The sequence below is a fragment of the Labrus mixtus genome, chromosome 2 (genome assembly GCF_963584025.1).
Source record: "Labrus mixtus chromosome 2, fLabMix1.1, whole genome shotgun sequence".
In the NCBI taxonomy this organism is placed as follows: Eukaryota; Metazoa; Chordata; class Actinopteri; order Labriformes; family Labridae; genus Labrus; species Labrus mixtus.
The window spans coordinates 26,430,121-26,496,894 of record NC_083613.1 but is presented as its reverse complement, the minus strand read 5'-3'; the positions used below and the strand labels follow the sequence as shown (position 1 = coordinate 26,496,894).

At 39.4% G+C, this 66,774-nt stretch overlaps 1 protein-coding gene across 1 annotated transcript; it reads right to left on the bottom strand.

Moving 5' to 3' along the window:
* Window positions 1–34,164: 34,164 nt before the first annotated feature.
* tacr3a (tachykinin receptor 3a) lies at window positions 34,165–66,117 on the bottom strand. Its single transcript, XM_061059375.1, has 5 exons — window positions 65,196–66,117; window positions 61,061–61,249; window positions 57,992–58,142; window positions 37,663–37,859; window positions 34,165–35,402 (listed from the first exon to the last, which is right to left on the bottom strand). The coding sequence occupies exons 1-5, from the start codon at window positions 65,561–65,563 to the stop codon at window positions 35,069–35,071; spliced, it is 1,239 nt and encodes a 412-aa protein (XP_060915358.1). The 5' UTR covers window positions 65,564–66,117; the 3' UTR covers window positions 34,165–35,068.
* Between the last annotated feature and the right edge of the window lie 657 nt (window positions 66,118–66,774).

The following is a 66,774-nucleotide window of genomic DNA, read 5'->3' as shown; positions in this document are numbered from 1 at the left end:
TTTCTTTAAGGAAATTCAAAGAACTAATACTTTGTATACTTATTTTAGGTTTAATAGAGAAGTCACAATCTGCACATATTCTGGGTAAAATACTTATGCACTGTTTTATGAGGGATGTAGGATTTTTCCATCACGATGATGCCATGCCTTTAGCATTCTTTTGAGGTGTTAAAATGTGCTTTTTTTAGATATTGTTTTTTCAAGTAAATTTCCAATCAAGTGTTTGCGTCTCCTTTGTAACCCCCCCCCCCCCCCTTTTTTTGTTCTGGCTTCCAAGACTACCAGCCTGCACAGTCTCCCCATTCAAAGCCCTTCACAGGTGTCTCTTTGGTGTCCACGGCATGATTTCAGCTTGAGTCGTCCTGCTGTTTTGAAAATCTCATGCATTTCTTCAAAGAAAATTATACTGACTGACTCACATTACCACCACCACCATGGAAACTGAGCTGACCAGGAGGTGGAAAAGGGGTTCTAACCCAACCCCGCCTCTGCTGCCCATAACACTTGATAACATTTAACAAGTTAATGACATTTTTTGACAGTTTTCACAAGGGTGTGATGTGTCAGTGGATCTGATGTCTTAAGATGACAAGAACGTGTCTGTTAATTATAATATTTGGGTGATTAATACTTCGTAAATTTTTCATTAATTTAAAAAACGTTAAATGGGAGGACTGGGTGACCTTCAGAGACATTGGTTGATATTTTTATAGCAAAATTGATAAATCATTGCTAGTCTCATAACAACACAGTGTCAAAGATAAATTGTAAACTATACAGCATGTGTAGCCTGTGGAGCTCAAGCTTTTTAACTACTAAACTCTACCAAGAGGGGAAAACCCTGCTTTAATCCAAGTTAAGTGCAGCATATTTATTAAAATGCAAGGGCCTCCTCAGTCGTGGTCAAATTGAAAGAAAAACTGAATCAATACAAAAAGACAAAGTGTATAAACAACATCCACCGAATATGCAATAGGCCCTAACACAAAAAATTAGAGGCCTTTGCATGTCTAAAGTATAAACATCAAAATTTACAATGCAGGCAATCAGTCCAGCACAAAGCATGCTGGGAAATGAGGAGTGACAGGCCGCCATAACTCCAGATGCAAATCTTTGGAACTGCCGACTGTAGGCTACTTTAGGGGCCCTCAGGTGCTTCCAGAGGTTAGCATTCAATGGAAGTCTAGGCCTTCTATGAAAGTTACTGATGCTGGGAGTTACTTCAGCTGTCAACGAGCGGGCCTCCGTGGTTATGCTAATCAGCTGTTTGTGGGGCGCATATTATGTCTTTTATTAAACGAGGAAAGTGGATGATGCCCGGTGGCAACCATCAGAGACTTTTAAAGATGCCATTGGAAAGGAATAACTACAGAAGAGGATTAGGGCCACACATAAAAAAAAAATAGAGTTCTGACTTTAAACTCAGAGTTCTGACTTTATTCTGAGAATAAAGTCAGAACTCTATTGTTTTTGTGTGTGGCCCTAATCCTCTTCCGTAAATAACAATGCCAACCCATGGAGAGATGTTGTAATGCCACTTATGGAGGATAAAGAGGACGAGAAGGAGGACGAGGGGGAAAGAGGACTTCCTGACAGAGCTGCTTTGACACTGTAAGTTAGCTTTGTGAGCTAAAAGTGTGCAACTTACGTCATGTGCTGTGTAACTCGGGCTAACTTAAACTACAGCTAAAAGACAGCTACTAGCTAGCATAGTTGTGTGTGGTTGTTTGTTTCCATGTTCCAAGCTGGTGTAATATAGCCTACATTTTTATATTTTAACTAAATGTATTTCACTCTCGTGTCACAAATGTATTTTCTTCATAGTTTTGAGTCTTTTGTTAATCCACAGATTCACTTGTGGTGCATTACATGCTAGTTTGTAGTTTTTCATACTTTTTGTACATTTACCAATGGCCATTCAGAAATTGAGGCATACTATATTTTTACATTTCATCTATTACAAATGACCCAGCTCCCTATAGCTCCTCTACATTTTCCTTGCGTCACTTACTGCTCTCATGCTATTGCATCATTGTGGATAAGGGCTGACAAGGACCACTGCTATAGTTTAAAATCATATCTCAGCCTCTCGTGCATCACTTTTTAATATGCTCTGTTTAATATCTCTTATGGATCCTGCAACACTTAATCACTCAAGTGTTCCCTTTGCCCTGGTGATATCATCACTACTGGAGTGGGGACATTTATAAGAGGAGAAACCTCTCTGACTAAGAAGGCTTGGAGTTTGAAGGGTGTGGGCTTTAAGTCTCTTAAGTAAAGCAGAGTTAATCAATGAAGGCCTTCAAAGATAATACATTTGTACTGAAACTGCATCACTAGTGACCTGTAGCAAACCTTTAACAACTTATTGATTGATGTCGATACATTTAGAGCTATTACAGTACATAAGCAATACAAATACAGTCTCCGCTTCATTAGGGATCTTCATTGTAAAGCTCCAAACAGGAAACAGTAGAGCTAAGGAAATCTAATGCCTGATTAACTAATTACTAAAAAAGTGAAGTAGATGCATCAATTATATAGGCTACTGTATATATATATATATTTATAAGAATCAAACATTTTTCGAGTAAGCCTTCTTTCTGAATCCTATAGTGTATATTAAAAAACACAAAAAACATGTTCAAAAAAGCATCTATGACCTGCCAGGAATTATTTGGCCATGAAGGAAATGATGTGTAGCCTGTGACATGTGAAGGTCTGACCTGCTATTACTTTTTTATCCTGTAGGTGGAGCAGTTTGCCTGGGTTAGAACAAGTCTGAGCAAACTCTTTGTGGGTCATTTGAGAAATTTGGCATCTGACTATCTTGTTAAAAAATACTGCAAACACATACAGGTTGTGATGTAAATTTGATGAAAAGATATGGAGAGCTTTAGGTCAGTGGATATGATTCATATCCTTAATCACCTTACCTGAGAGAAGATTGTAAAGGTCCCATTGACTGATGCAGAATGCAAGTCTGATAGGAGGAAGACTCGAATATGGCCATCAAATGTAAATTTAGATAATAGACTTTTACACTATATTTAAGAAAAAAGAGAGTTTGGCAGTAAATACACAAATGTGGAGAAGTTGTGAAGTGATTTGGATGAGGAAGGATTAAATGATCAAGCCTGGGGGGAGCTGCAGTAGAGTCAGTCCATTCAGGACAGCCATTCTCTCCGGTAACAAAGTGACAGTTTCACAACATAGTGAAAGAGTTCAGACTGATATTGATGTTTTTTTTCTGAAACGCAGAGATCTAAAAGAGGAAGTATACTCCATACAGTGATTATAAATAACTGTAAACGTCTTTGAGTGAAATCTATTCTTCTGGAGTTACTACAACAGTGTTACGCGGATATTTATTACAATTCCCAAACTTACCCAACATGCAGTTAATATTGACTTCTCTTCATTATCACATCAGCTCTCTTTAAAGTTGTTAGCTTTCAATTACAACCATGGCAGTGGGCAAACACCCATTTTTCAGATCCAAAGGTAATGTTTAATTAGCACTAAAGCTGAAATAATTAAACAATTTAGTTGAGCTTGTTTTTAATCTTCAAATGTTTTGCCAAGCTCACTGAACATCATTAGAAGAGAAGGGACTTTTGAGAATTGTTTCACCCACTCTGTCTCTTTTACTGTGAAGTGTGTTTGCAATTAATTTTCCCCTAAGCTTGTTCACATCTTGATAAAAGACCTCATTGTCTGGTGGTGAGGACTACAATTCTTTCTTTCTGTGTGTTTGAATCTCTTAAAGGATAATAATAGTGAGAGCAATCTCCTACTTGAGATTGTTTTTTTTTTAATGGCTAGAATATGTACTTTATGAACACCACACGACCACATTAAGTAATAAATGGAATATTATTCCAACAGCGTGGTTAGTTTGACCTCTGCTACGTTATTACCGCTCAAGTCAGGCCGCCGTAGAATTGAACACATTATGATTTTATCACACAAGAGGAGGCTATTACTGGCCCTGCTGTGAGTTCCATAAATAGCTTCCAGCATTTTCCTTTTCTTTTTTATAAGAACACAGACAATTTTCCTCCTAGTGAAATATAATACAATTACTATTAGAACGGACACAATGATTGGAAGTCCCGCTGAGGCCATCTTGGCTTCTTTTCCTTTATCAAGTGTAACCAGTCTTTTGATGATGTGACATTCTTGAAAGCTACAATTTGAAATATTTGGATAAAGCCTCTTAAAGGAGAATTGCAGACAAGAAAAAAAAAAGTCATACATAATATCACATGAGACTCCCAAGCATTTTCATTGCCTTATGTTTGAGGAATTCTTAATAAGTCGCAGTGACACAAGCTTTAAAGACATGAGTGAAGCTCGGGCTCTTCGCCACATGACGAGGTTTAATGTTTGGTTACATTTCTGCATCTGCTTTGACCGTGAACGACACTGTAGTTGACATTTATGAATCACTGCTGTGTGTGTGTTTTTTCAGATTTCACACAGGAAAATGGCAAAGTAACTGGGGCTTGTATCATCAGTGAACTTTCACGCCTTGATAAGCATGGGTAATTTAATACCATCATATATGCTACTGTACAGCAATGCTAAGGCCAGCTCCTACACACTCTAGTCGTAATAGAATGTGGAGCTTCTAGTTTTTACTTCATGTGCGACTGTTGTATTCATATAGAGCACACGGGCGAATTACAGTGGGTGGGCCAGTTCGGGCCCCCGTGGACCATCTCAATCCGGCAGAAACCCTCCTCAAAATATTCAATATTGATTAATGAATAAAACAATGAATCTCGAGGCACACAGAGGTGGTTCTGCATTTAGCTTGATTCCAGCAGAGGGCGCTTTTATATTGGACAATAGGCCATGTCGGTCACTCTTATGACAACTTTACAATACAGGGAGACAGAGACATGATTAATTAGCAATTAATGCTTTGAAAAAACGAGAAGTCAATGTTGCATTTTTAATCAAGAGTGGACGACGAAATATTTCACCACCAAGTGTTAGTTAAAAAAGCATTATGTCTGATAGGCCAGGAGAGTGTCTCGGTTTTCAAAGATTACTGTACAACATTAAGAGACTTTTTTTTTTAGACCAAGCATCCTAATTATGGCACAAGCATGTCATCTCAGCCGGAATATTTTTCACCAAACAATCCACACATCCAAGAGTAAGCAAAGTTAGCTACGTGCTAGCACACAAGCTCGCAAGACACAGCAAGTCTTTGTCGAATGACGAGTTTTTGAAAAGAGTGTATGGCGGAGGCAGCAAGCGGAGTCTGCCCGGACGGCGAAGGTCAGTTTAAAAATGTCCGTCTGTCTCGTCACACAGTCACTTGGTGTGGAGGTAATTGACAAAGAAATAGTTTATTGTTTGTTTGTTTATTTGGATCCCCATTGGCCACTACCTAAGTAGCGACTACTCTTCCTGGGGTCCACTCAGTCCACTAGTCTGCTGGATTGTCAAAAAAAAAGTCTTCTAATGGGGAAATTTAAATTTGACCATTGTGACACAGGCTGTCTCAAGTCCATATTTATAATGTAATCTGTTTTATCTGTCGCATGTGCAGTGGTGCATCTCAGACAGTTGGCGAGGTATACGCAAATTTAAAACTTCACAATGAAAACAAGTCATGACAAGTTTCCCAGTTTTAAACATTCAGCTTTAAAAATTATTTTAAAAAGAGTCAACATATTCTAGAAGATCTCAAAATATGTAACCAGGCCTTCTGTAAGACAATCTGTCATGTTAACCATATTCATGAGGTTTATCATAATTAAACACTGTGTTTATTGTTTTCAATCAACTGCTCAGTTTGTGTGTTTGTGACCGTTCGTTCACATTCTTCTAAGTCGGCATGGACCCTCTGAGCCATGGTGGTGACCACAGGATAATTCAGGATTCATTCTTGTTTTTGCCAACTCCTGTAGGATCTAGCTCTTCGGACGCTAAATGCTTACCTTGATTCTCTAGTGTGTTTTGCTTGTATGCCATGTGAGCTGGGCAGGTATAGCACACAGTGGGTGTATTGGAGTTTTCAGTTAAAGATACAATAATGAGCAGTGAGTGTCAAGCAAAGACACAAAAATGCCAAAGAGAAGAGCTAAGTGCTAAAGAGAACTGTTGCGGTTGGTTGATAATTCTCAGCGGATCATCAGCACAAGCTACACATAAATAAATCACAACGTTTTTTTTCCCCCGTAAAGAAATGCTAGAGCTAATAAAATGGGGAATCTATATGCCTTTTTGTTGAGTATTTGATGCCCATATGACAGAACAGATCAGTTTCCATTTTAATCAGTCCATCTGCTCTGCCAGCAGGCTGCTCATATCGCACGTCTTGTTAACACGTGATGTAAATCTGCTAGCAGCATGGTTTGATGGACTATTTTGAACCCCAGAGAATCAAGTGATTTGTGTCATTTTGAAAAAAAAAAAAAAAAAAAAATACCAAGACTAAATGCAGACGACACAAATTCTCATCACTGGACCTGTAATGAATGAACGTATATAAGCACTTTAAATATATGTTATCTTTACTCACTGACATTCATTACAGTTTTAAACATGTCTTATTACTATTTCAGTCCTTTTGATTTCTGTAGACATGGTTCTCCATGTTATGTAAGAGGCAAACTGGTTGATGGCTCAGTGTGTCATCGAGGAGCCCAGCAGCAGCAGCCATCGACAGATGTTGATTTCATCAGATTTTCTGGAAAATCCCATCAACAATTTCATATCTGGCAGAGCTGGATTCCATCACATCAGTACACTGAGCAAAGATGGGTTGTTTGTATTTCTCCAGTTAAAGTAAAACTGCCACCCAAATGTCACACAGCTTCTGTTTACACTTGGCTTATTCCAGGCAGCCCCTGGTCTTTTGGAACGTGAGAAATGCCGACTTTGATTCCAGGTTTAAGATGTCACTCGTCAAAAACAGAAAATGAATCATAAGCTCTGGCTTTGCTTAGGGATTCATTTCTTTGTGGTTTTCCTCAAACAGCGATCTGACATGCTAGCTTTAAAAAGTACTCGTGTGCTCCTGAAGCCTGCTGTGGAAACAGAGAGAGGAGGATTGAGAGAACAGAAGTCAGAGCAACAGGCTTGTGACTGTATCCTGAGCAATAAAAATAAAATAAAAAAATCATCATGCTTTTAGTTGTAATGACCACTTAAGTTCTTCCAATGCAAAAAGTAAAAAGGTATTGTTAATCATTTGAGAAAATGTGCTTTTTTCCTTTTAAGGAAAATCAGATTGGAAGTAGTTTGGTCTTTCAAAGGTTTTACAGTCCACCTTAAAGTATCTTTAGATATCAGCATCTGACATTTCACATCCCTCCTTTGTTTAATTAGTTGATTTACGAGGAGGTATGTAATGTAAGTCCTGTTTGTGGCCCAAAACAGCCAGTTGTATTATTGAACAAGTCTTTCATTCTAAATTGGACCATAGTTTACGAAATCAATAAAATGCTGTTTTGAAGAAGGATTAGTGGTGGCCAGTGGTGAATGTGGCCCATCTCATTTTGTTAGTTCTTTTAACTGCAACCTTTGTTTTGCTCACCGTTGGCTATGAGTGAATGTGGACCTATATCTTTAATTAAATTGATTCATTCATTAATTGTCATCGCAGCAGCAAAGCTCCATAGAGGGATGGGTACTCTATATGCAACTGTACAAAAAGTCTCTTCAAAAGCACTGAAACACAGTAACTAAGAAGCTTACAATGCATGAAACAATCTCTGTGAGCTATGGAGCTGTCTTGATTTCGATCCAGAACATTTCCTGGAGGGCTTTTGGGTTGAGGCCAAAATAACTGCAGTGCCAGACCGCCCTGCCAGCAGAGAGAGAGAGTGAGAGATTGACACGTATGGAATTGTGCACCCTTTAACAAAAACATTTACATTTAAATCACTCAGACTGAACAAAATTAGATGTAAAATGACAGAAAATAAATTGTTTTTCACCACTTTAAGGATTTTGTGATGTGCCCATTAAAATCCCAGGAAATTGAGAAACTTGCAAAACAGAGGAGATGACTTATTCTCCACTGTGTCTGTCGTCTATATGGTGCTGACATACCAATATCCAGAGAGCTGTTCATCTGTCTGTAAAGACCTCTGTTTGAAAAGCAATGTACTCTTCTCAGACGACTATTAGCTATGTGCAGTCCCCTACCTATTGTGATTTATTTTGCTGTCATGCAGCTGAAGCTCCGCTTGGGAGCAATCAGAAAAAGATTTGTTGATTCTTTTTTTATATTTGTACGAAGCATTTTTATTTTGCTATGTAAAAAAAGAGTGTGAACCTTTGCCTTGTATTTTCTCTACAAAATAGATTTGAAATTGATTTTTTTCTGCTTTCAGAACTTAAAAAAATAGACAAAGAATAATAAAGTTAAAATTTTAAGCCACATGTTACGAGTACAATTATGCATGAGTGAGATTATTTTCTCTTCAATTTGTTGGGCACATAATTATTTTTTACCATGGCTCCAGAAAAATATGTACAGGCTAAACAGCATATAACAGGTTAAAGAACATGGTGCAAATGGCAGAAGGAAACTCCCTTTTAAGTTCCACAAAAGGGATAGAAAAGGGAAAAATGTAATTGTTCTAAGGAACGTGCAGCTTTGAAATCAGTGAATGTTTTTTTTAACTCTAAACCTCAAGAATGTTCAGACTGTTTAAAATAGTTTCTTCCTCCCACTGAGGCTATGTGACAAAAAGAAAATTGAATGTACACCCTCAAAGACTTCAGCAGACAAAATGTAAAGCCAAACAAACCTGGCTGAAGACCCAACGCAACGTGGAAATGTTCTCTTTCTTATTAGTTATTGATGTGGTTTCAACGGTTACTGGAACCTGCTTTTGACCTTAACAGTCAATAATAATAGTCACAATATGCAAGAGGTCATTGTGGAAAAATTCATATAGCTAAAATCCAAATAATGATCTGTACTTTTTTTTTTTTTTAGAACTTTTTTAAAACTAACTAGTCATCATTTTGTATCTCCATTTTCTACAAGCCCTCTACTCTTTTGTTAATATGTAAACTTAGGATTCTGCTTTGTGTAGCTCCTGGTGTTGATGGTGAGCTACAAGTTTAAAAAAAAATGTTTTATTGCGATTTTGTTTTATGTGATGGCCAGAGACAAGGCTTCCGATTTTGTTAGGACACCTCTTTTCTAATCCCATCGACATTGATCATAACCAAGTGGCAACCTCTTCCGGGGTTGAAAAATTAAGTCAATGCGGAAGTGCAAAATCCTGCAGTTCATCGAGTGTCCGCTTGAGGCTGACTCCAGGAACACCGGAAGTCACATACACACCCCAGCATGTTTAACATGTACAGCGCCGGCTCTCAGCCTGTCGTTAGGTTGACTGAAAGTTAGGCTGAGACATGATTTCCAGCATGGCGAGTGCCGCTGATGAGCCTCCAGAGCCCGCTACCTTAACAGATGGCTCACTCAAGCTTCGCCCATTAATATTTACAGTCTATGGTCATAACACTTACTCAACAATATGACTTTTTTTCACTCCTGGATGAGAAAATCTCTTTATATTCTGATCAATGAAATATATGTTCGTATGAAAAAGTTATTTTTTAATGGATCTTTTAACTTCTTTTACAAGTTCAAGCAGGGAATCACAAAGATGTTTCCCATGCATATATAAAAATAAGCACATTTGGGGCTATAATAAAAAAGAACGAACTAATAAAACTGGGGTGTGCTGCATGGGGACAAAATACTCTGATAGGAACAGAAAACCAGAACAATGAGTGTCCAGCTCACTGATGATACAAGTCCTTGGGTTGGCAGTGTAAAAGTAAAAAAATACGAAAATTTCTCTTATTTCAGTGCTGCAAACTCCAATTATGTAACCCCTCCTGAAAATTAACATACAGAGTCATTGCTAAAATGTACATTGCGCAATTCATTGAGTATCTGGTTGATGTTACAAAAGAATTGCATTTTACACTAAGTATTCCAGTCACTACCTACAGGAGGCCTATCCTCAGAGGAATAACATTATTTGCTCTCCATAATTGTGCTCTCCAAAAACTTGAATTGAGGTCTGCATTTCAAGTCTAACTACCTAAAAAAAAAAAGGAATTCAATTTACAATTACACTTTCGAGGCAGCACCCGGGAAGAGACATTTTCTGGAAACGGTCCAGCATTGTAATGCAGAGTTGGCAGACAGAGAATCCCCTTCAGTTCTCAGCACAGTAGATAAAAAACAGCAACAGAGCAGCATGCTGGAGAGGTTTTTTTTCGACTGCAAGGCAACCAACTGAACTAGCAACAGTTTCATGAAAAATTAATGTTTTAGTGTTCAAGTGTGTTCATCATTTGTATTCCTATTTCTGACTGAAAAACAATCAACCCTTTTTTACTTTGTGGCAGAAACAGTTGACCTTGGCCTATGTCTGAGTTTAAAACATCTCATCAAAATTCAGTTTCATGTTTAGCCTAGCAAGGTTACACCTCCTAATGGGAGATGGAAACATACATCTCCTGTTACCCGTCAGTATTCTCAGAATTTACTGTATTGAGACATCACAGGAAGTTGAATTATGCAGAAATGTTTGAATAACCCATCCGTTTTGTAAATGATGCATCTAAATGGTAAAAGTATAATGAATTGGTTGGAGTATTTTAGTGTTTAGATTTGATAATTGGCTGTAGGCCGAGTGGTGGGGATGATCACAGCAGTACTGATATTCAGTGCATCTTAACCGAGTTTGATATTGCTTTGACACAGCAGTTCAAGGACCAAATTATAGAAAAAATAAGTAACAAAAAGACTCTACTAATTCAACTAGTTCCACATCATGACTGAAAGTGACCTTTTGGAACCCAACCTAAACATTCTCCTGCACTCTACTTTTTTTTTTCTGTCCATGGTTACCTCATACTAACTACTAAGTTTGATCATAGACTGTAAATAATGATGGACGAAGCCTGAGTGACATCATCTATTGGTTACTGCTGGGGGCTTTGGAAGCCCATCAATGGCGGTCCAAATGGTGGAAATGCTGTATCAGCCAACTTTCAGTCAACCTAATGACAGGCTTAAAGCCTCTAGACAACCGATGCATCGCGCTCCCCCAGTCAATCAGGTCAGACACGTGCCTGACTATGCATAACTAATCAGACCACCAACTGCTTTTTTTTTTTTACCAGGCTGTATGTTCATTTCTACCGTAAACAAGCATTTTTGAATGGGCTGTGTATGTGACTTCCAGGTCTTTTGGAGCCAGCCTCAAGTGGACCCTTAAGGAACTGCAGTTTTTTGCACTGCTGCATTGACTTCATTTCAACAGTGGAGGTTGCTGCATGAGTTTGATAAATATTATTTGTATGTTTTTATCGAACATATTGGTATCAGATTGTTTTGTCGGCACATTATCAATATCAGTATCAGCTCCAAAAATTCCATATCAGTCGGGCACTACGTCAGCGGTGACAGCTAGATTAATCTGGACTATCTGCTATTAATGTTAATTTACTGTTTTCAGAACACCTAGTTAAAGCAGAGTTGTGATTAGTCCTAGCGATGTTGTACTCTATACTGTGTCACTCATGGATTGTCTCTTGTCCAATCAGAATACTCCATTAGACCTAACTGTTGTATATTTGATTGTTAGCTGTACTTACACATCCATTTAAATAAACAAAACAGCTAAAACATTTTGAGATAACAATGATTAGTTTGCACTTTATAAACCTGTATTCCTGCATGGAGCTAAAGTCCACTAAAGCTACTATACGGTCAAACTCGGACTAAACAAACCGACACCATTAATCATGTCACTTCCTACAGATTCTACATTTATATGGAGACTGTTAATAAGGATTACCTGCTAATATATCCATAAGACACAGAGTTTTGTTTCCCTGGTTCAAACTTCACTGACTCTTATGTGTGTTGGTTTACAAGATGCTCAGTGATGTTCATCACACACTCTGAATATTTGCCTGCTTGCTGATCTGGAACTGCAAAATTGACTTCATGCTCCTGCCTGAAGCTGCTTTATTAGCTACGTAATGCATTTTGACTTATAATTTGCACAAACCCCGCTTGTTCTCATTATGAACATCTGCTTGCAAGTCAGAAAAATCTGAATTATTTGGCCCCAAACTGAAGCAAACAACAGACTGCCACTGACCCAAATTAACCACAGAAACAATCAAATCCAGTCGACTTTAAACGAAAACAAACAAACAGCAAAGAAACACACATCTATAAAACACAAATATAAGAAAAAACAACTGACATGAAATCCCTGGTAGGGAGAGGAACATAATAGAAGTCCTCAAAACAAAGTCTCTCTTTTATGATGCTAGCTAGAGTAAGAAAGGACAGAAGAGTAAAAGAGACTAAGGGAACTGCAGAATACACATACAGAAGAAATAGACTGTATTGCCATTCTGAGAATTTAGCTAGATATGCCTGTGTTATTCTCACTTTGGCGCTTTTCAAATATGAACTTGGTTAATAGAGGTTTGATATGGAACTGTGAGTTGGTTCAAACAAAACCACAAAGCTCTGCAAACCTTCCGCCTAGATTACACATCAAAAGCTCAACTTTTAATTGGTGAACTTTAAACAGAGGAGGGAAATAGCATAAAATGGACTGACATTTGCAATATAGAACATGAAACTGTAGTGCTTACAGTCATAACCACCCGACCCACCCACTCAATGCTTTGAAGCACGGGGCATTTCAAAGTGAGGTGGCTCCTGTATCCTTGTCAACAGGAGCAATTACTCCTGCAAAACCTCTGAACCACAAATGCGCACAGAGACCGAACACACAAAACAAACCATAGAAACATCATAGCAACCTGTGATATGTGAAAGGCCCTATATATTACACTACAGCATCCCCTTATCATAGACGGTATATCTTTGCTCTTGAGTGATTGCCTTGCAACCCCACGTTGGTGAGTTAGGATGCCGTTTGATTCTTGAAATCATGGCAAAGAGATATGTTGAAGGTGTAGCGGAGGATGGGTACTACAGTCAAGTAATGAATGTAGATATTAGAAAGCAGAGAGTGGACTTCATTTCTTTTGATATACTCTGAATGGCGCCCATTCTGATGGTTTGCCAAAGAAGAAATATGGGCACATCTTCTATCGCTTAGTTTTTGCAGTTCCATCCTTCTCGAGGAGAATAATGGTGTGATAGTTATCTCATGGAACAGGTACCGACAGAAGTTTGCAATACACTTGGAGAGTCTTTATGGCACTTGGGCTGACTGTCCTTTAAAATGTATCTACCTGGTCTGTGTGAGGAGCTAAAGACCTCTGTGAGTTTCAACTTTTTGTTTTGTTTTTATCCTTAAAGCAGAAGACATTGCAAGAGTGTGTAAGTTGAAGTCTTTTGGTCTAATACTGCACAGAATGCAATGCAACTTATTTAGTCCTGGAGAACGAGGGATTCAGTTTTACAGCAATGCCTTCATCAAAAGGAAATAATCATTGCTGTTAGTAAAGAAGACTATGCAAAAATGTCAAGCCTTTAATTACAGTTATTTTCAAGGCATAGTGTTGTCTTGACAGGAAAATCCAGAGTATTATGGATGGTGTGCATAAAGTAAGACCTCTCAGAGTCCTTCAAAGATGTATTTTTGTATGAGACCAGAGAGAGAGCTAATGTCATCCCTCTGCCAAATAGTATCAAAACAAAGATCCAGCTGAGTGCTGAAATTGAAAAACGTGCACCAGCAACTCAATGAGATTCTTCAATTCCTTTATTTTCATGCCTTTATTGTAAAGCAATTAACTCAATTTGAAAATGTGCAGTTAATAAGATTATTCTCTTATAATGCTGACTTGACATAAATGCTCCAAAAAATAATTAACTGAGAAAATAATTATGTTCTTGCAGCTCAGATTACCATTTCAACTATTGTTACTGCTCTGCTAAGATTCTTTGCACCCCTTGGCGATTGCTTCTCTAGTGACTTGCAGCTTGATTTTTGTCAGACATATAGATACGAGATGGACCCTATTTTTTTCCAAGTACATGCTCCTGTATCTAATTGAGTACTGTTTGCCAAAATAACAACACAAGGAATCTAGTTTGACATTTATATTAGGGAGTTTGCTGTCTTTTACACATTTTTGTAAACTGGTGACCGTTTCAGCCTGAAGCCAATATGAGTTCTCAGTCAGTTGCAAGCGTACATGTAAGGAAACGCTTTCTCAGTGGGTATTTCAAGTCAATCCTTTGCCTGAGGCAGAGTTGGTGACTGACAATCCCTGACAATCACCCATCATGCAATTTTCTCACTTTAAACTATGTCACCTGACTTCCAGAGCACATGAAGACATCTTTCAAGAAGAGAGTGTTAAGAACAGATGCTAAAGGTCAATTTAAGTGTCATAACTTGAAGAATAAATATACCGACCAATAAATATACCGACCAACTTATTTTATGTGGCAAGTTAGGAGTAAGAACAAACTAGTTTATCATTTGATCTTTTCTTTTTTTGCTCATGCAAAACCAAATAATTATCACCATTACTGCCCATTTAATATCTAACAGATTCAGCATAAACGTATCTGCTGGCATTGGCCCTGTTGACAGACACTTGAACATCAGCAAATAATGTGGCATCAAAAATAAAGCATACGAAAAAAGCCCCCCCCCCCGAATAAATCTGTAATTAAAAAAAAGAACAGCTAACAGTCAGATAACGATTGATGGCTCAGAGACTGCTGGCAATGCAACTCATAGTATGGTTAAAAGGATTTAGCTAATGATTTAATTTTGAAAAAGCCAACAGCGTTACCATTTGAACCTTCTTCGTTTGGTGTGAAATTCTATTTCCTTTATACTGCCCAACATTCACCCCAAACCCCTCCCTTGAATTACTGTGATGTGCAAGAACATTATACCCAGTGGAAAGGAAAAAAATAATTTCCCCCGAACAAAATGCCAAACGCGGTCTTTTTCATCCGAAAGAGTCAACAACAAGGTCGCACCGGCACCAGAAAAAAAGAAAGCTTTTCAATAACCAGCTCATGGATCAGTGTTCTTACTCTTATTCCACTCCATACATCACTTCTACAGTTTTATGGTCAAATAAATAACTGCCAATGTATATACCACAAGTCCACTGTAATTGCCTAATACAGAGCCGCCCCCCCCCCCCCCCACTGCAATCACCCATGTGTCCCACCACTCTCCACATCCATCCACATTCAGCTGTACCAAGCACAATCTGCACCTTAATGATGAGAGAACAGCTCTCCTTTGTCCAGTCGGGCCAAATCAATAAGGCCAAAAAGTTTACTGCTGCCCGACAACAAAGTGGATACAAAGTTGCAGGTATAGTTGCTCTGTGCTGCACACTTGGTAAGAGCAGAGAAAGAGAAAATCAATGGAGTCCTTGAGTTTCATGACGAGGTTAGACTTTAATCTCACTTCTAAAACAGTTCAGTGGAATAAGAAAAAGGTGTAGGGCGTGTCTTGCTTTTTGATTGAAGATAACTTGTCAATCACAGCATTTTGCTGAGGTTTGTAATTACATTTCTCACCTATCACTTTGATTGATTTTGGTTGTAGTCATCGTGGTTAAGCTCTCATGGCGCTAAACCCCCAACACTAGTATTGGAACATTATCCTGCATTCTGAATAATACTGATTCAGCTTGTTTCAGGACAAAGGCCACAGCACAGGATTATAGTATTAAAGGCTCAGTATCGTTATGATTAAATCAATGACTTTTGGTGTCAGGTCTTTCCAATTCTGTTTAAACCTCGTACAGAAAAAGCAAGGACAACCTTAGTAGATATTTATTCCGATTTTTCCTTCTCACTTGCTTCATCCTAACGATGGTTATCAAATGATTCTTGCCATGTATTCGAAGAAATAGAATAAACGTGTGCATGAACCAGAAAATGTACAACTATCTCAGTTGTTAAATTACCATATTAATCACAATATAAGACAACCCTGATTATAAGTCCCTACCCCTTATCAAAACCCAAGAACTCTGAACGAGTATTGACATTTAAAAGTCAAGACCCTGAAAATATGCAATCCATAATTTTACAGAAGTATTTCAAGGGGAAAAAAACCCTTTCTTACATTAAGACCAATACTGTAGATGTTTGTGTTTTTACCAATTCTGTCAAAAATTCCCCTCTGTGCAGCTCAATGACAAAACCCCTGCATAGTTATTTTTACTAAAAGAGGGGGTTGTCTCTAATAAAAACATAATGTGGGGCACTTGTTGAAATCACTAACTCTCTCTTCCATGGCCTCCACTTTTGTAGAACATTTTCTGAAAATTAGTCAAACTATTAGTAGTTCCATATAAGGAAAAGAAAATCCTTGCATCATGCCAGGGAAAACAAGCTAATCTATTAAGCGTGACGCTTTTTGATCCCATTATAGATATTGACCTTGGAGTTAAGTTTGCTTCATCCAAAATCTGACACTTAATGCATGTTAATTATTGCAAGACATCAGCCACACTGCAAACCGTTCTCCCTTTATCTGAAGACTTTGAAAATTTATCTCCGCTTCAATTTAGATAACAATTACAGTTCTTCATAAAATCCCCAAAACAGTTGAACGCTGAACATGTCCATGAATCAAAGACTTAACAAACACTTTAAGTAATAAATGTTACTGGTGCCATCTGGCCGCTCTGAGACAGGCATGCTTGACTTTATTATTCTTTATGTCTTGTACAATTTGTCTCTCTTATCCAACAGACTGTGCAATTGAACACAGTCCTGGTTTTGTAGCAGACTGCTGTTGCCCTACTGTCATTCTTTATGTCACTAAGTCATTATACTAGTCTCTCTCACACACACACACACACACACACACACACACACACACACACACACACACACACACACACACACACACACACACACACACACACACACACACACACACACACACACACACACACACACACACACACACACACACACCATTTTCAAGTGTAAAGAGCATCTCCATAGTCCCTAAATTGCACTTACACACAGAGGTGTTCAGATATGCACTTACCCAACTGGGTTTCTTGCAGAATGAACACAGTTGAGTCTTGTACAGAGGAAACATTCAAAGTAGGAATGGGCATTTAAGGCAATATTAGTATTCAAATGTCACTGGCCAGTTTATGTGTCTCCACATGCATCTCAAATGATCACCTGTGATAGGATATCACTTTTCTCACTTCCTATGCAGATTACCAAGGTGCCTCCTTCACCTTCATTAGCCTTTAAAAACATTTGATGATTTGTACCACACGGCTGTATTGATTCTGATTGGTCAAGTGCACGTAGCAATGGTCTGCTTATCCTCAATAGCAGACCCTGGTTAAGAAGAACAAACTGTTGCTATGAAGAGCAGGTAGTTGCTAGGGATGCTACTCTAATCACAGACTCTGGAGGACTAACTGTAATCATGTCAACCTGCGGAAAGAAGTCTGGCTGATTTGACATCAGTGTGCTGGAAATTTCCCGTTAACTTTGGGTAATTTGTTTTTGTTTCGATAACAGCAGAGAAAAGAGGTTACAGAACCAGGTAAAGGATACAGTGTGTGGTTGTGGTTGTGGTTTTTAAAGACTGATGAATTGGAAAGAAAATGTCTCCAAACTCCCACGGGGACCAGGCAAAATACCCAATCAGGTACTGCACTGATTCATGCAAACGTGTTCACCTTATCATACTTCACAATCAGCGGAAACGTTCAGCATCATGCGAGTATTAACATGTAGGTCAGCTCATTTTAAGAAGGCTATAAAGTTAATGGTTGCCATGGACCCAGCTATAACTGAGGATTTCAAAATTAATATATATATTAATATGGGCGTCCGTTCTGTGCTCACTATACATGATCCCTTTTATTACTGTAATGTAGGACAGAGAGATTGAGTAACACACTTATGTCCAAATGTGGTACAAAGAAGCGGCAAATTACGGACCAAAGTGATGACAAAAAAGAGACAGTGTAAAATATGAGGAAGGAGACAGAAAGAAGGATGACACCTGCTGATTACTGAATGTTTGAAGATGGTCTATTAATAAGACAATGATGAGTGGTAATACTGTTTAAACACGTGCTGCTAAATATTAATGGCCGAAGACGGAGTGACATCACCCATCTATACGGCAGGGGGATTTGGAGTTTCATCTATAGTGATCTCCATGCTGGAAATGCTGTCTCAATCTAACTTTCAGTCAACCTAACAACAGGCTAAGAGCTGGAGCTGAGGCGGGTTTTAAGCCGCTCAACAAACCGTTATACTGCGCCCACCTGCCAATCAGATCAGCGACTGGCCTGATTAACCTCTTATGTATCACAAAATTAGTTATCAAAAAGTTCACCCCTGCACATTTCTCCTGTAAACTTTTTTGAATGGGTGTGTATGTGACTTCCAGTGCTTCCCCAGCCAGCCTCAAGCGGACACTCAACGAACTGCAGGATTTTGCACTTCCGCGTCGGCTACATTTTCCAATGCCGAAGGTTGCAACTTGTTTGCTGTAGCATTTACTGAAATGTGATGGCATTTAATCCAGACTTTTGCTGCGTTGAAACAGTTGTGGAAATGTCAATACGTCTACCTCATACTATTGTCATCGTGGCTTTTATGTAAATGTGAGTTGCTCACTTATTCCAAAAAGAGTCTGATATGGTAAATTTGCATCACATTAACATAACAAAGTGCATGTCTGAATGAGGCTAAGAGTCAGCATAGTACAGACAAGAGCTTTTATAATCTTTCAAATTTTTCATCAGCAGATGCACATCACACAGACACAATGTTGATAATGCCACTGCTACAATAGAAATCAGGGTTTTCATTGTTAAAATGGTAAAATCCAGAGGGATGATAAACCTGTATTTGCACTTAACAATTCTGAACACCATGAAGATTTAAGTTTCGACTACTTTGTTTATTTTTTCTCGAAGAACTGTCACAATATGGTGATGGTGCATGCTTCCTCAAATGATGAATGGTTGGATCAAAAGCAACATTTTGCATGTGGCTGAAACTACTGCCGTGGATGAGAACTTGAAAATACTTACAGATTGAGCAAGCCTGTCAGGTGAAATAAAGAAAGCGATTACCTGATATAATGCTGTCCTTGCACTTCTTCATACCTATTTAAACCCATTTAAAAAAGAAAACACTGTTTGACTTTGGCACCTTTAAGTAAAGAAAGAATCGAGTGGGGACGCTCTGTTTTACTGATGTGTTACTACAAAGCATGGTGTAAATGTACATAAACATTTGATATAAATTAAACATTTGACTGTATATTGCCAATTTCAGGGCTGACAGATGTATTTGTTTATTTCAAAAGGATGTCAACAAAACACAAGAATTGTGATTCCAGATACTAATTGGACACCACTTTAATTATCAGTGTGTTAAACTTGTATTGTAAATTATTAATGTTATTCATAATTTACATTGACTACAGTTTTAACCCTTTTGCTGTCAGTAACTGTTATTAAGGGAGTTAGTGAAAAAAACGTTAAAGAGCCCATATTATGCCTTTTTTGGGGTTCGTATATTTAATCTATGTACCTACTTTTGTACGTTCACAATAGCTAAAGTCCGAAAAAAGTGTCTGTTTTCATGTACTGCTCCTCCTTGCTCCCTCTCCGCTCTGAGTCCGTCAGCTACGCTCTGTTGAGCCCACACTGTTAGCCCACGTGGGCCAAGTCTGCTCTGATTGGTCTGCCGATCCGCTCTGTCGTTATTGGTCAGTTGCTCAGCACGCTTCTCGGAAATTTCAGCATGAGCTGCAGGGCTTGCCACAACGAGCCAATGGGCTTAGATCCGTGATCTCACACTGACAATGACGCCGCACTGACACATTTTTATCGAGGGGAGCTAGAACCGAGCGTTACATGCAGCTAATGCTACAGCTAACAGGAGGAGGTAGGAGAAGCCGCGTTTCCGCTATTTTTTCTTCTCATTCTCCATTGCCTTAAACCACCGACTCTGTCATCAGTGAGAAGAAAGGCAAGGCAAGGAAAGTTTATTTATATAGCACACTTCAACAACAAGGCAATTCAAAGTGCTTCAAGAATGGTAGGGGCTTTGGGAATCTGTAAGAACATCTAATCACTGAAAAAGAAAATGAGATCATGTTCTCACACAGGTGCACCGAGAGCTTAATTATCATGCGTTATATGTCACTGATTGCTTTGACATTAAGAGTAACATATTCAGTAGTATTTACCATATCTTTGCATTATCTTCAGTTTCAGGCAGATTAATGTATGTCGAAGAGAGTGATGAAAGCAGAAGGAGTATGTGATCTGTAAGGGTCGTCTGGAAGGATGCACTGGAGACAGGGCCAATGGGTACTCTTGAGTCCAGGTTCCATCTCGGGGTGATTCTACTCGAGCCTCTTGTGGCTCACATAACAAGAGTGAACATGGGAAGCTAAGTTAAATTCAAAAAGGTAAGAAAGGAAGGTTGCTATATGAGGATAAGAGAGGGTGGTACAGGAAATCTAGGGTAAGTGGCAGAATGGGTTGACTGGTTGTAAGTTGGGGTTTCAACCGACTAAAGTTGTGGTTTAGATATGGACCTGCTCCACAATCAATTTGATAACCATAGCATAACCAACAAGAATATGTCATTTAAAGGCTTATTGGATGTTCAGGAGGTATTAATGTGGACGCCAGTTGAATAGATGCAGAGGGTAGACGACGTGTTGAACGATGTTTCTGTCAGACTGGTCTGGGAGGATGTAATTAAAACTGCGGAGAGGCTGACTTTGAGAGATGGTTCCATTTCTTTTGTGATTCAACTCCAGTTCAGTCCCTATAAGAGTCAAGATTAAAAATATTCGAGGGTAGGCTTGTCATTAAAATTAAAATAGTTGCCTATGAAGACCAGGGGCAAAGGATCTTGACCATTTTGAGATACCTGTTTGAACTCTCTCTGGAGTAGTGTCAGAAAAAAAATGTCAAAGAATGCATTGGATTGTCTAGAAATGATTCTGGAAACAGAATTAAATGATCATTTTCCAACCTTTACAGTGAAAAGGAGTGAATGTTGTGGGAGTTTCTCAGCTGCAAACCCTGAGCTGATTGATTAGGTGGATCAGGGCAGAACGAGTATAAGGGAAGAGATTCCCAACTGATTTATTGTAATTCTTTTGAGCAAATAAGAGGTTCAGAAAAGGGCATTGAACTGTTACAAAACCTGGGAGGATGGTAAAGAATTCTATACTGTATGTGGGAAGTTGGGGCAACGGCATGCAAGATTATACCTTGGACGTGGTGTAATGTATCTTGGAAAAATCCAGCTTTGAAGTTAACAGCATGTCATGGCTGAAAATGGTGGGCCAGGTTAGGTGTTATTATCAGATTCATTGGTCAAATGTCTGATGTGTCTCTGAAAGCAGTGTCCCCTGGTTGAGCGATAAAATTGTCACAAGAAAAGAAATGCCATTTCAAGAAGAAAGAAAAGGTTGCGACAAGAACATTTCCATTTTGCTGGCGTCATAAAGGATAAATCCATTGAGTTATACAAATGGCCGAAATCTGTGTTTTCCATTCAGCCCCCTTGGAAAACATCCACAACAAGTCAGTATTAAATAGACGTGTGAGTTAATAAGCAGTGGGTGTTGAGGTTTATATCATGGGATCAATCTTAATGAATCAAATGAGTCAGCTTTATACTCTCTTCTGTTTGCCAGTATGATCTTTTCCACATGTATGTTAATACTGTAAATAGGTTCAATACCACGTAGCATTGATATAAAGGCAATAAATGTCATAATAGTGTCAAACTCTGTTTCTCTGTCTGCCAACTTGCCCCCGGGCCAACAAGGAAACCTCCTGAGTGAGGGTCATGTGTAAAAGGGCAACGGGAAGGATTTGCTTGTGGAATTATGAGAATGGCAGTGTTGACGTAGCAAAGATGGGCAAGTAGCTGATGTTTTATCCATCTTTGTGCAAGGAGGTAGTCAAAATCAAAGGGATATCTTGCTCTTTCTGTGGGTAAAGTTACTTGGAAGGAAATGCCAATGGACTCAATGTAAAGTGCTAGGCCTTGTAGTGTTCTTTTCTGAGTTTCGGACAAAGCTTTTGTATGGATAGAAAACCCAGACTGATTTAGTAAGGATTGGTCAAGTGACAACCAGAAAATCCATCAAGAAGTGTAAGGAAGTCTGAAGTTGTTAGTCAGGATGCAGCACAGGAATTTTGCAACAGAGTCAAAAATCAAGTGGACAGAAGAAAAAGCTCCTTCTAATAGAGACTTTGAATGCACTGGTGATGTCTGCTTAAAAGGTAATACCCCTGACCTGAATGGATCAGGCCAACGGAGTGGTTAGTGGTCTCATATTTCATAAGCCTGGATGATTTCTCTGGTTAAGGTTGATTCCTGAAATCTAGCAGGTCTATTAAAAGCCATTTTTCCAGATATTTTTTTTAATTATGATGAGCCCTCTTGGACAGCTATGAAGCACTGTAAATGCTGAATTATTGAAAGCGCCAATCACAAACCCTTCTTTACACTTTTCTGTCAATTGAGTGTATGCATACAGTTGTTCTGAAGAGATCTGAAAGTCATTTTTCAACAGAAAGAACGTAGGAGACATGCACAGGATCTACTGTATATGCTGTAGACGAAACAGCCTCTATACCCTAATCAGAAGCCCACACTTGATATCAGATGTGGTGCAATCACATTTTTTAATTTGATGAAAACCATTTCACCTGAAAAGTATATGGGTGTATGTGTAGGTTTTTTTGTATTATAAGATTATTCCACTGTAGGCTCCCTGTATTATTATATAACTTTTACAAGGGTTTGGGTTTGATCACACAAGAGGGAGTGCTGTTGAACATATCAGAAAAGCGACACTGTTATGCCTCTGAAGACTGTATGGAGGGGCGGTCACTTCATCCCCCCATTACGCCTCTGCAACAATCAGATGAAGGCCAAACATCACAGGGGTGTAAATACCGCAGCTTGAAACAGCTAGTCTGAATAGGGCTAGTGTTTTTTAAATGCTGCCTCCAAACACATCTGTGACTGTTCTGGCCTACCCAATTCAAATAGTTGATAAAAAGCCACCTTTTTAGACCTGCTTTTAATTGCTTTTCTGGCTTTTTGTGACATTTTGTAAATCCTTTTGATTCTTTTAACTTGCTTTGCACAAAAGAGTGTTTTGAAAAGCGCTCTATAAATAAAATGGATTATTATAATTATACTGAACTGTAACTGGATTTCTCGATTTTGCAAAGGTGGGGGCCGATTACATGTCATGTCCACATTGCTTTCCCTTGCATGAGCAACCGTACTGTTCCAACCGTGCCAGGACTAAGGAAGTGTGCTATTCCTGAGAATGGAACAGAGCCCTCACACTAGTCAAACCAACTGGACTTTGGGAGTCAAGCATGCTTGGGCACAGTACAGATCACCTAGTGTGAGTGCATCCTCAGTGACTAAAATTGTGGTACTGTTTCGGTACCTTTTATTCAAAACCGTTTTGTCACTAGAAACTACAGATGTTTGGTATATTTTGTATAATTACAAAAAACGTGATTTGGTTGCTAGAGCAACGTGTTAGTGGAAATGGCCTGTTTATTGTTACGGATCGAGAAAACTATAGAGGAGGACCCAGATGCAGAATTAACAAAAACGAGTTCATCTTTCAACAAAAAAAAGGCAAACAAAAACTTTCTTCAAAAATCCAACAGTAGAAAACAAGGAGCCACGGGTAAACTGACATCCAACCTACGCACCGACAAACAACACACAACTGACACAAAGGGGAAGAAACACAGAGACTAAATAGACATACGGTAATCAGACACAGGTGAGACTAACAAGACACAGGTGCGGACAATCAGGACAATCAACATGGAGGGAAACACACAGAGGCAGGAATACAATACAAGAAACACCGAGGACAACTACAAAACTAAATCATGAAACACACAAGACACACAGAACCCAAGAATGAACAAAACACCCTAGAACATAAAGAAACACTAAACACTGAAATACAAAACTAAATAAGACCAAATCATGACATTTATAGATTCATCCAATACTTTCTATTCTTGGAATAATACATGGGCATCATGCATAGCAGGTCAATGTTATCAAATGTTAATGTTGATAGATTAACATTGACCCAATTAATATAACCACAGATTATAAACTTCCATATCAACTGACCCAAACCTCATTGTTTATGTAATTTCTTACACTAAAGGTTGTTAACAAACAGAATTTCAAATGTGACCAGCCCTTGTGGATATCCTGTCTCTGATCCATTAGGAGTCGTTTATTGAACCTGTATCGTTTCAGTTTCAAGTAGCTTCAGTATCGAGAATCATGATACCAAACTTGGTAGCAGGGATAAACATGAGATCACAGCATCGAGTAAACAATGACAAATTAGTTAGCAGGGATAACTCCTTACCCATCAACGTCCACATGCCTGCGCTGGATGTGGTTACATGTTCCGGTTATATGCCAGTTTGAAACTATCACAGCCTACATACAACTACAACATGATATTTGATGACAGGATTAGGATAAATCCGTTCTTTTGTTCCCTCGAGGGACAGCGGAGCCTCTATAGCATTAATCCACATTCTCCTCCTCTCTGGGGTTTCTTTCTCAGATTAGAGTCTGCAGAAGCATCCAACGGAAAAAAACTACTCATTTAAAACCTTTAAAAATAAAACTGGTTGAAAGACATAGGTGGCAGCTGAGACTGATAACGTCTCTGTAGCAGTTAGGGAAGCCTTTCTTGCCCCCCTGTGGGTGCTTCCACAAGTGTGTGACATCACGTCAAAGCTAGGAATAGGGTTTTAATGACCTTTGCAATGGCACGGCTGTTTTACATCTAAGCCCCCATACAAGAAGCTTCTCCATGCACATCTGTTCTTCAGGGTTGATCACTGTCATCTGTCACAGTCATGTGGATGTATGTCAGCCAGAATGAGCTTTTTATCACACCCACTCTGGAATGGGCACATCCTGGTTACTGTGCCTTCACAACTTTCTGTGCAGTGCAGCAAGCATCATTAACGCCTTGTGACACATCGCTTCCATGCGAGGCTGATAATGGGTTGCACTGCACACAGCTGTACATCAAATAGTTCTGTTGCTGTAGTCTTAGCAGCCACTTATGAGCCATAATGATTATCAGGAGATTGCAGTGACAGATGTGCTTGGTAGCATGGATTCACAATTTGATTTAGTCAAGATGAAACAAGAAGGAGCTGTCATGTGAAGAGGTGAATCATCGCAGCATGTAATTTTAATTTGTTGATGCAGAGGGAATTCTTTCTTTTAAGTCACAAATACAATAATCAATCGGAGGAAATGAAAAAGAGCTTGTGGTGACTGTTTCTGCAAACATTAACGCTTCAGTGTGTGTGCATTGACAGGAGTGGTGGGGGGCAAATATCATTTAGACTTCCACAACAAACCGCCCACCTGTCCATGAGGAAATAAACAGACTTCCACACGCTGTTCAGAGTGACATGGTATCTCCATAATTCAAATGTGTGTCAGCCAGGTCAGACTAAATGGTGTAAGTCAGAGATTTGAATCTGCTGGCAGGTTCAACACATGCATCCAATTAACTCCTCACTTTTCCTTCATGACAAGCAGCTATTTTAGACAAATTGCAATGATGACATGACAATGTTCTACTGTTTGATCCATTCAAGAGAAATACACATCGGTATAAAATAGCCTGAAGTAAGTTTGATGAGCAGAAAGTACAGACAAACCCTAATATCATGGTCAAAACAAGCTCAGCCTTTTTCAAATTTCCATGAAATTACTTCCTGAACTCATCTTTCACATGTTAACATGAAATTCTTTCCTATATTATATTACATGCAAATTAAAAACATGTGCAGAAATAATCATTTTTAAAACAAGTATGAACACCAGAATAAATACATTTCAGTCTTGCATGATCATTACGCACGTTGAAGATACATTATAAGTCTTTTCCAGTTGTGGGAGAATGGTTACTCAGATTTCTGCTGGAAGTCCCTGATATGGAAGGTGTTGCAGCACATTTGGTCTCCTCAGATTTGGCCGGTTGGGACAATCCTGTCAAAGTGTTTTTGAAATACCACACTGATACTTGCATGTGTGGGGAACAGGGTGAAATAATTGCAATGTCCTTTCATCTGTGAAGCGATGAATTCTATAACAGACCGAAATATCAAGATATGTAAATTGCTGCGGGGAGAATTTTAGAAATTGGATTGCAGTTGTCACACAGTATGTGTTAGCCTTTTTGCTGTAGAGTATAAAGCTAAAGAGGAGCACTAGTGCCTAAACACACTTCCAAGGATTACTTGCTATTATTCAAATAGATTCAACAAGATTTCTGTGCACATAAAAATTGGCTGCAACAAAAAGAAAAAGTGTTTTCTTTGGAGGACAGCAGAAGCAGTAAACGGCCTGACATGAAGTGTTTTCTTTTGATATAGACAAACTAAACGACAGCTTTATGCGACTAAACTCCTCCGTGTAGTGGGTAGGAGGCAGCTCTAAAGAGACAGACCTGCCAAGTGGTGTGACACAGACCAGCAGAGCAGCACTCCTCCTGAGCCGAAGAGCAGCAGACAAGGATTTGCTATGTAACAATTGCCTTATTTAGTGGTGCAGATCCTTGCCTCCGTGCGGGCTGAAATAGCACTTCTTCTTTAGAAACACTGCTGGATTCAATGCCAGGGGAAAAGTTTTCTACTCAGTTTAAAAAAAATAAGCCCCCCTGTCAATGTATTCGTAGCAACATGTCACCTCTGATCAGGATAAGCGTGCTTTCTATGGGATTTGATGTTTATTCAGTTTGGATTTTAAGTTGTTTTTTCTTCTTGAGATGTGAATTCATGCTTTGTCACAGAGCAGCAGATAGTGCTATAAAACAATGAGCAGCAGACATGCTGCTGCATATCTACATCCCTACAAGATTGTATGCTGTGAAGTAAAATACAACCATGATGAATAATTGAACATTCTGAGCTTCAGAAATTAATATTACAGCTCCATGTGCTGAAATTGGCTTCTCAAGTAGATTCTCATAGCAGGAGTTCCCTATATTTCCCTCTTTTTCAATTACTTTTCATTTGCGAAACAAATTGAATGCCATGATTGAATTTGATGTATTGAAGGAACTCCACTGATATTTCTTTAGACATTTTTCTTTTGCTAATTTACACATCCAAGTTATCCCCAAAAAGTAAATACACCCATTTATTGTATTCCCTCTCCCTCTTCAGTATGTGACTTCTACAAAAGCTCCAACCTCTCACATTTCACACGATGCATATCTTCCCACAGGAAATTCACCAGTTAAGGTATGTTGGGGTTGTATCAAGTCAACTTTGGTTACATTCTTTAATAATTATATTTAATTATTAATAATATAAATAACAATATCATTAAACTATGTTTAATCTCGTTTGGGGCACCACCCTGTACTCAGGGAAATATAACCAAAATATCACTCAAATCAGTCTCAAATTAGTTACTTAATTACTAATATTATTAATAATTAATAAGTATATTTAATAAATTGAAGGCGTGAAATCCATACACAAAGCCTTCGCACCCAGCTTATATCACAATGCAAATACACCAGTAATCACAAACAACTGCTCTCTTAAATTATAACAGAATTTATTTAAACAAAGCAACATCAATCCGAAATCAATGAACTTAACCAAACAGATAACTATTATAAACTAATCTAAGCAAACAAACATTATCAAGCAAAAACTTGTGAATGAGGTGTAAATGTGTGTGTGTGTGTGTGTGTGTGTGTGTGTGTGTGTCATGTAGATGAGGCCCAACAGGTAGTAGCTGGCTTGTTGGAGGGATGGGGGGAAATTATACACAAATAAATACAGCTTGCAGCTACAGACTACAGTAGGCTCTTATGTTACTGACAATACATTCTGATTGTTTTGACTTGTATAAACACCAGCATCCCTGTATGAAGCAGACACGTTGAGGTGCGATATCAGAGAAGAGCCATTTCCATGCTCATGTGTGGCTCGAACCGTGTGAGTTGGATCTGAATGGAGTATCTGAAGCTGTGTTTGGATCTCACAAAAGATGCAGGAGGATTTGAATCAGTTTGTTGTTTTTTTCTACAACGGTATAGGTGGAGGGCGGGTGTTTGTTAGGCGTCCGCCTTAACTGTATAGGAGGGGTTATCAACTACAGAACGTACAAGGGCCATCTCTTGTCGACAGACAATGTGGGGGGCTGGACTTTAAAATCTGCTTGCACATAAGCCTGACTGCTGTCAAGCCCAATGGGAAGACGTTGATGTCAGAGGGGAAGTGGAATTTCTCCCATTAACCTAATACGAGTATTTCAGCCTTTGAATTGTATTTTTATGTTTATTGTGTAATCACCCGAGAGTATTTATGTTCTGGGGGCCGAATGGGAAGCTTCTGGGGGCTAGATATGGCCTGCGGGCCGCGAGTTGATGATCATCGCTATAAAGCATTGCGGAAAACACCGACCTTCTTTTAGGCAAACTGCAATCTTCTGATAAAACAGGAGAATGAAAAGTGGAAAAAATCACAGAAAATAGACTTGTTCCCTGCGTCATCAGCTGCTGTGTTTGACATTGGTTTTTTTTATTTTTAGGTTGGTCGGTGAACTTTTTCTGAAGACTAATCATGACTCATGAGTAAGTGAGATCACTGCTATGGTCCCTGATAACTAGAAATAAGAAGAGCACAATTATGAAGAAAAATAGAAAATGAAATACCCAAGGTTTTGGTCGGATGACTGTTGCCTGGTCGTTTATTACCTCGATGACTTGGAGCCTCATAACTCATTGACTTCTTGTACTTTCATTAAAGTCAAACTGCTTCCTGCTATTTTTATATCTCTCCCTCTGATCAGGCTCAATGACTTTTAGCCTAATGACACAGAACAAGATGTACCCACTTTAGTAATTTAACACAAATATGATTTTGAAGTTGTGTTTGTGACCTGATCTGACATAGTTGGAGAAAAAGGGTTGGTTTCCTGGCTTCATCACTCATCTGGTGTCGTGAGCTGAGCGCTGGATAAGAACGGATAAGAAAGATATATTTGCTCAGAGGAGCTGTTAAACCTCAGGTGAGTCCCTTGACACATTATTTATGATGACAACAAAAGCAACAAATGAGAACACTGGGGAACTTGCTATTTGTGTTGCCCTCCAAATTAAAACATTTTTTACACAGTGACATGTTGACTAGAAATGTTTTTTTTTTTTGGTTTTTTTTTGACCTTTGTAAATCTTCAAGCTTGTCATGCTACAGTCTTTTAACTCCAGTGTTCATGCTTGGTGTTACAGTCAGAATGATTTATTAACAAATTTCATACATCAACGCAGAGACAACAACATACATCACCATTTTAATAAAACTCTACTTTAATACAATAATCCACAACATTTGTGTAAATCTCAATTTTTGGTGCTTCATTTAGTGATAAAAGGTATCTGAGCTGCATTTTATGGTCAGAAAGCAGCTTTTCTAGCAGAGTAAATAAATAAGTAAGCAGTTAGGCTGAAGGTACAATAACAATTGACCCTTTGTCGGCTCTCTGATTGGTCGGCTGACGACTAATCAGAGAGCTCCCTCTTATAGAAACCGTTTCTGGGCTACTTCCGGTCAGACAAACTTTCACATTGGCCAAATCTTTTCAGTGTGTCACCATGACATTATGACCTCAATGTTGTTACTGAACATGGTTAAAAGGTGCTTGTGGTGTCTGAAGGGATATTGTTTATGTCATTGGTTATATGACTGATATTTAAAACATATAGTAGGTCTAGCTACAATCTTACCTACCCAGCAGTACATGAGCAGTTCTGCCCGTGTGACAGTTGCATTGGCAGTCACTTCCACAGGCAGTGAATGAGGCTTCAGTCTTTTTCACATGGATCTGTAGCATTTAGCACTATTTGATGTTGCTGTGATTGTCAAATAGTGCACACAACGTTCAACTGCGTATTGAAGGCCACGTTGCCGACATAAATAGGCCATTTCAGACCCATGGCTCCAGAACTGGTCATTGATGGAGTCCAAGGATAAGTCAGTAGTGTCTGCTAGCGAGGGGCTAGCTGCCATGGGAGGACAGCTAACTTTGGCCGACATCACTAGCATCAAATAAAATATATTTTACATGACTATTTTAGAGATTTTCAGCTATTCCAATACACCCTCTTGTATCTTTGTCCTTATTCTTTCACTGAGGCCGAGTTTCTAAAATAACCAAATCAATTAAATACACATAAAAGCCTGTCAAATCTCAAGGTATTTTCAATCGTTTAAAATGGGAGTATGGTGAATAGAGATTTTGTGTAACCTAGTAACAGTAACCAAGGAGGGTGGTGTTTAACAAGGTCAATTAGAATGATGAAATTTCCGTCTGTCCTTGGGTTTTCACAATAACAGAATTTTAAACTTTGATACTATACTGTAAAAATCCATGGCTCCAAAACTGGTCATTGATGGAGTCCAGTGGTCAGTCAGTAGTGTCTGCTAGTGACAGAGCTAGCAGCCATGGGTGGACAGTTAATGTTAGCAGACATAACTAGCAACAGAAATCAATCATATTTTAAATGTTTTTTTTTTTAGATTTTGAGTTATCCTCATACACTATTGTATCTCTGTACTTATTCATTCCATGAGGCCAGGTTATTAAAATAATCAAATCAATTATGTACAAATAACAGTCGGTCAAATCTCAAGGTATTTTCAATTGTTAAAGTGGAAAGGAGCCTGGCGACAAGATATTTTGTGTAACCTAGTAACAGTAACCAAGGCGGGTGGTGTTTAACAAAAGGTCAATTAGAATGATGAAATTTCAATCAGTCCTTGGGTTTTCAGAATAACAGAATTATAAACTTTGATACTATACCGTTAACATCTATCGGTACTGAAACATTACCAATCTATAAGTGGAATTTAGACAGCGTGACCTCCTCTGCTCCCTGTCTGTTTGTAAGATACATAAACGTTACGTTGGTATCCTGATGAGATGCCAGAAAGACTTGAGAAATGTCTTTGCCAAACTGTGAATTTGACCAACTGCTGTTTTCTCTCTTTTGCTTGTAACAACTTTGTGTTAAAACTTGTGACTGAAGATCTGAAGTTTCTTGTTTTACTTCTGTACTTTCAATACTATTGATCATTAGGTTAACAGTAAAACACATGGTATCAAAAAGTACAGATTGATCAGAAATTTGACAACATTAGGGGCAGCGGTAGCCTGGTGGTTAGTGCGGGTGCCACACGTGTGGAGGCTGTGACCCTGCAGTCGGGCCCGGCCTGTGACTCCTTTCCCGTATGTCGTTCCCCACTCTCTCTCTGTCTCTCTGTCTCTCTCTCCCCGATTTCCAACTCTATCCACTGTCCTATCTCTAAAATAAAAAAAATAAAAAAAATAACCTGAACATTTTTTTGTGTCGATAACTTCTGTCTTTGCTTTACGATTAAGAGGATTAGGTATCTACTTATTTGTGTTTTTATATGTACCAGGGTCACTAGTGGGTTTGTTTTTCCTCCAGTTTTTCTGCTCCTAAGGTTTGCGTTTTCTCCCTTTTAAGCATAAGGCCTGATTCTGCTCCAACCCAGTCCTGGTATAGGATGAATACCTTCTTGCAACAGAAACCCGCACACGGTGTAAAAAGCATTGTCAAGCTTCAAGAACCTCAAAAATAATCAAGAAATACATATCAATTGAGATCATGAGATGTTGCAGATTATTTCACAGACTTCATTATTTTTGACAGAAAATAAACCACTTTGTCTAAGTTGTTGTTCTGCATTAATAACAAGTCACAGCTACGTTTCATGACGTCTCATGATACTGTAAGAAAGGCCGTTGCTATAAAGCTACATTATACGCAAATTACATCAGTACTGACCAATGCAGAGCAATGACAACCTCATGATGGGTTTATGGGAAACATGACATAGAAATGTAAAGCCACTGACCAGAAACACAAAGTTCCTTCTTATTCTTAATCTTAAATTACCCCAAATGTTTTAAAATGGCAAAAATTAATTACATAAAACTGATTTGCATAAATGATAACATTGTCATTATTTTCAACCAAAGTCCTGTCAGTTTTCTCAGCAGTGCCTCCTCCTAAGAAAAGAGACATAGACAAGAGTCATACGTATTAAAGTAATGAGAATTTTTTTTTATACCAAACAAACAATGTTGGCACGACTTGTCAAGAGATGAAGGCACACGTTGTACTGTACATTCCTACAATACAAAGACGGAGACAGAGAAAACAAAAATACCACACACTTATTTAAGCATCTTCAACATCATGACTATAGATAGCAGCTTAAACATACACCTAAATACACAACTTGTGTTTTTTTTTCACATTCTTGAGTAAATACTTTCATGAAGTCTGAACATTCAGAGTTGTTTGTGAGAATAATTAAACACAGTCATGTTTTTTTTTTCTTCTGTGGTTGCAGTTGCTTCTCCACTTAATATATACTGAATCTTTAATTGTCTTCCATACAAAGTTCAATGAATCTCTATGGACATTTCATCATTTTCTTAACCAATATAAATGCTGTTACAAAAAAAATATACTGTATATGATTTTTTTTTTTTTTTTTTATGTTTTGGTGTTTCCTTGAAGAAGCGGGGAAACAAAATCCAAGACACTTATGGTAAGAGATGATGCTAACACTCATGCTAGCACATGCATGGTAATGTTTTCACATCCTTATTAGTGATCATGTTCTTGTTTTGCTGTATGATAAGTCAAAAGGGACCACTTAAGACCACTCAAGACTTGAAGTCCACACAAGCAGGGAGACGATGCCACACAAGAAAACTGAATGTAGGAAGAAACTACAGAAACAACAACGACTACAACAACAACAACAACAACAACAACAAGCTGACTGCACTTCACTGTTTAGCTTTGTTTAGCTTTTTTCTTCGAGTTGAAAATGGAAAAATTAGCAACACTGACCGATTGCCCCCCCCCCATCACTCTCCAGCAGGCTGTTTATTGACCTGCTACAAATGTAAACTGGATTTTGCCTCTGGCTTAATGCTAGTTAGCAGGATACATGTTACTTTAAACAGTTACATAACAGAAAGCTAAACTCAGTGCTTTTACTGACAAACATACAGCCAAACACAGTTCAATCAACAACTTTTCCATTGGCATCTCTCTGCAGCCGCTCGCATCACTGAAAAAAAAACCATGCAGAGTGCATCCTCTCTATAAAGTTCACAGTCAACACTGGCTCATTTAAAATGAAGTAAGAATGAAATACGTGTTTTTCTGATTATCTCTGCTATAGTCTCACAATAGAGTGCTTTAAAAACAACAGATTTTCTGATTCATTTCACAATCTGTGGAACTGTATTAAAATTAAATCTCAATCAGAGCTTCTGGCTGGGAAAGAAAGAGCTACAGTATACTGTAATGCATTAATGCACTCTGGCCTTCTAAGGGGAAAAGCTGAATGTACAGACTGCTGTTGAGCTCATCATATAACGTAAGCCTAGTTCAGCTAGTATGTTGTTTATTACAGCAACAGAGTTTGAACAAATTATGAGGCAACAGGCCTGTGGGGACAGCCACACAGCTCAACAAAAGGCTTTTGCTGTGGTTTCCAACTTGTCTTTTTTTTTACGTTAACCTCTACAGTTATAGACCATAATCCCAGGGTGGCCATGTTCCTGTGATGTCACGCTCAGTGTGGGAAGCTTAAATGTTGCTATAATGCATTTTCATTTCACAGCTTCCAAAAGGATTAGCAACAACACAGACAGTGGATGCTGAACATCTGTATGGACCCAGGGCCATAGTTTAAGTTAAAAAAAAAACCTATCTGATAATAACCATTTAGATGGCAAAGGAACACAGCTAACATGTGAATTCAGCCACTTCCTGGCTAAACATTTGAGAAGCATGGATACGATATAAAAAGGATATATTCAATCTGGATATTAAAGCTCATCTTGAACACATTTATAGAAGCCAGACGAGAAACTCTTAGGATGTATTATTATCTTACAACTAATGTAAACTGTGTAGCTCTCTCCAAGCTCCACTGTTATTACCATGACTGTGTAATGCAGTGTAGTACAACAATAGCGTCAAGTTGATGTTTGTACAAGCACATTGACTGTTTTATTAGCTGTCTTCTGATGTAGTACTTACATAGATTTTACTGATTTTAGCTCTGTTGGATGAGAACATGGCCGCTGTGTGTGATCATGGTCTGTATAGTTGAATAGGAAGAGAGACTGTACTTTTAAAGTTTGTTCATGCTGGAGGTGTAAAGTGGCTTTGCGAGCGTTTACCAAAGCAACCGGCAAAAGCAAAAGCACTATTTCATCAAATTTGCAAAAGTCAAGCTTCAGTTTGCAGCCACCAGATCATTTCCTCTCCTGTTGATCATAATTCTTTTTCATATTCATAACAAACATAGTTGTTGCCAATGCACGAGGACGAAGGGTTCCCGAAGGAGTCAGAAATCTATCCAGAATATACAAAGCAACTATCCTCCAGACGCTGCTGTCGTTTTTAATTTGCATGTTAACACTGCTTGCAAGAAAAACCAAGAAAAAATCATTTGTATGCCCAAGATCTCCCGAGGCACTCACAGCATAAATCACCAAAATACTTTTTATATTAAATCTTTGCCTCTGTACTATCAAATGTATTATGATGAGGAAAATTACAAATTATACATTTTAAATACATTTGTATTTCACTCTGTATTCCTAATAAAAATATAAAATGACAAAGTGACTTTTGACGAAAACTGCTAAAACATTGGCTCTCAGTCCCCCGGGGCCACTGCCCACTAATCCTGCTCCGTAATCCATCCGTGACTATTCTCCATGTGGTCATTCTGTGCATATCAAAGCAGCCGCACACCTGATTACTACGCGCCTAAATCTAAATTAAGCACACATGACATGCACTGTTTGTATGTACACAGGATTATGCATGAGAACACATTTCATATATGCATGAGTGAAAGTCAATGGGGTCGCCCTTCAGGAGAACTCTTCTGATTGAGCGCTCGGAGCCTCTCCGTTTTGCATTTTCGCGCTGCCGCCGTTGCTCCCGGTGATCTCGCTGTGGCGAGACGTGACGTAACTTATCTTCCTGGATGACTGAGAGTGCTTCCTGGAAGAGCCGCCGCCGGCACTGCCATCACCCTCGACGGGATCGTAAACCACCATCACGGTGGTATCCATCCGCGACAGTGTATACATGCTGCTCTGGCGTGTCGGGTGCAGCCGCGTGGAGCGAAGTTCCAACTCGTCATAGCTGGACACCTTGATGAACGGGCACCAACGGAACGCTCGCTTGAAGCCCGCACGAAACCTGTTGTTGTTGTTGGAGAAGGAGAGGGGAAGAGAGAGACAAAGGGCAGAGCAGGACAATGATAAGTGGAGAATAACTACAAAGAAATAGGGCTGGGTATTTCCCACAACCCCACAATACATTATGTATCACGATACAGAGACCATGATACGATACATATGGTGATAAACATTGATTTTAGATGACCATGTCCTCCACAGAATACACTACAACAGCTGTGCTTTATTGTTGAGAATAACAGCAGAGGCATAAGTCTCCTACAATTTAAAACACTTCAAGTCAGGTCCTCAGAGATCCTAGAAATACATTAAAATGTTTTAATCCCTGAGGCGCTGGTGCGGCAGTGGGCCCCATGTATGAAGGCCATAGTCTTCCAAGCAGGTGGCCCAGGTTCGAATCTAGCCTGTGGCTGTGTCATCTTTGCAGCCATATCCATTCTGTAACATCTGCATCGATACATGTATTTGCAAGAAGCACTCATATATTGCCGTGTCCTTTTATAATCTTGAATTTTCTGTTAAATGCTTCACCTTTTCTGTTCCAAGAATCAGAACGCACCTCTCTGTAATGTTCCTTCACAAAGGAGCTCTTTAGGTGAGAAGTTTGTTCAGGTGTCCTTGAAGCTTTTTCACAACCACATTACGAAATCCAGTGTTTTCACAGCGATTAAACACAGGTCTGTTGGAGTTGAAGTGCAATAATTATATATGATTTAACACCAGTGTAGAGTATTTTGCCGGATATATAGTTTTCTGGCTTGTTTCTGTCTGGCTGAATGCATTAAAGGCTGCATTCAATGAAACGCCAAACCACTAGACACAAGCAATATTCATTTTATAATTAATCAAATCCATTTTCACTGGTGGAACAGACCAAAACATAAAATAATCAAATAATTCCATAAAAAATGGAATTAACGGTGCGCTGGTGGCGTAGTGGTTAGTGCGCGCGCCCCATGTATGGAGGCTTTGGTCCTCCAAGCAGGGGGCCTAGGTTCGAATCCGGCCTGTGGCTCCTTGCCCGCGTGTCATTCCCCACTCTGTCTCCCTGATTTCCAACTCTATCCACTGTCCTATCGCTCCAATAAAGTGTTTTAATCCCTGGGGCGCTGGTGCGGCAGTGGGCCCCATGTATGAAGGCCATAGTCTTCCAAGCGGGTGGCCCAGGTTCGAATCTAGCCTGTGGCTGTGTCATCTTTGCAGCCATATCCATTCTGTAACATCTGCATCGATACATGTATTTGCAAGAAGCACTCATATATTGCCATGTCCTTTTATAATCTTGAATTTTCTGTTAAATGCTTCACCTTTTCTGTTCCAAGAATCAGAACGCACCTCTCTGTAATGTTCCTTCACAAAGGAGCTCTTTAGGTGAGAAGTTTGTTCAGGTGTCCTTGAAGCTTTTTCACAACCACATTACGAAATCCAGTGTTTTCACAGCGATTAAACACAGGTCTGTTGGAGTTGAAGTGCAATAATTATATATGATTTAACACCAGTGTAGAGTATTTTGCCGGATATATAGTTTTCTGGCTTGTTTCTGTCTGGCTGAATGCATTAAAGGCTGCATTCAATGAAACGCCAAACCACTAGACACAAGCAATATTCATTTTATAATTAATCAAATCCATTTTCACTGGTGGAACAGACCAAAACATAAAATAATCAAATAATTCCATAAAAAATGGAATTAACGGTGCGCTGGTGGCGTAGTGGTTAGTGCGCGCGCCCCATGTATGGAGGCTTTGGTCCTCCAAGCAGGGGGCCTAGGTTCGAATCCGGCCTGTGGCTCCTTGCCCGCGTGTCATTCCCCACTCTGTCTCCCTGATTTCCAACTCTATCCACTGTCCTATCGCTCCAATAAAGGCAGAAAATTCCCCCAAAAATTGAATTAACATGATAAAACATGCAAATAAGATCAATAAACTTATCAGTTTTTCCTCTGAAATTTAATTGAATTTAACTTTTGTTCATCTCTAAATGGATTAAATCCCCACTGATGATCTGACCGGCTTTGATATGCCCGACTCTATCTCTTTTTTACATGAGGGGATAATGGCAAGAGCGTCATAGAGCCAGTTATTAATGATTACATTCATTTTTTTATCATCCAGTGTAAAGTATAATGGTTCTCAGACTCGCTGATGTAATGTGATGTGATAATGCAATAGCTGCCTCATTAAGTACCAGTGTCAAAGCAAAGACGCTTTATGGCAACTGTTAGTCGTTAAGATGATCAGCGGCGGCCTGATGGCACCCACCTGCTGTTGAGGCAGCAGTAGATGATGGGGTTGTACATGGTGGAGCTCATGGCCAGCCACAGCACTGACAGGTAAACCTGCTGGATGTACTTCCACTTGCTCAGACTCTTGTTGAGACCCGTCACGATGAAGTAGACGTGATAAGGCAGCCAGCAGAGGGCAAAGGTCACCACCACGATGATCATCATCTTCACCACCTGCAGCAGAGAGAGTCAATCATGATACAGTTATGAAGCTGTCAGAGAAGGAAAGCTGTTGAATTCAGCAGGGAATTACAGAGAAAGGAAACAATGTGACTGCCAACTCGTCACCACTCCCCGTGAAACTGATTAATATTTATGTGGCGGAATGTGGTGTGTATAATTTCCATCATTTTCTTTATTATATCATTTTGCAAACACCTGGTGCCTCAGACCGAGGATAGGGGACAGATCACAAATGCATTCCTGACAATTTCAGATTTCATGGCTGGAGGCTGTGCATGACATATAAATGATACTGCAGAAGCCATATTACACCATCACCCTCGATACATATAACACCATCACCCTCGATACATATAACACCATCACCCTCGACAGGATCTTAAAGTGCAGCTCATAAAAAGGATACTGCAGAAGCCATATTATAATGTTTACAACGAATCCAAGATTGTGGTCGAATGAAAATAGTTAAATGATAAGATGACAGTTTTTGGTTTTATATATATATATGCTACGTGTAGAAATGTTTTTTTGACAATGTGGTTAAACATTTTCCAGGGTGCAGTGCGTGTGTAAAAGAGCCTTATCTAGTTCCTCTGATCTTATAAAGTGTGCATCCATCCTCTAAAGTTTATTTCAGGGAGTATTGTATGCTGAAAAGCTTTGGAAGTTCAGTTCCACTAAAATGAAGTCTAAATTCAAGTAAAACATATTGTATCAGGATGAGTCTTATCTTCTCTCAAAGATTCCCTTAATAAGCACAAACAGGAAGAACATGGGAGAAAACAAAGAAATACAAAGAGAAATGAAAAAGAAAAAGAACATTGCAATAAAATAATTGAACATTAGATGCAATTTTGTACAATCTCAGATAATAGACCATGTCTAATACATGTGTATTACTTTAATAAGAAGGAGCATGAAACATAAAAGGATGTTTTTGTCTCCAATTTCCTACTATAGAGTACTATAAAGTGGAGCTGGTCAGAACACAGAAGGGGGTAATAGCTAATACAGTGGACAACAGATGATTTTAAGATTAGTTATGCAATTCAGTTGATATCAGAAAATGTCCTCTTGTATCAAGCGGGAACCATCTCAGAGGTCAAATCATTGTGTGATTGTGCCTACAAAAAGAATGTCCAAGGAGAAAGACGCTGCAGAGTCAGCTGTGTTTGACATTGAGAGAAAGAAGATTGTTCTTTCAAGCATTTTGATAAACAATGACGGAATAGCTCAGTGTGTGCTGGCCTGAAACCAGACAGAATGCAATCACTAAAGTGAACCTTCTTTGTAATGTGCTCAGTGGTTCCCTTAAAAAATGTATAAACTTTGTGGGGGGGGGGGGAGGTAACAACCTTATGAGCCAAAACCAGAGAGTTTAAAGTCCGACTCTGTCTCATACCAGACAAGTTTAGAATTTAATGACGGATAACCGTGTTAAATTAAAACGACTTTAACACCTGGTCTGTAGCGACTTTATTTCTGGAAAGTCTCGTTAATTCAATAGTTCAATCTCTCGGTGTGTGTTTGAGAGTGAACCGACTGAACTGCTGAGGATTTCCTCTGGGAACACAGTCCATAACACTGTGTGTGTGTCTTCTCAGGGAACAGGCCGGAGAGACATGCAAACAGAGACAAAACAGACATGGAGTCCTTTTTCCTGAAATCCAAACACAGGTCCTGGCATCCTTCGTGTTAAGTCCATGTTTCAAATAAGTTTACCGTACATCCCAGGCCGTGCTGTAAACTTAGCTAGGTGGCTGCAAAACAATGGTGTGGATATAACTTTCCCTGATACCAGTGTGGGCTGAAATAAAGGCTGTAATTCTCCCAGGAAGATACACCCCGGACTTACAAAGGATGTGACAGAACTCATTTAAGATGTAAATACCAGCGACGTTTTCCTAAGTACTGTGTAAATGTTTCCTTGAATGTGACTAGCTCTGTTGTCAGAGAGTCTTCAAACAGAGTATTACAGCAGTAAAAAGGGACAAGAGGGGAAGGTGAAGAGTCTAGTGTAGTGTATTTGCTTCTATATAAACACTCTTCAGACAAATCTGGCCACAGTTCTGTACAAGTGCAACTGGAACAGCTGCTTTGTTTATATCTCAGGTTTCAGGGATTAAACAGCGTGGTTGTGAAATTTTTCACTTACAGCTCAAATACATGAAACCTAAATATTCTTTGAATGTTACAGCACTGCCTTTTGCTGTACTCTTGTCATTGTTATCAAGAAAATCCTCAAATCAATAGTTAGTCAGTCCATCTCTATAAAATCTCTATGAAGTAGACTTTGGGTTTTGATTACAGAATTGGTCAGGGAAGCTTTTTTTGACCAAGTTCATTTTCATGATGTGATGACGCTTTCACCTGGAAATATCATCTCACCTCACCATTTCAGTTCTCGTTTTATATGCTGATGACACTCAGTTGTACATCTCTGTCTCACTTAATATCCCTGATGTTCTTCCATCTCTTATCGCCTGCCTCTCTGACATAAATGTATGAATGAGCAACACTAAATGAGGATAAAATAAATTCTCATGGCAGTGTAGCATCCAAAGCAGCCGGAGAAGAATCGCATACAACACTTATTGCCATTTTCCACATGCACGTCAGCGCCACGGTTTTGCTCCGTCGGAAACGATTCTGACGGTGAGCGCCCTGCTCCACTGGGTCAGTTTCTGGAACATGGGCGCAGCGGAGCACAGCCACGAGCAGCTGTACACACATCACATGAGAACTACATGATCACGCTGCTCTAAAGAGAAAAACATGGAAACATGTTGCTTTGTCTTTGTCTTTCTGAGACTGATTTGCTGTAAATTCAGAGCCTGTTTTGACGTCATGTTGATAAAGTTCTGGAAAATACGATGGGGAGTCTTTATATTCTTTTTATTTTCAAACTGACTGGTCGCTCTGTGCGTTTACATGACTTCATGTCTGACTTCCTGTCCGGATGGATCTCTTCTGGCTAGCTTGACGTGTTCTTGCAGCGAGCTACATCGCAAATAGACTCACAGCTTTTTTGAAACAGAGCAGAGCGCCGCTGGCAACGTGTCGGAGACGGACTGTAAACTGGCTGCTGTGGAAACAGAAGCATTGACTGGAGTGGCAGCCAAGCAGATTGAAACATAACAAACTTGGGAATTCTTCTGGATGCTGATTCAAGTTTGACCCTTATTTAAAACAAAGTCATAAGTGTGTAATTTTTAAAATGTTATTAACATAAAGTACCAAAATTTTAACTTCTGCTGTTTTCACCAGCCATAGACTCTTTACTAGATGGGACAAATAGTATTTTAATACATTACAGCTGCTTCCAGAGTCTTAACTAAAAAAAACAAAAAAAAAACAGCTTGAAGTCTGTATGTTTTTTTTCATTGGTCTATATTTGTGCCACTGTTTTTACAATAAGGTTATCTCTAGTTAATTTTCTCATTAAATTTTGACTTATTTTACTTTTTTCTATTGATCCTAACATATTTTATCATTTTTAATATATCCGTTATTTACTTATTTCAGTTATTCTATCAGTATCTTATGATTGTATGTATTGTGGTCAGTTTCTGTTTTTTATTTCCTGTCTGTCGTTCCTTTGTCGTTTACTTTGGGCTGCATGCTCTGATGTATGAAAGGTGCTTTATGAATACAATTAAAGTGAGTTGAGTTGTTGAGGTTAGTGGATGATATTCTGGTATTAATACACATTTGTGTGCATATATTATGGCTGCAGAATGGTGTACGTGAGAGTGACTCCAAATAAATTTCCAGCTTTCTTAACAACATCAAAGGTCATTGGTAAACAGGGGTAAGCCATTATGTATTGACTTGGGTTACACAAAGAACAAAGTGTTTGACATCCACATATAATCCTTGGTGTCCTATTAGCACATATTTTAAAGGCTAAGCTGTCCCATTACTATAAAGGATGTCTTATTTCTCAATAGGCTGGAAAGAGAAATAAACAAAAGGTGGAGAAACACATTTGCTTAGTGTGCTCTCGGGTCTTGTTAAAACGGCCCATATTTGGACTGAGCTCAAAACAATCCATACATTTTATTGTGTGTTAACATGAAGATATATAAGGCTGGCTTCCTAAACATTTAAAGTATGTGTCTGCTTTACAACAGTCTCTAAATATCTTTTAGTTTGGCATATACTCTAAGAACATAAACATGTCACCCTTCACTGAAGATGTCGGTGCCTCAGACTAGTTATTAAATGTTATTGTGACTGTGTTATCAGCCAAACAATTCAACAATGAACAGTCAACAGGGACACAGCATTTCTTGAAGGGTGCTTTATTAAAAGAAGACCAAAAAAATTAGCGAAAGCTTAAAGGGATACTTCACCCGTTGAAACATGAATCTGTATTGACATTGGGTCATATATGTAGTAGAAATGTGAAATACATTTTGAAGTTGGTGCCTTCTTGGCCGAGAAAAGGCAGAAAGTGTCTTTTTGGCTCATGTGGATGAAAGACACCAAATCCCAGAATGCACAGCACCCAGGCCACTCCCACTAAGGTCCTCTAGTTCTGAATCATAAATACTTTATTAAAACCAGAGGGAAATTCAATCGTTAAAATTTCTCCAAAATATACAGTATAGCAGTAGAAATGAGTAATAAAAACATTTACAGACATATTTACTTCAACACATACGGTCGTTTCCTCAACTGATTCCGAGATTTCTTCCAGAATTGATCTTGGAAATTCCTGGTAGAAAACAGACTCTATGTCTGTGTCCATAGGCAAACAGTGAGAGCACCGACACTACCAGTCTGCCCCAGCTCGAGCCGGCTCCGGCTCCTCGTCCTCACTGCCGTCGACACCGCCTTATGTCTTGGCTGCTGAGCTGGTAGCGGCCGGCGGCGGCCAGCAATATAGCAATATAGCCGCGAGACGGTTGCTGCCGACAGACCGGTCTTGTGTCGCGGATGGCGGCCAGCAGCGGCACTGGCGGGCGACCAGCAGCGTCAGCGGTGGGCAGCTGTCAGCGGTGGCCGCAGCAGCCGTCAGTGGCTGATAGGAGTGAGTTCCCACCCACTGATCTGTGATTGGTCTGTAGCTTCAGTGGTCGAAAATATGAGGAACTAGCGTTGAAGTTTCACCCTGCTAAACGCAACAGCTTCCAGTGACGCAAAAATCGTCATTTGGCGTAACTGGAAGCTCCCTTTCAGACTTAGAAATACAAAGATTTCCCATCTCAGGGGAAAATGAGGGTGGGATGCACGACCATTCAAAAATACTACCAGGTTTCTAATGATACAAAGCTTAATGCAAATGGATGAAGTATCCCTTTAATTAGCAACGTATACCGTGTTGTTCCACTGTTTGCTGAAAGGAAAGCATTGAGGTGTCCCTGAAGCCTTAAAAGTAGTGACACATCTTGATGTTCTGTGCAGTGATGACACAGTTTAATTGGTGCTGAAGGGCAATCTTTATGGCTATATTTAAATCTACTGGTCAACAGAGCAAATTGTACTTTAGATCTTGGCATCCAATCATTTTTCTGAATCCACAGAGGCAACATGCATTGTTCACTTTTCACCTAAACCAGACTAAGAATTTATCTTAAAAAACGTTTTACATTTCATCAAGGCATTGATGGTGTAAGAGACTAGAACAGCAAGAACTAAACTTCTAAAATACTGAATACACCCATCTATTTAAGACCCTGTAAGGTCATAAAGTGTAGTTTTGAAACAATGAAAAGGCAAAAGTCAGTGTAATATCCAGTTTGTGGGGGCCGTGACTCAACAAAGGACAGAGAGACAGGATTACACAGCTACATAAACAATGTTGAAAGTATATACAGCAAAGCACAGGAGGTTTAGGTAAAGCTGTGCAGTGGTTTATATAAACATCATTGGACTCTTTTTATGGCTGTAAGCACACATTAAGACACAAAAACACTGAGATGTGGAAAGGCTCTGACTGCCTGCCACTCCTTTTTTTCATTATGAGGGGTAATGAGAAAGTCAGATCCCATTATTAAAGAATTCCTTTTTACACATTGTATAATATTATAATGGAATTGCGGCATGTATTAAGTCCTCAGCAGAACAAAGTGTGTGCGGACAACTACAAAATATTGGTACAATTACTGCTGTCAGCTGAAGAATGAAAAATGACTTATTTTCTATGTCAATTATTTCACCTGACCTCTTCTGTTTGAAAGCAGTGTTTAAATATTCAGATTGACAATCCCATCAATGTGTCGCACAATAAGAGTGGTGCAAAAATACATTAATAATAATAATGGCTACATGGAATTCACAGCAACAAAAATCCAGCCAAGTGAACCGAAGGAAGAGTGTAATGACTGGAAATTGCAACCAATGGTCATCCTGATTAGATGTACAGTAATGAACTAACAAAGGCGAATTGGAAGTTTCCAAAAGCAACGTTGTTCAAAAATTCAGATTAAGTTATATAGTAAACATATTTTCTTTCTCCATGTTTTTTAGTGGAGGTTTAACCATAGAGTAGATTCAATTCACTTATTTCTCATATTGAGTGTTTTGAGAAGCTATACTGGCACCCATTGGCTACACATTGGCCATGACTTCCTTTTCTGTTTGTTGTTTTTGTCTACAGTCTGAGAGTTGACTCTCAAACTGTTAAAGCAGCTTTTTGTGTTCTGCTGCCATTAGCAGGAGCCACCTGACAGAGGACCTGAAACAATTATTATTATTATTGGTTATTAACTGCCATTTACTATTGTTAAGATAAATTGTTTTTACCCTTAAAATTCCAATAAAATGTCTGTCACATAGAAAGGTTTCAACGGTGTGGTTTTAATATTAAAGCAATACATCCCTGAAGGTTGACATTTTGCATGAGATATTATATCAATATATTTATATACTGAGTCAATCTTAAAGGTCACATATTATGCATAATACACTACAATGTTTTTCTAAAAATAATATGTGTCCCTAGCTTGTCTACAAATCCCCCAGTTATGAGAAAAGTCCACCCTCTTCGTCTTCTGCCTGCTCCACTTTTCAGAAAATGTGTGCTCAAACAGGCTGTTTGGAGATTTGGACAGACATTCAGTTCTTTGCGCTCCCAGCTGCATCGTCATTTTTGGTTATTTGAAGTTTATCAAAACTGTGAAACGTCTGCCTTAATCTACTCTCCAACATATCCCTAAACTGTGAGAAATCGAGGCTTTGACTCGGACCTAGTGAAGGTAATCGACGCGAATACAGGCGAATGTCAAATATGAAACTATCTTCACCCCGGTACCTGCAATTCCTCCCTTCTGATTGGTCAATTGATCATTCTACAAGCTCTCACATCTCATTCTACAAGCTCTCACATCACATTCTACAAGCTCTCACATCTCATTCTACAAGCTCTCACATCACATTCTACAAGCTCTCACATCTCATTCTACAAGCTCTCACATGTCATTCTACAAGCTCTCACATCTCATTCTACAAGCTCACATCTCATTCTACAAGCTCTCACATTTTGCAACATATCTACCTTCATAGTTAAAATGCATGATAAAATACAGGACCAGAGTGGATTTTTGGCAAAAAAAATATTTTGTTGGTTTGTACTGGTTGAAAAGGAGGATAATACAGTATGTGACCTTTAAATGCCAGGTTGGTACATCCGACGTTTCTACTTGGTGTGGAAAGAATATCTTTCATGATAATGTAGACCAGTAGCTTAAACTGAACATCCTGTTTAAAATCAGTACAATAACGTACACTGACCAAATTAATATTGAGTAAATGTGCTCAGCTTCAAGGTAAACATTGACTTGAGTTCTTAAAAAGTTGGTTTAATATTTTATAATGTAGTGGAAACTTGGGGAAAAGCGTCATATTGGTGAAGTTATGCCAACAACATCCATCATTCAACACGCAAGACTTGAGGGGTTCAATCAATCAATCAATCAATCAATTATTTGTTGTGTGTATAGCACCAAATTCTAACAATAGTTTTCTCAGGAAACTTAACAAAAAGAGCAGGTTTGGACCATGTTCTTTATTTAATTATTTAGAGAGACCCAATATTAATCCACCCTGAGAAAGCACTTGGCAACAGTTGCAGAGAAAAACTTTCTTTAACAAGCTCAAACCTCGAGCAGAAACAAACTCATTAGTAAGCAGCCATCTGCCCGACTGGATGCACGGTTCACTGTTAAGAGATTATGGGGGGCGGTAAACTTTTAACCACATTAAATTTATTTGAGGAATATAAGGCAAGTCAGGGAGTTAAAAAGGTGCTCTAAGAGTTTGACACATCCACATTACTCTGACTAAAACCATGTTGAATTACTTTCATTTTAAACATTCAGTGTCTTCTATTATTTTTCCCTATTGTCTGGGTGCACTGACTACTGTTTTCTGAGGAAACGGAGATGCATACACCACATAACCAAAGTAATTATCTCTAGACGCAACATTTTAATCAGTGTTTGTAAGGGGTAGGTCATTTTCCAGAGGGCTAGGAAGAAAGAAAAGGTCTGGTTACTTAAGGAAACCATACGATTGCATGTCACGTACACCGGCAATACCATCCGTCTGCCTATGAGAAGGTATGCAAGAGTGGGACTGGAATAACAATAACTACAATAGAGCAACTGTGAGCAAAACAAAAAGCCTTTTTGAGCTTTCTTCTTGTGTCTTTCTTTCCTGAGCGCTTTTGAGAAATGTGCGGTCAGGTTATGAAACATTTATCTTGGCTGAGGTTCCTCTCCAGACTGCTGGAGGACAGAGTTGTATTAATTGCAAACAACAATCAGACAGTATCTGTAATGTCAGTGAATGATTATAGACTGAGATAAATTGAAAGAAAGTTACAAGATTTTTATATTAATATATTCAGTATTTCCAAAAGTTTCTTTCTCCTATAATTTTAAAGATGATTTCATAGGGGGGAAAGACTCAACATAAAAAAGGACAGAAAATAAATAATTGCTGCATCAACCATACTTTAGCCAAACACTGCAGTCTCAAAAACGGGTTCAGTGCAGAACCAGATGTACATTTTCATCAGGTTTTTTCAGTCAATATACTATGAAATCGTATGGGGTTTTACATTTTCGTGTAACTGCATCTTCAGAGACCCTTTGATGTGTCTTACTTGGATTAGCCTCAGAAAGTGAATAAATATGGACCATTCACTTAGAGCAGATCAGACCTCAAAGGGAGGATGCCTTATCTCACCGCTTTCATAATTGCTGCACTACAAAGATCAGTAAACCAATAACACACAAAGAAAAGAGTCAGGGGTGTGTACAGAGGGGTGGCATGGGCCCCCCTTCAAATCTGATTGGCCAATAATCGTAAGTTAGCCTGGTTACAAGAGTTTACATGCAATCTTCTAAGTACATAAAATGTTGACTTTTCCCTTCTTTGTTTTTGAGTCTTTAAGGAATCAAGCTAATAAGATTTATATGTTGCCAAGTTGTGTCACTTACAAGTCATTAGTCGGGATAGAAAGGGTAAAGCAAGTTAAATTAATTTCCACAAACGTCATGCCACCCCAAAATAAGTCAGTGCCTCAGGTGGGCCACCCCAGTTAAAGTCAGGACACGCCCCTGTAAAAAGTTATTACATTTAACTCGTTCTCTAACTACTGGTGGTATTGTGCTAAGGTTCTGATTGTAAAAGAACTTGAAGAAACCATGAAAACTTATCACAGTTCTTGTTAGGACGAGACCACTATTGCTCACACTCAGCTAAACGATACGTGGGACATTAAGGAGAAGGAAATTTAAAAAATCTAAGTAATCACCGCTAACTAACCAACAAGCTAACCACAGAGTTGGATGAGGACACTGACTCCACTCTCATATCTGTGTGTTAAATTTGCACGTGCAGTTAGCAGCTGGTTTGCGTGGCTTAGCTCAAAGCCAGGGAGATGCGAAAAGACAGCTTATCTCTAACTTACACTATCACTCAACTGGCACATCCAAAGTATAGAAATTAACAAAAAATGTTAACAAGAAAAGAAGTGGGAGTTAAGGGATACATTTTTTCTAAACAGGGCCAGCAGCCTAAGTGACAGGGATCAATCAGTTGAGCACATTGCCAGTTGTAAAACACAACTCAGACATATGATAGCGATTCAAAGACTTCTTTGATAATCGAACACAGAGAATCTAATTTACCGTAAAACTTCAAATTAAAAGTCCAACTCATTATCTCCCTCTTTTTTTTTTTTTTTTTTTACTAACTTTGCGTCGTTGTTCGTCTTGACAAATAATAGCAAGTCTCAGTAAGAGGCCCTATTCAAATCAGACTTCAAATAGTTTGTTGATCAAATGTAAGAAAAAAAAAGGCATCAAGACACAAAAAATAAAGATGAATTTCAATATCTGTTTAAGAAAGACAGAATAATGCTGGTATGCGTGCCAGTGTGAGACAGCAAGTTAAAGAGCAGCTGGAGATATGTGCCTCCTGCCTGATGATCCGTATAAGACTAAAGACATTTAAACCTCACGAGGGACTGGGACGACTGCTGCTTAGCAGAATTGTAACTCTTCAACGTGCTTTAAAAAAAACTAAATCCATTCTGATATGTTTACACAACTCCATTGTCCAGCACAGCACTCAGTGATTAAATTAACAGAGGTCTCTCCCTCTCTCCTCCAAAGTGCAGCCGGTTGGCATAATTGCACTGTGGACTTATTGATTCGTATTTTAATTTGAATTGATTTTGTAAATGGTTGAACTGTCTTGTTTTTATGGTGTACATTTAAAATGTTGTAATCTGTCCAATCTTTGCTGTGAACAAATGTTTGAAAACGGTAAATGGCCCATCTCGTATTATCACCTTCCTAAATAAAGGCAGTTCATTGATTGTACTTAATAAAAGCCTGGGCTATTAATTGAAGTTTTATGATGTGCACATTTTGATAAAGGGACACAATTTACTTGTAAAATGGTTTAAGAAAGTAAAGAAAGGAAACAGGTTCTGTAAAGCTCATTTTGATTTTGCAACCTTTATTTTGAGACAGAATACCAAAGAAATCTCATAAATCTGTAACGACTAGAGAACCAAAATGTTACCCAGCTGCTCTAACGCTAAAGGACATGGTGCTGTCTGTTTCTGCATAGAGAAAGTGGATTTTTATTTCTGCTGGAGTTTAAGCAGCACATTATTCTTATGCATTGGTATGTTTTCTTAAAGCAATCATCTGCATTCATTTCGACGGTTGATAGTTAAAACCTTGCTTATGATGAACCTTTCAGAACAGCCAATGGTTCATTGCAGTTGATCTGCAGCCTTGCTGTTACATTTGAATCACTAAGTTTCTGTGCATATTCAAAGCAATGTAAATTTTCTTGCAACATAACAGGAGCGTAGTGTGGATGTGGGATGCTGCTGGTAGAATATCTCTGTAGATGTGAGATGCTGCTGGTAGAATATCTCTGTAGATGTGAGATGCTGCTGGTAGAATATCTCTGGAAGAGGGTAACATAATTCCATTTGTGTCTTCAAATTGGACGAGGCAAATGTCCACAGGTGTTTTTTTCTTGTTAGAAGATACCAATATTAACCAGGTCAGAGAAGTGCAAGCAATTGGCTGAGATAAGTGTTCTATGTGGCAAAGGTTTTTTTGTTCAAGAGCAGAATGTGAAGTGCCTCCATTCACTCCCATTTCTACAATACAAAAGCCAACCTACACCAAACTGGCCCATGGAAACATGTCTGTGTAATTTAAAGGCTATTTCATATCAATTTTGCAGCATGGGAGAAGGTTGAAGAAAAGGAGAGGTTTTTTTTATTTTTTTTATTGCTAACGAAAATGTCAACTGGATTGAAGGGATTTTCTTGGTCCCTCGTTGGCAAGAAGCTTACAGGAGGAGAAATGTGTGAAAGGCAGAAAATACCTCAGTGGCACATGTGGAGGGCTGCCTGTGAGCAGGATGTCACACCTGAAAAACACACCCTGTGAATCCTGTACAATACAGTATGCACATACTACAATACTGTGAAAACACTTTCACACGTGCACAAAACCCTGCAGAAATCCTGAAGTTTAGGGACGAGCTGCATGTGTAAATGTTCATCTGAATTTATCCAGAGTTTCTCCTGCAGCCCCCTTCTATTTTTTAAATTAGGGAGCTGATGTGACAAAAAAAAAAACAGCAGGATCTATTTCTCCTTGAGCAAGTGTGTGTGTGTGTGTGTGTGTGTGTGTGTGTGTGTGTGTGTGTGTGTGTGTGTGTGTGTGTGTGTGTGTGTGTGTGTGTGTGTGTGTGTGTGTGTGTGTGTGTGAGGTGGTGACATTTTAGTAAGTCTCTAAAGACTCTTCAACTGGTCCGAAATGCTGCTGCTCGTGTAGTGACTAGCACAGGGAAAAGGGACCACATTACTCATGTATGAACTTCTCTGCACTGGCTCTCTATAAAATCTAGAATAGAACTTGGTCATGTTTAAATGAAGTAAACAAGGCCCTTCTTGTGCTTTAATACTCTTTAGAATGATACATAAAGAGAGGAACATGTGTCTTTAGTGAATGTTGTGCAAATAGGTCTTAGCCAACATGTATGTATAAAAAAGGCCAAATGTCCTTGACTCCAAAAACCACATAACTCCGGTATCGAAAAACATGTTGTTATTATGTTATTTATCTGTTGTGGGTTAAATAAGTTTTCCAGATAAACTACTTGAATAGGATAAGACAAATGCAACCACCAATTAAGTATTTTCTTACATTCTGATGATTTTCAATGCACCGATGTGTTCCTTTACTGTACCATTATATAATCACGGTCTAGTCTTGTGTCCTCTTTTGCCTCTTTTGAAATCTCTTTGAATACATTTGGACTTTAATAGTTCTCGTGTTTCTGTACTATTTTAACCCTTCACACTTTGTGTCGCTGTATATGTGTAGTAATATGAGATTTACTTGAGTTTTGCTTATGCACCTGAAAGAATGTCCAAAGAAATATGCACATTAAAGCACAACCGAGGATAAGATTGAATCTGTGACACTTTGTCATGCAGTGAAGAATTGGAGTTATTTGTATTCAACTGGAATTGTGATTTTGATTTGTCAGAGATTTAACGACAAACACAGAGCGACCTCCTAACATTAGTAACTCACTCCCACCTGAACTGAAAGAGAGAGAGAGGTGTTGACTGAGATCACTTCAGAAACCATGCACACAATTACTCGACAGCGCCCTGATTATACTTCTAAATAAAGCTGATTTAAAAAACGTATAACCAAGGTCACCTCGTTCTGTTTTCTCTGCCTGTATTTTTCTGCTCCTTTGACAATCGTCGTCAGCTGTATGTTTCATAAAGTCACCCACACAAAACAACTCCCATTGAAAAAAAAGTTTCACTCGTCATTCCTATCCCACAACAGGTGAGCCTTGAGGAGGGTCATAAAGTCAATAATCTATGAAGGTGTTATTGACTTGTGCTGAAGTCAAAGTAGTAGTAGGAGTGTAGTGATGGTAAATGGACAACTCAAAGTGCTTTTTACACTGCATGTCACACCCATTCACACACTGATGGTAGTAGTTGCTATGTAGTATCATCCTTCAGAAGTAACTAATCCCATTCATACACCGCGACCGAAGCAGCGGGAGCAATTCGGGGTTAAGTGTCTTGCCCAAGGACACATCGGACATGTTGCCCAGCTGGGGATTGAACCCTTGACACTCTACCAACTGAGCTACAGCTGTGTACTTAATACTAGAAGTAGTATTAATGGAAAGCCTTCAAAGACAGCTCAAAGTATTATACTAAGTACTACTGATGTTGTACAAAGAAACACTATTTAAAGGGCTGAATGTTTGGTGAAAGGAAAAAAAAAAAAAGAAGAAGCTGAAGTTCATATACTTTGCTATAAGAATCTCCTTCAGCACAGTATATTACTTATAAATGTAAATGAGCTGTGGGAAATGAATGGGAGGAGACGAGGGAAACATATTAGTTTGATGCTGATTTGCTTTTGGAAGAAAAAAAAAACGTAATGGAACTCACATGCTAATGAGCTTTTTAATAGACAAAATGGATATTGAGTTAAATTCTAACCAACCAAAACAGTCTTGGGGCTAGAGTACCAGATTTATGTCTCTTCATTATAATCCAGTAAATGACTCCCCATTAGTTAGCTTGAAGCAAGAATGAGTCCCTCAAACCATATTTTAATGTGCGACAAAGCGAACATCCCTCAGCAGGCTGCATGCCTGAACACCACTGAGTGATTAAAAAGAGAGAAACGGAGTTGATCATTTTGCACTTAATGCTTCTGCAAAAGTGTTCCTCACACTTTAATGACTGCAAAGCCTGGGAATTTAGTTGAATTTGAACCTACCCTGTCTCACAGAAATAATATAAATACATCTAAAGTCAATAAGTTCTGTGAACACTGTATAGCTGAGAAGAAGGGGGTAGTTATACACACATCATGTAGGTGCAGGGAAGTGTAAAAACAGCACTCAACATTCAAAATGTCTTCTTCACTTGAAGAATAGATATGAATGGACAAAGCTTATGTGACGTCACCCATATGTTATGACAGGGGACTCTGGAGGCTTATCGGCAGAAGCTGCCATGCTGGAAATGATGTCTCAACCTAACTTTCAGTCAACCTAACGACAGGCTGAGAGCTGGAGCTGAGGCAGGGTTTTAAGCCTCTTGACGAACCGTTACATCACACCCACACTGTCAATCATGTCAGCTACGCGTCTAACTATGGATAACACGTGTCGTTAACAAAATCAAAACGGAGCCGTTTTAAAAAAATTAACCCCACATACAGAGGACAACAACTAATCAGATCCAGGAAAAAAATTAGAAGTGAGTGCTGCACTGGGTCAAAAAACAAAATAAAAATCAGGTGCTCTTCAGGAACAGGGGACAATAGTCGAATAGCAAATAAGAAAGTTTGACTGTCCTGATTGGAAAATAAAAAATGAAGTGTGGAGAGGCAGTCTAAAGCTGAAAGTCCGAGGCACTCTGATAACATCCTTTATTTAACAGGGATCGTCAACGCGTTTCGACTCTACTGAGTCTTCGTCAGGACATAATTGATAAAGGTGAGACAGGTGCTTAAATAGGGTGTCATGGTCACATGATACATTTCAAACATCTGATTAAGATGTAAACAAACACAGCGACTCATATATTATGACACAAAAATATTTCAGAACTTGTTTAAGTACTGTAGAGTGCCATTTAGACCCATTTAGTTCTTTATACCAGACTGTAAACATGTTAATTTATGCTGTAAAAAATGGCTTTTTCAACTGTGGTGTGTATGTGACTTCACGGGCTCCTGCAGCCAGCCTCAAGTGGACACTCGACGAACTGCAGCATTTTGCACTCCCGCGTAGGCTTCATTTTTCAAGACTGGAGGTTGCCGCTTGGTCGAAAGTTGTTGTGATTGTGATGGAATAAAAACTTTTGGTGGCATTTGAGCAAGTGTGTGGGCATATCTTCTTCAACGCTGTAAAGCTGCTCATCTTTTTCAAAAGTCAACATGCAAAAAGGTTCAACACAAGTCTTGATGTTGAAAGACAGGATGAGGGATAATAGCGTATAGATGGATGAACCCACTGAGAATAATAAATCCAAGATGGAGTTTTATGTAAGTGTCTTCATCGCCCTCATAGGCCCATTATAAATACACATCTTCTATAGCTAATAGGTGTGACTGTTTATATAAAGCTCTGATTGTAAAGATTTAACTTTCTTTCTTCTTTTCTTTAAATAACTGAATACTGAAATATGTAATATATATACTGTAGGCCCGCCTCATTGAATTTTAAATGTAAGGCCTTATTCATGTACAGCTCAAAATTCAATTTTATCCCATACAGGCCTCATATTTTTTCTCAATGCTTCCCTGCTGCATACAATAGTTTCGAATTATATCATTTACTCAATCAGCGTGGTGGACTTGGTGAAGAGATATAAGCGAAGAGATGGACGAACCCACTGAGAATAATGAATCCAAGATGGAGTTTATGTAAATGTCTTCATCGCCCTTATAGACCAATTATGAATACAATCCATAGAGAACAGATGTGACTTTTTGTCTAAAGCTCTGATTGTGCAGATTTAAATAATAAAAATATATAACGATTATAACCTGCACACACATCGCACCATCCCACTTTAATTCACTGGTGTGTCTCTCCACAGCCACTTATAATATTGTATCTTTGGCACTATTGTGTGAGTTTAATTCAGTTGACTCGACCAAACTTTAGATACGCTCTGAGGCTTTCTGTCATTAGCAAACTGAAACCACTGCTTTTAAAGCCTTTTTGATGCGTTCAGTCACACTGCTTTTAGGTGACAGGATTGCTTAGTGATCGAAAGTGCTCTTTGCAACCAGTAGTAAGAATCAATTACAAGCGCAAATTGGTGAACCAACAACTGGGGGGGGGGGGGGCAGAAACCTGTATAAGAGCATGGCATACATACTAAGTGTTTCAGCAGGAGCCCTTTCCACACTCACAGGAGGTTATGGGACGACTAAAGCCCCAATACTTGGGTTTAGAACTCACTCCCTAAAGAAGGCAGCTGTCTGTCTGTCTGTTGTTTTCAAGTGTGGCTTTGTGGACAACCCTTGAAAAATAAAGCTGTACCAATTCTCATCCCACTTTTTGCCCAGTCTAGTTTACAAAAGTGACTTATTTTCTGGAGGTTAGCATGACACTCACTTCATTTGCAGAAAAAAAAACTGACAAATCACATTTTGTAGAAGTAATCAATTTCAATCCTTACACCTGCACACCTAAAGGGACATCCACACACAGCGTAGTTTGTCTTCAGGTAAAAAGCACCATGGTGAATTGACGGTTATTACAACACAAGTCGAACTCAGACTGTCTTTAAGAGTCATATGGCAGACTTATGACATGGCCATTATTGTTAGTGCACTTCAGTTGCCTCAGGCTCGAGCTGAAAATAGAAGACCTTTGGCTCGCTGCTCGTGGCAACATGATTCACTCACAACAATGAATTGGTGATTTCTTGTAAGAAGTTGTAACAAGTCAAAGTAAGATGGAACTTTTTATTGATTACCACTGTCTCAAAGATCTTCGATTAAATGTATCTTTGAAAAGATCTTGAGGAAGGATCAAACTCATCAAAGGCTATTTTTGACCCTTTGGTAAATTCAATAGTCGTTAGCTCTTTGTTGTTCCTATACTGCAGTAAGTTTGCAATAGACAAGTGACGAGAGACTGTTGCCTAGAATACAGGCATGACAGGACTAGTGCTACATGATTTGGTGAAATTGTGTGATCGTGATTATGATGGATAAAATTGTGATTTGTGATTACCACCTATAGACCATGTTGCCAGTTCTCCAGTTTTCCTTCCTTTGACCGCCTTTGGTGAGTAGGCCTACTTAGTGCAGACCAGGAGTAGCTCACAAGAGCTGCAGTTTTGGAGATGCTCTGACCAAGTCTTCAATCCATCACAATTTGTGTGAAACTAGCAACAGATGTGACAACAGATGGAAACTAGCACTTCTGCTATAATCTGTAATTGTTACAGCTGTTCATTAATATGCACTGTCCCTAACAAATAATAATGCCCAACACTTGTGTTCACTTGCTGCTTAACATATCCCTCCCTCTAACAGGTGCCATTTCAAAGAGATTATCAACGTTATTCACTTCACCTGCCAGTGGTCCTAATTTTATGGGTGAATCCTGTGTAGTCAAACAAACACAGTGAGAAAAAAAAGAGGCTTCACAGCCGAGTGTAATTGGTTGAAAGAAGAAAACAAAGACTCCCTTTTCATGTAAGAAATGTAATCTCCTGAAAGGGAAATTTTATATAAAGAAACTCTTCCAACCCATTATTTAAAAAAGTGGATACAAATTATTTGACCATGCTAGCATGGCTTTAATCATTACAATTTTGGTCAGCCAATCCAAAACCGGTCTTGACTAAAACGTCTCCAACACTATTTATTTCCAAACGATGGTAGAGACTATCCTGGTCCTCAGAGGACCAGACAAATTGCTGTTGATAATTTCCTGTCTTTTCCTCGAATGACTATTGCAAGGCACATTTTTTGATTTACTTCCCATGTGAAATATATCTGAAGTCGTAAACATTACACTTGGTAGAGATATCAGTCCCAGAGTCCCAACACAAAACTCTCAACCCGCATCAAATCCACCACCAAGAAATACCACTGTGTAGCACATAAATCATCGGCACAACAAAAAGCAGAACTATAACAGTGAAACAGTTGGATAAACACTGAATTCTCTCATACACTCTGAAATGAAAAAAAGGCGAGGTGAAGCGATACCGTTTTAGGAAACTGTGAAGCATGCTTAAACAGAAAATGTTGACCCTGTTTTTATAGGCTGTGATCTTGCATCATCTAACTTGCTTCTTGTGCGGGTTTAGAAATCTCAGCAGTTTCATACAGTGCTATCAATCTTGTTATTCTGTAGCAACTTGTGAACTGTGGCCAGGAATACATATCTTCACACAACAACTTTCAACATAAAGTGTATCAGCCAGTAATACAAATCCTTTCCATCCACAACCAGACCTTGGGATCAATTTATGTATTTATTTTTAATCACTAAAGAGGAATAGCTACGTTTTTGCAGCTTGCTGTGAGCAGTCTCCACCTGTCAGTTCACACACATGCAGATTGATTTTATATTGGAGGTTGTGATATAGACTTTGGATTAAAGCTGGTTTATGTTTGACTGCAATATTTGTCTCACGGTCAAATAAGTAAAAACAAATATTCTGTCCATATTGGCATGTATAGACCAGAATATGATTAAAAACACTTAATTCTACATTTATTTCATGTGATATTTTATTTCGTATTGATTGTACTTAAATCACAGCATCTGCTCTGCCTCTAGTTTTCCCTCGAGCTTCCCAGTGTCTCTTGTTCTCCCCTGTTTCCCGCTGTGTCAGACCTGTGTATCTGTGTTTTTTGTCACTGGCAGTGTGTGTTCTGGTTACCGGCTCACTCAATAACTCCTGTTCAGTTACACCTGCCGTTTCTCAAGCTCATCACTCTGCAGCAATTTCCAATAGCTCATCTCCAGATTGCCGTTGCATCTGCATTCGTGTACACTCCCGCTCCAGGGCCATCCATATCCACTTAGAAAACCGTATACATGTTTTTGCAATTTGGAGTCCTTCAAGTTCTTCATGAAACTTGTTTTTTATTCCCATCTCCCTTGTGCTTCAGTATTATTAACTCCCCATCGTGTCCTTCTTCCCGTCTGCTCCCTCCCCTGCTTGCTAACCGCACGAGATGTGTTTTCTCATTTTGATTTATTCCTGGATTTAGCAGTAAACAGTCGCACTGCATAGTCGTATCATGACTGCGTCCTGACTCCTGAGACACAAAAGGCCTTGGCGTCAGATACAAAGCACGGACAACACCTAATACTAAGAGACACCGCTGTTTCCGAAGAGTATGCCTGCCTGGATGAATGAACAAACTGTTGATGTAGGCAAAGTGACAGCCACAAAGGTTGTGTTCTTCGAAATGTTCAATGTGCTGTGTGTCCACCAGCTTCACACACACAAACAGATAAAAGGAGTGTTTATCACGTTCACTGCAATATGCCTCTAAATCTTTATCCACTGAAAGCAACCAACGACTCTTATTGTGAAGCTTGAAATTGTGCTAATGACCTTAATATTCCTTTTCCTTTTATCTCTGTAAGTAGCAGAGTAATCCTGTTGTAGTGAGAAGAATGACTATCTTTGTTGTAGATTTACAGCTGCGAGTTCACGACTTGAAAAGGTAGATTTAATAAAAATGAAATATAAGTCCCAGAGATGCTCTGAGTAATTACCTCTTTATGTTTTATCTGCTCCAAAAATATTTTGTTTTCACAGCATTTTGTATCAGCGGGATGCAATTAATTCAGTGTGGTGGTGGTCTGGGATCACACATCAGACAAGAAATGTTTTTACCACAGGAGCAAAATCAATAGAGACAGAAGCTTAAAACAAGCTTAGAGCCACCAGCCTCTCAGTGGCAGACAATTACAGATTATTCCTGGTTCTCTGATTTCTAGTTCAAAGATCATCGTGTTCACAGATACTAATTGTGATGCCCCAGGTCATACTGGTAATGAATGTTGTACTGTCTCCTCTTAAGCATGCTTACCTTCCGTTTAGCCCGGAGCTGTCCGTGATAGTTATCGGATGAGTCTCCTGGGATCTCCCCTCCCCACAGAGTCACCCCCACGATGGTGTAAGTGATGCCCATCACCACTAGGGGCAGCACGTAGACCAGAACTGTCACTATGATATGATACCTAGAAAGAGAAAAAAAAAAGTGTGATTTTAATGTTTTATTCTACAACCAACCAAGTGGCTGCTTAAGATATTTACGGCCTGATTCACAAAAAGATTGTGCATCAGCTTTTGTGCCCACTAAACCTGTATAAGTGAGTCTAATTCACAAAACACACACAAAGGGTTAAATGCACCCCTAACTGCCTTGTGGATCAGTGCTGTTTGCCTGTGCTGTTTTTTCTTTGAGTTTATCAACGTTATTCACTTCACCTGCCAGTGGTCCTAATTTTACGGGTGAATGCTGTGTAGTCGAACATGTGAGCTTTACAGTGAGAAAAAAAAGAGGCTTCACAGCTGAGTGTAATTGGTTGACAGAAGAAAACAAAGACTCCCTTTTCATGTAAGAAACGTAATCTCCTGAAAGGGAAATTTCACATAAAGAAACCCTTCCATTCCATTATTTAAAAAAGTGGATGCAAATTATTTGACCATGCTAGCATCATGGCTTTAATCATTACAATTTTGGTCAGCCAATCCAAAACCGGTCTTGACTAAAACGTCTCCAACACTATTTATTTCCAAACAATGGTAGAGACTATCCTGGTCCTCAGAGGACCAGACAAATTGCTGTTGATAAAACCCTGACTTTTCCTCGAATGACCATTGCAGGCACATTTTTTGATTTACTACCCATGTGAAATATATCTGAAGTCATAAACATTACGCTTGGTAGAGATATATATCAGTCCCAGAGAGTAAACCCTGAAGACCTTGGTGATCTCTTGACAGTTCCTATAACTCCTACTTCCTATAACCTTTTCCAATGAGAGCCTGTGAACACAAAACTCTCAACCTGCATCAAATCCACCCCCAAGAAATACCACTGTGTAGCACATAAATCATCGGCACAACAAAAAGCAGAAATATAACAGTGGAACAGTTGGATAAACACTGAATTCTCTCATACACTCTGAAATGAAAAAAAAGGCGAGGTGAAGCGATACCGTTTTAGGAAACTGTGAAGCATGCTTAAACAGAAAATATTGACCCTGCTTCCTTTTCTCTTTCTCAAAAAAGTCTAATTCACAAAACACACACAAAGGGTTAAATGCACCCCTAACTGCCTTGTGGATCAGTGCTGTTTGCCTGTGCTGTTTTTTCTTTGAGTTTTCCTTGCTTGCTCCATTCAGAGAGGAGGCTTTGTTTCAATTCTCGCCTCACAATAAACTTGAGAAGGTGTCCCTTCCCTTGTAGCTCGCCGTCTTCATGTGGACCAAATTGAGCTGCGTCAACATGACAGCACAGGCCATCACAGAGTAAACGTGCAGATGGCTTCTCTCCACATAAACAGAAGCAACTTGCACAGAGCAGGACAACTTTTTGGGTCCGTTTGCGCCTGAATATCATCAGCACTATATGGTTTCTGAATTAGACCTTGAGATGGAGCAGACAGCGGGAGAAAATGATGCACCATTTTTGGGCCTTTTAGCGGCCGCGAGCCATTCTACTACAAGCTCTTAGAGTGTAAACACCAATTTTTACATACAACTAAGTGAGACTGTCTTTCCGAGGAATGGCATAGTAGTTTATTCCGACAAATGCCCCAAAACAATATAGAATTCAGCGATAAGGCTTCCAGCATGGATAGTTAACACGCAGTACAGGATTGAGAGGAGGATGTCGGGTGTCAGGTTCAAGCAGAGCAGCAAAGTCCCAGTAGAGGGGAGGTCGGGGTGGATGAATGATATTAAAGTTATTAAAATAACAAAGTTATTTTCAGAGGATATACTTGATTTCTATTATATTTAAGTGTGAAAAATCGCATATTAAACCTTTAAAATAGCAATAATGAGGCACTGTTATCCTTACAGACAGGAAAAGAATAGGACCCTTTAGTCCTCCATCCATTACAAGCACATATCGTTTTAGAAAGTAGCCTCAGTAGGAACATCCTGGATAATAATTTTTTAGAATAGTTTTCATGTTGCTGCAGTATTAGCCTTTGCTCCATTTATCCCGTTAATCAAACTTTGACTCTCTGGCTTCTAATTTCTGGAGTGATGTCGTTTTTTTACATCACAGTCTTTAGCTAATCAGAACTTAACGTGGATTGAATGTCTGCCTCTAGAGCACTATCCTATTCCCTCATTGTATTCCTTAAATCTGCCCTGGAGAGTCCACTTCTGGCCACATTTAGTCTGAATGGCTTTTTAAAATATATGTCTCACTGACTGAACGACTACAGTTCCTCAGGTATGTTCAGTCAGAGTCAGGATTGGCTTTACTGGCCAGTTGTGTTTGTGCGCACAAGGAATATGACTCCGGTTAACTTTGCACTATAGGTACAAATATTAAAGGTCACTTATTATGCAAAATAAACTTAATAATTCCATCCTCTTCATCCATTGCCTGCTCCACTTTTCAGAAAATGTGTGCTCAAACAGGCCGTTTAACGTATCATGACATCACAAAGGGCAGTAACCCCTCCCCCAGGGGGGTGACACTCCAACAGCTAGGTGTTATTCGCCCTCTGAGTCTGATTTCTCACCCATAACTGAACTGAACTGAAAACAATAGGGCATGGTGCAAGAAAGCCTGAGCCTCCCAAGCCCTTCTAGAGGGGCATGGCCAGGCACAGCTCATTTGCATTTAAAGGTATAGACACAGAAACAGCCTGTTCTGAGCTGGTGGCTGGCACACTGCAGTAGTGTTAGGCATCCGAGGAGAAAGTACAATTTAAGAGCAATTCACTCGCTCTTGAGTTATCACTCTTGAGTTTATTTTCACGACACACTGGATCCCATAGCACCCTTTCTACTCTTTCAAATTGAACAACATGGTCCCGCTGATCCGATAAGATTTGACTCAGCTACCCCGTCTGGTTTCAAACGACATCAAACTCTTTTTCTCAAATAAGTTACAAAATGTTTCTTCTCACATGAAGGAATCGTCTGCCATGCGGGGCCAGGCGACGTAGCAGAGGGTCCTGCGGGGCAGCGTTCGGATGGTGGAGAAGTAGCAGAGAGGGAAGGCCAGAACCACGGCCAGACTCCAGATACACACGATGACTCCCGTGGTGGCCTTCGCCGACAGACGAGGCTTCAGGGGATGGATGATGGCCATGTACCTGCAGGTCAGAGGTGAGCAGGTTACAAAGACATAGTTGTGTTTTAAAACCTTGACAGCATATTTCATTACTGAGTGATGTGTTGATTCTGAACTTACTCAACCAGGAACTCTCTTGCAATGCATGAAGGTTTTCCAAAAGAGAAATTGAACTTGATGTGTTTTTAGTTTGAGTTTTTCACTTTAATGAAGTTTTCCCCTGAACTTTTACTCCCACAGGATAAGGCATTAGAGTGAATATGTCTTGAGAGTTGTTCAACAATGCTGAGAGTAATTTAGCCTTCTTGAGCGGATGAATAAAAAGCGTTGGAAGAGGTGTTATTAAATAGTGAAGGAAGGGAATAATTGAAGAAGGGTATGGAAAGCAGAGGAACCCGTATGATTTAGAGAGAGACCTTACCTTTAAAAGCACGAGTGATTTCTAACTTTCTCATCAAACTTTCTCATCAAACTTTTTTTATTTTCCTTAAGTGATATTAAACTTCATTTCTTCTGCAAGTCAGTCTGTAAGAGTCCAATTATACTGCAGTGTTTGATTTTCAAGGGACATGATGGATGACTCACTTTAAAACGCTCGCTGTGATGAGATCTTGTTTGAACCGAACAGAGAACCACTCAGAAGTGGCAGGACATTAACCTGCTGAACATGAACTCAGCACAGGATGCCACATGATTTTCAATTGCTTGTAACAGAAGGCTTCGAGTCGCTAATTCTATCTTCATGAGATAGTAAAGAACGGGGGCCCCTGTCCGTCCAATTCAGGGACTGAAACTCTCTTGAGGAACAAAGATGCCCCGGTCTATTCACCCGTAAATTACTTGGCATTTATTGTGAGTGTGTCCTGCGGTTTTTTAAGTGAACAGCGGGTTAGACGTTCAATCAGGTTTGTGCCACAGCAGTCTGGAGATATTTGGGATCTCATGACCTCGTGCAAGGGTGGCGGATCTAACAGACTGAACAATAAGCATGATGAAACGGCAGGAACACTTGACTAATGTTAATAGGATTACACATCAAAGAACATCCACAGAGGCGTCGACATCGCCTGGACAAGATCACAGCACAACATGAATAAATCATTACATGTTTTGTAATTCAACCTTGGAGCCTGTTGTGCCTTAAGCTGCACAAACTTTTTTTGTTTTTGGACAGCATATCTTTTTGAAGCCATGTCTTTATCACGGCCTGTCTGGTGTTTAACAAGTAAGAGATGACATGAGATGAGACTCCCTGCTGCAGAAGTCAAACATTATGCAAACAGATGAATGTGAAGTGTTGACTTAATTTCTTAAGAGGAGAGGAGTACGCTGAATGTTTCAGCTTAAGTCCACCCTGTCTTCAGAAAGTCGAAAATACTTAAAGGACAGGTTCCCTTAACGTTACACCTACAACAGAAGCTGCAATGGTACCCAGCCATGCAGAAAGGTCTGCTACTACAAAGTCCAGGTTTTCAAGAATACACCTCTGAAATGTCTGATTCACCATTCTAACATTACTCTTTTTAAAGAAACAAACTGCAGCACACTGCACAAGTCTCTGTCAGCATTTCTAGAGACAATTTTGCCTCCTGAGAGAGGTTCCAATAGACATCAAATATGAATTATCCAGAGAAACAAGAGCATTTTCTCTGGGAAGACGGTCTGTTATTATGCCAGATTTTAAAGAAGTAATCTTTCAACGCTATTGGCACAAAGGGACAATTCCATTAACCTATAAGTATACAGATAGAGGCACAAATCTCAGAAATGGACTTCTGAAACAAAACTGAGAATAGATTGAATTGGAAAACAGCACTTGTAACTCTGCTGGAGGTGCTTCTACCGCTCCGGTTCTCCCTTCACAGAACATTAAAATGTATATATGTGCACATCACTTCAGGTGAGGAACTAATAATGTGGCAGCATTCTTCACGGTACGAGCTTTCAACACTAGAAAATAAAGGCTGTGAGGAATGGGAAGGAAAAGTCACCAGCCTGATTATCATAAAGGGGCTTTTAAAGCTTTGCCAGTTACCTTTCACACAGCAACCTGCGTTTATTTAGCTGCAGTGCCTGAGGAAACACGCCTGGCAGCACAAAGAGCGAGCAGGAAGGACAAACTCACAGAGGATCACGAACTGTGGCCTTGTGCCATTTCAAGACATCAGAACGGAGGCATATTAGGGTTAGGAAAAGCGTGACCCGAGGTTACATCTGCATCAAGTAGGTCGAGCCAATGTTCTCTTTCTCAGAACACAGATGACACAGAGTCAAATGGATGCTGCAAAACCAAGTGTACACATGCATGGAAAAAGCTGTGGAGGAGATTTAAAGAGTAAAAAAGAGCAGGGACTCAGGAAAGAGGATAACTGGAGGAGGAAAACACCTTGCACAGTATCACATCACATATATGATGGATGTGTGTGCATGCTGAGTCTGCAGGCTCTCTGTTTTCATTATGTTCAGTCTGTGACTGGCCCCCTCATCAGTCTAATCCCTTTATTCCAACATTAGGACGTTGGACGGTCCACTGATCGGTATCAAAGCCCGGCTGATAGTGATGACTGCATCATCACATTACTGGAAAAGCACAGAAGCGAGCGTGAGGAGAAAGACAGAAGAGAAAAGAAAGAAGCAGGTGTTAAGCAGCAGAAGAAAGAAATTATGTGATCACATGTGGCAAAATGAAGAGTCAAGAGTGCGTTAAGGCAATGAGAAAGGAGGAGTGGTGTGTGTGTGTGTGTGTGTGTGTGTGTGTCTCTGGGGTGTTGTCACACAAATAATCAGTCGCTGCAGAGAAGACTGTTAAAAAAAACAGCCCCTTCTATTTTGATTTTAATGACAGTGAAAATTAAAAATAGACGTGTTGTGTGTGTGAGACGGCAGTCACCCTGCCGGGAAACTGTGGGACTTTCCTGTATAATAATGCACGTCACTAACAAGTGATTAGCCTCTCCTCCTCTGAGTGCAAAAATAAATGTATCTCAGCAGGGGGCAACTAAAGCCTAATGAGATAATGTAAGAACAAAGCCCACATGATCACTTCCATCTACATCAAACTGATGTGGACTGCGTACAAGTCATTTTCAGAGCTGCTCCATCGTGAGGTTTTATTGCCAATCCACTCCAAATGGCGAGTAGTTCTTCTTCAAAGCACCCGCGAGGAACTTCCAATTTCATGTGCTGTCGATATTGCTGCCCTCAGAGGACAAAGCTCATCTTTTCCTTTACATTTTAAAAGTAGAAATCCCTAACTGAAGATCCTGCTGTGTTTTAACAGTTCCAATGTGTCACTCGCTGTAAATCTTTATTATCTGGTTTGTGTCCTTTTAATCACATTGTCTGACACCTACCCTGCTGATGAAAAAAAAAATTGCTACAGTATATAGATATCATAATATCTATATCTTGTTTGCTTATGTAGATCTAAAAGAAGAATAACTCTTAATTTCAGTCTGTTTCATAGCAAGTTTAAATTCCTTACAGGAACTTTAAGCAGTACAACACACTGATTTGAGTTATTGTATTGAGGCTGTGTTTCGTTTTGGTTTGAAGACAAAAAATGATTTCCACCCACAGACAAAACAACTGGAACCACTTGATATACTAGTGTTTGGAAGACAGGATTTTTACCAGTAAAGATTGAAATATCAATGTTAACATCGGATACTTAATTACTGCTTTGATTGTATAGCTGCCTTGACAGTTCCTGCCATAATTACATTTATAAATCAGGGGCCCTAACACAATGTCTCCATTTTCTTCAGTACTCAAATAAGGTTGTTTCACATTCATACAAATACAAGCAAGATTCCCTCATATAGTCATTGCACTTTTAATAAAGGAAAATGTTCTTTACCCACATATATCTACTATATAGGCTAACTGATAACCTGCACAGAAAGGGGACTGGGGGGTGAGTGGGGAGGATTTACTAGCATTGTTCTGGCAACATTTCATAAGCCCACCTGTCCACAGCTATCGCAGTCATGGAGTAGATGCTCGCAAACACCGATGTCACGGGGAAGAAGTTGTGGAATTTGCAGTACGCCTCCCCGAAGTACCACTCCCCATGTGCGGCGTAGATAAAGTTTATCAAAGTATTAAACGCCGCCATGGACGCGTCCGAAAACGCCAGGTTCAGGAGAAAGAAGTTCGTCACAGTCCTCATGCGCTTATGAGCGAGGATGATCCATATCACGATGAGGTTTCCAAACACCGCCACGGCCAGCACCACGCTGTAGGCGACGGACCAGAGAGCCACGCGCCACGGCGGCTGCACAAACTGGTTGGTGTAGTTTCCCGGTATGTTGGATCCGTTTTGTGGAGCTGCCATCCTCTTCTCCTTATCTCCCAAAACGTGAAAAGATTTGGCAGTTTTAACGAATCGGGTCTATCTACTGAGCAACAAAGCTGTAATTATAGGAGAGGCTGTGCGTATTGTGCACCATAGCGCGCGACTTAAACACAACACCATCCCTCAAAAAGACGCATTTCCTTTACAGATTCCTGCAGGTTAATCCTACAATCACACCACAATAAGAAGAAACACAGTCAAACACAAGCTGAATCTGTGCATGGAACAAGTATCCTCAGCGCCTGTTGAATGTGGGTGTGAGCGTTCAAGCCTCTCCTCTCAGGCAGGTCTCCGTGCGCACTCAGTGACGCGCAAGTGGCCCACATGGTGGAAAAAAAAAAGATTGATGGATAGTTGTGGCTGCTGTTTTACACTGCATAGACAACAGGACGGGGCAGGCTGTGTCTCCCCTCGGTATGTAATTAGTCAGCATTGCGTGTCGTTATCTTCAAATGATCTCCTGTACAGCAGGAGATGGAGTAGTAAACAGGATATTGAAATGTTACAATGGCGCACTTCTTTTCAGCCCTTAGATGTGCAGTCAACAGTTGACACAGTTCACTGCCCTCTACTTTTGTTCAGTTTTCCGCCACTCAAATGTCTTGTTACCCACTGCTTTTTTTTTGCTTTTTTTTTTAAGGTCTCTCTGCCTTAATGCTTCTATTTTTAAGGTTCTAAATTACCCTCACTCTGCAGTGGAGAGAATAGAAATGTACAATGCTGTGTGCTGTGACTCTCCCCTTTCCTGTCACATCAGCATTCACAACTATCAGGCTGAAGTCCCCTGCAGACATCCAGCTGTTCACATTGGATAAACCTCCTTCATCTGCCTGCAGAGCCTTTAGTGTAAGTCTCTACTTGAATACATTTACATGTCACCCATGGCTAATCGACTTTAGTTAGTCTGGTAAAGCTTTCTAGCAGATGCATATTTATCCAGTGATTAAGCTCCTTTAAATGAAACACGATATGAAAATCCAGTCCTCCAAATTTCATAAAAACCTTGGGTTTTATTTTTTATCAGTGCTTGAATATTTAAAAAAGGAGTTGAACTGAATACTGAATCAGCATGCTGTGATACTGCATATGCAATACTGCATTTCAATATTAGAGAGAAGTCTTTGCTGCACACACTGCGGATGAATGCAGACACTGCTGTCTGTTTAGCTCTCAATTTTGGTGCCATGCAT

Coding starts and splice junctions, on each gene's coding strand:
- tacr3a (XM_061059375.1), bottom strand. CDS start 65,563: ATGGCAGCTCCACAAAACGGATCCAACATACCGGGAAACTACACCAAC. Junction 61,250..65,195: donor ACTGCGATAGCTGTGGACAG/GTGGGCTTATGA, acceptor TCTGACCTGCAG/GTACATGGCCATCATCCATC. Junction 58,143..61,060: donor ATGGCAGACGATTCCTTCAT/GTGAGAAGAAAC, acceptor TTCTCTTTCTAG/GTATCATATCATAGTGACAG.